Source organism: Papaver somniferum, chromosome 10 (genome assembly GCF_003573695.1).
Source record: "Papaver somniferum cultivar HN1 chromosome 10, ASM357369v1, whole genome shotgun sequence".
NCBI lineage: Eukaryota > Viridiplantae > Streptophyta > Magnoliopsida > Ranunculales > Papaveraceae > Papaver > Papaver somniferum.
In genome coordinates, this window is record NC_039367.1 from 35,280,429 (window position 1) to 35,352,517 (window position 72,089).

General features: G+C 37.1%; 1 protein-coding gene and 1 long non-coding RNA gene across 7 annotated transcripts; one reads left to right on the plus strand and one right to left on the minus strand.

Annotated features, from left to right (window-relative positions):
* Window positions 1-1,856: 1,856 nt before the first annotated feature.
* LOC113316924 lies at window positions 1,857-4,461 on the plus strand. 2 transcript variants are annotated; one of them, XR_003343097.1, is made up of 5 exons: window positions 1,857-2,620; window positions 2,713-3,263; window positions 3,362-3,520; window positions 3,593-4,131; window positions 4,198-4,461. It is a non-coding gene; the product is annotated as an uncharacterized LOC113316924 (long non-coding RNA). The 2 variants fall into 2 exon arrangements; XR_003343096.1 differs by having other exon boundaries at window positions 3,362-4,131.
* A 50,615-nt stretch (window positions 4,462-55,076) lies between these two features.
* On the minus strand, window positions 55,077-58,390 carry LOC113315074. 5 transcript variants are annotated; one of them, XM_026563387.1, is made up of 7 exons: window positions 58,310-58,390; window positions 57,775-58,213; window positions 57,127-57,218; window positions 56,778-56,869; window positions 56,281-56,381; window positions 55,927-56,101; window positions 55,077-55,529 (listed from the first exon to the last, which is right to left on the minus strand). In XM_026563387.1, the coding sequence occupies exons 4-7, from the start codon at window positions 56,835-56,837 to the stop codon at window positions 55,446-55,448; spliced, it is 420 nt and encodes a 139-aa protein (XP_026419172.1). In that variant the 5' UTR covers window positions 56,838-56,869; window positions 57,127-57,218; window positions 57,775-58,213; window positions 58,310-58,390; the 3' UTR covers window positions 55,077-55,445. The 5 variants fall into 5 exon arrangements, 4 of the variants coding, with proteins under 4 accessions (XP_026419172.1, XP_026419174.1, XP_026419173.1 ...); XM_026563389.1 differs by lacking the exon at window positions 58,310-58,390 and having other exon boundaries at window positions 57,775-57,910; window positions 58,004-58,303; XM_026563388.1 differs by lacking the exon at window positions 58,310-58,390 and having other exon boundaries at window positions 57,127-57,209; window positions 57,775-58,303.
* Window positions 58,391-72,089: the final 13,699 nt, after the last annotated feature.

Genomic DNA, 72,089 nt, shown 5'->3' on the forward strand with positions numbered 1-72,089 from the left:
ATAACCAAACCCAGCACAATTAAAAACAAAGTTGAGCACCTAAAAGCAAAGGTGTTTGCAACACCATAAAAGTGTACTTAAAACTTAAGAAAAACATTAAAAGGAAGTTGGAAACATAAAAGGACATTTAACCACGACCCCTCTTCTTAGTGGTAGGCTTTTGTCCGGGTTCCTCGGGTCCTTCTCCTTTGTTGATGATTGCATCCCACTTTTTGTAGAGGTAGTTTTGTTCTTCCACGGTCGTTGGTGTTTTAGAATAAATTTTGTCCTTCATTTTTTTCAACATCTCCCTACCCGCGGCATTGGTCCTGACACAAGTATGAAAGTTATAAGACTAATTCGGCGCAAGTATCAATCATGTCTTGAAATTTTTATTAGCTTACACAGAGAGTGGATCGGCTCATACCACAAAATAATTATACGCCGATCCTAAATATTCGGCTCAAAACCTATATTGTCGAGTAAGCCGAACCCTGTATTCGGCTCACAACCGATATTGTCGAATAAGCCGAACCTATGATTATGAACTCAAACATGTATTCGGCGCAACATGATATCATATAAATAAGCCGATCCTACACACTTGTAAAATTTATGAAATTTTAACAAATATATTCGGTGCAGCCCTAATACTATCGAATAAGCCGAATCTAGACTTATGAATTGAAACATTTATTCGGCGCAAAACTAATACTACCATACAAGCCGATCCTAAGCACATGCAAAAATTCTGAAATTCAAACAACATTTATTCGGCACAAAACTAATACTACCATACAAGCCGATCCTAAGCACATCCAAAATTTCTGAATTTCAAACAACATTTATTCGGCACAAAACTAATACTACCATACAAGCCGATCCTAAGCACATGCAAAATTTCTGAATTTCAAACAACATTTATTCGGCACAAAACTATTACTACCATACAAGCCTATCCTACGCACATGCAAAATTTCTAAAATTCACAAAATATATTCGGCGCAAAACTAACACCATCTAATAAGCCGATCCTAAATATAAGTCTCTGTTTTACTAAGTTCGGCTCAAAACAGATTTCAGATATACGCCGAGCCGTTCATATGCACTTTCAGAGTTCAGTTTCAAGAACAGCTCGGCGCACATCTAACATTTGTTTTACGCCGAACCATACCCTGTAACCGCCACAGAACACATGATTTTGACGAATTAAATCGACCAAAACAATCAAAAACATCAAATATGAGATGGGTTTGTAAAACTAACCTTCTTATTTTCATTTCCGGCATTGGTTCTTTTTCAATTTCTTCTTCCGATTGATTTTGTGGTTGATTTTGAGTTTGTTCTTCACTCTCTAAATCTTCTTCTTCATGAATAGGTTGTTCAATCGATCGATTTGAACGAGATACTGACTTACGACGATCCATTATATAGTTTCACAAATCGACAATTAAATTTCGGCGATGAAAAAAAAGAAAGGGAAGAGTGGAGTTCGGATGTGGAGAGGAAGAAGAAGAAGGTGATGAAACTGATTTTAGGTGTAGTTGATTATAGGTTTTGTATTAGGGTTAGGGATAGATTAGTAGTAATTTAATGGATTTAAGAGCATATAGGTAATTGAACCATCCCATAGGGTACCCCTTATAAGGTCACCCAAGTTAGGACTAGTCCTTTGTATGCCTTGAAAGTTTTAGGCATGCCCAAAATTGGTGTTCATTTTATAGAATCGGGAGGGTGGAATACGAGTGGTTTTTGGTGAAAGTTTTGATTTCCATTCCATGCTATACGGAACGGTTAGGAGGGAAAGATGGGTTAAGTAAATGAATTTTGGGTTTCTAGTTCTTTTGTCTTTTTCTTGTTGTTTTTTTCTTGTTTGTTTTGTTTTGTGGTAAAAGGGGAGTAGAATTGTTTGCACCAGTATTGGTCCTGAAGCAGTATTTCTGGTATCCGGCCTTGAAGCAGCATTTCTGGTATCCGGCTGGCTCTGAGGCGTCATATCTGATATCCGTCTCTGAAAAAAAAGATAAATATTTTACGGGCTACGACGTAGTGTTTCTGGTATCCGTCCCTAAAACAATATTTTTGATATCCGGCTCTGTGGTGCGAAATTGGTGTATCAATAGTTGCCCCTCTTTGAGAAAAAACCGCTTGTGGTTTATGAACAAAGCCAAGAGCCCGATTTCGCACCAATACTCTTGTTTGTCTCTCAAAATGATTTGACAAATTGATAAAGGGGTTCCGGCGTTGGCCAGGTTTCGTCCTGGTTGAGCTTTGTCGGTACCGTCTTAAACCAGGAGGTTTTGAATCACGTGCTGTTGATCTTCGTGTATCCCCATTTTGAGTTGTATCTTCTCTCTTTCAATGTTTTTTTATTTTTATTTTCAAATTCTATAGAGGTGTGTTTATCTTACAAGCTTGTTGTTGAAGCTATAAATTCCTTTACAATATAGAGAAAGGAAATTCTACCTCATGTAAACAACCCTCCTTTTCTTTTTATCATTATTTCTTCAGCATGTCATACCAACGTCCGAGAACCGTTCTATCGAGAATTCCACCTCTTCCAACTGTGGGTGAAATGAGAAACGTGGGGCCTCTAACTGATGTTGAGCATCACATTTCGTCAAAGATCCGCGATGACCCGGTGAGTTTTACCATTTTCAGCTCCATGGTATCTTGTTCTCAGTGTCTACCCTTCAATCAATTCTCATTAACTTTCAGTTTATTTTTTTATAGGACTGCCATTGGGTGTACTTCTGTGCTTCAAATACTGGAGTGGCTGAATGGTGGACAATACTGAGAAGATGCAGAGGTGTCCGTGAGATTGTAAAAGGGACCGGCTGGTTTGACTTTATCGATGCTTTGAAACCATTCCATGACCGGGAGAATGTAGCTGGTTATTGTGGCCGAACGATGGTGGAACGATACCAACTCCTTTCATCTTCCACACTGCGAGCTTACCATCACTCCTTTGGATTTTTATATGATTACCGGACTAAGCGTGGGAATAGGAGTCCCAGTGCCTTGGGAACTCGGGATGACAGAGGAGAGGATACGATTGATGTGAGGGCCGTGGTGCGGGATGTATTCTCTCATAAGGAGAGGATACTTTTCTTTCTTCGGCTAGTGGTCAACTCAAATCGGGTTACCTGGCTGCCTTTGTTGATCTGGATTTGGTGGGATTTTATGATTGGGGAAGTTGTGCGATGGCACACCTTTGCAACTATCTTTCTCGAGTAACTCGGTCCCGAACAAAAACTTTATGCGGGTTTTGGCCTGTCCTGCAGGTGAGCACCTTGTTATATCGTACTATGTTGGCTTGATCGATTTCAGTCTTCCCTTCTCGTGTTGACCATTGTTTGTTTGTTTGTTTTTTTTGTAACAGATCTGGTGTTATGAATATATCCATGCTAGCCGCCCAGTCTTCAATGATGGTTATTTCGATTACCAAACATTTCCTCGAATGGACAGACGGAATAATACACAACGACAAAATTCATCAGCATATATGCGCCTTTGTTTGGATGAGACTACGATTGATTCCGTAATATACTGATTTCCCTTTTTCTTTTTTTGATTATATTCCTTTGTCTCAGATTTGCTGGGACCCTTGCAGTAACTACCCGATCGGTCAGGATCAAAAAGCAAGTTATGCCGCTGCGTGTAACCCACTATGTTACCTGTTAAGAGGTCCGAATTACTGTGCCTTGTATCTTGGTGATAGATTTGGGCGAAAAATCGGTCAGCCGGACGCTACGCCCCGCTTTCATCCCCCTAAGAAGACATGCTTCGATAATGCGTCATTTTACGAGATGGATGGTATGTCACGTGAACCGCAACTCTCTTATGAAGACTCCGTTGATCGCGGGTTGGATTTTGACACGTATTGGAGAACTGTTTCTCTTGGTCCACTTCATCGCACTCGGGACAGTACCAAAAATCGCGTGCTGGGTGGTCCTGATTGTGCTTCTCGACCATTATCGATGGGTCTTCTAGTACTTCTACTCAGCATGCTTCACCACTTGATTCTGGTCACTTGATTCCTCCATGGGGTTTCAAAGTATCTATCTTTGGCACTTCAAATGTTATTTCTTTTCAAGCCCATTTGACATTCAAGACGTCGTTGGCCTACCCCTTCCGGACGATATCCCTGAGGTAACGCTACTTCAGTCATCTTGTTCAAATCATTTGATCCTCTTATTAACTTGAATCTTTTTCCAGGCTTACAAGGCTTTTATCGAGTATTTTCTTCATTTAGTGGACAGCCGCGAAAGTCGATTGAAGTCTGTAGTGAATGAAATGTCGGTATCATGATGAAGTATGATAACATCAGCATGGAATCCTTGAGGCAGCAAACACGCATCGACTTTCTTTCTGAAGAATTGTCTATGCTTCAGATGCGCTATGAAGTATGCCACCATTTACATTTTGTTGGAAAACAATTAATAAAAAAATAATTTTTTAAAGTTTTAATAAAAAATTATAATTTATTGTTTTATTTTGTGAATGAAACTTTTTAGTCCCACATCGTGGAGTTTCCAATTTTTAGTAGTTTTAAGAAATTATATAAAGCTTTTAGTCCCACATCGGGGAGTTTTTCTTCTTAAGTTGTATTTGTCAATTATATAAAGAAATTCACTACTTTTGTAAAATCTATGGGAAAGGGGTTGCTCTATATTTTAGAGGGACCACTAAGGGAAAATATTTTATAGCGGTTTTTAAGTATTCGCGATTTTCCTTAACGGTTTTCTCGGAGTTGCCAAGCTCAAGTTGAGCATCTACTACATATGCTAGTAGTAGGTGTATTAGGGTGTTTTATCCTGGAGATATCCGTCCTGTGAGGGCTATAGCATCACTCTTAAGTGTAGCCGGGCGCTAATGTCTTAAGGACATCGTGTTGAACACGTGACTCACTCTATTTTCCAAAGTTTTTCCTTGTTGCTGTTGCGGAGATACGGGGAGCTTGTTCGTTTCGTCAAAGCAATCACTTCCATTATAAAGGAGCTAAGTATCAATAACTTTTTCTTATTTGATTTTTCTTTGTTTTTGATTATTGCACTCAACAGTCTTAAGACATTAGTATTTGTAATAATCGAAAACGATTGATTGGTTTGTGAATCATGGATGTTAATTGTGGAGTGAAAAACAAAAACGAATTTCTGGTCAGCTGTAGAGTTTCAATTTTATCTTTTAATATAGAAGGAATTTCGATGAAACCTTTTGACACAACGTAGTAGACATCCTGATAATTACCCGCGTAAAATTTCAGAATTTTTGGAGTTGTACAAGTATTTGTTTGATATTTTACAAAACAGAAAAACGTTTCTGAAAAATTCTGACGAGCAGAAAATTGTTGTTAACTAAATTAATTTTTGTGGGGGTAACCATGAGTTTTTTGAAACTCTGATTCAAACGAAGTTTGTATATATAGATGTTATCTTCAAAACTCATATTTTACTTTCTGATTCGGAATTGTGATTTGTTAATAAAGGTGTCATCTCCGAGGGACATGGCTAATAGCCGCATGTGGTTGGAAACAAATCTTCCAAAGATGGCAAAGGTGAGAACATCGAACGCAACTATAAGCATGGTCTTCATGATAAAGGTATATTTCGTAAACCTGAATCCAGAATTACTTTAGTTAAGGGTGAGTGATATGTTTGTAAAATTCCTGGCCACGCGGCAGTAAATTGTAGACAACATAAAAACCTTAATAAGTAGAAAGTTAATGCTAATTTAGTTGAAACAAACTAGAACGAGTTTGGTGGCGTGATGTCGGAAGTTATTTTAATAACCAATGTGAGATACCAGTAGGTGGACTCTGGAGCCACCAAGAATGTTTGTTGAAACAGAGACTTGTTCACCTCCTATCATAGGATAGGGGATGTCGAGAAACTCTTATTGAGTAACTCATATGCAATAGAGGTTGCATAAAAGGAAAAGGTCGAGCAGAAGCTCATATCTGTAATATTCTCACATTGAATGAAGTTTTCATGTTCCGAGCATATGCGAAAATCTTGTATCTTGTTCTATTGTAGATGGAAAAATATTTAAGATCTTAATTGAATCTGGAAAACTTGTTGTAACTGGGCAGTGATTTTTTAAGAAAGAGTTATAGGACTTTGGGTCTATATAAGCTTAACGGAAAAACTGATGATGTGAACGTAATTGATTCTTGTGATATCTTTGTGTGATTGATTGTTTTACGTGGTAGACTTGTGGTGTGGAATGGAAAACACACAAAAACTCTTGCAAGTATACAAGGCCAAGCTTTATAGTATAGGGATGAGTAGGAGTTAGTCCACAGGGAGCGGGAGCATACAAGAATTTTCCTGAGCTATCAATGGGTGCAAAGCACTATGGCAGTGAGCAGTGATGGATGAAGGAAGATACAAAGAACTAAAACAGTTAACACAAGATGGCAACACAACAAGGATTAAATGGCAGATGATATAAAATAACAATGGCAGGGAACCAAGGCTGTAAGCCAAGGGCAGGAGTGAGTTTGTGCACTGACTTCAGTGCACACAGCTTCAAAATGCAAGAAAAACAGGCAAGGAAATAAACTGAACTGAAAGCACAACAGAACTGAAATTGAGTGACTGAAATATGGATTGTGGCTAAGCTAAGGCTTAGTATCTACCTTGTGTCCTAATCAAACAACATATTTCTAGGTTGAGTTAAAAATCCTATGCATACATCTAGAATGGGAGGAAAACTAACTTGCTCACTAGTTTTCCCCTAGCATTGACTGTCTTTTGACAGAACAATCAATCACATGCACTAAGAGCATTAGTCTCTTCCCATTGCTCAAGCAAAACAGGGCAAGGAGTTAACTATCTAGCAACATGTCAATTGACAGTGCATAAGGCTTCAACTGAGCCTCAGCTTAAAGCAGTTTAGCTCATGCTAAACATGTGAACAACAATCAATATCATACAGGATAATTTAAACAACACACACATAACATTCAACTGCATAAGAAGAACTGAAATTGTAAATTGCAATCAAACAGAACAAAATGTTTTTCTGGCTAGTCCAGAGATACCTCTCCTCTTTTTCCCTCACACAAAACATTACAAATATATACTCCCCCTATCAGAATTAGGGTTCCAACCCCTTTTCCCCAAAAACAGAAAATTAGGTAAAATTGATTTACCTAATGTGTTGAGATACTCACTCCATCTCGTCGACCCACTCTCCAATTACTTCTTCTCGTACATCTCATGCTCAAATTGTTGCTTTAACATCACTTATATCCCCAATTTCTCACCTAGGGTTTCAGTGAGAAGAGAGATGAGAAATTGGAGAAATTAGTGGTTGATAAAGAGATAGGACGTGATGGTAATGATGGGTTTAGGTTTAGGGTTGGTTTGGTGGCGTAGGGAGTGGTGGTGGCGAGGTCAGAGCAGGTGGAGAAGGTGGTGGTGGTTCTGCACAGGGTATGGAGGAGGAGATGTCGATGGAAGAAGGGGAAGGGGATGTTTGGTATGGGTATAGGTATCGGGTGCTCGGGTGTTGGGCGGTTGTAGCAAATTGGATGAACAGCGAGGATGAGCCGTGGGATGTGGAGATGATGGATCGATCTAACGGCTAAAAGTGAAGAGGCTGGCAGCGACCGTTGGATGCAGATATACAACGAAACTAACGGTGCCAGATGGAGTTAGGTGCTGTAGTGTTAGACAGGAGCTTCGATTTCGATGAACAACGATGAAGCGACCATTGGATGATGAGATGGATCCAATCCGACGGCTGAAGATGGAGGCGGGTTGGATAAAATGGGTTTGGGTGAGGGTTTTGGGCCTTGGGTATGCCAAGCCCATATCTTCTTTAAGAACAATTCTTCCTTCTTGAGCCCATTCCTAGCTTTTTGGACTGTGCGCTCCATTCTTTGCGGCTTCCTTGCGTAATTCTTCCCGGCTTTTCACTATTTCTGCTCTTTCGCTCCGCAATCATCCAACTTTATTTATTACCTAAAAATGCAAAATTAAGTAAGAAAAATTTATTCTTGAAAACAATGAAAATACAGAATATGGGATAAAATGTAGAATTAATGCGCAAAAGATGAGTTAAATGCCAACAAAAAGGGATAAATATACAATATTTGGCACTCATCAAATACCCCCAAACCTGAATTTTACTTGTCCTCAAGTAAAACAAAACTAAGGAAATCCTAACTATACCACTGTCGCTGGTCTCTCGAATGCATTTAGCGTATGCACTAAGCCTTTTAAACCACTAAGTGTCCCTAGTGGACGAGTTGAAGTCTCGTGAAGGTTTGCTTAGAACGTACCTACAAAGTTCTAGGTCAAAATATAAGCTATTCCATCAAATGTGACATGTGCAAAACAGTTTAAGCTCACAGCAAAATGGAGATGTCAATCTAGCTATCGAAGGCACAATCCTAGCACTGATAACAAAAAAGACATGTGATAAGAGTGTAAAGTGTATCTACACATGTGTAAAGAAAGATCTGAAGTTATGACTACTAATCACCAAGAGATAGTTTCTCAGGCTAAGAACCAGGTCGAAATCTAGCTAGCTGTCCGGACTTTACGAGAATTGTGAATGAGTTGGAGGTATTTCACAATTACTCGCGTTGTACATCAATGGCATACACCCTCCTTGCTTATTACAATGAAACAACAAAATGACTATTTACATGACTCTTATTTACATTGACTATCTCTTTTATTTTTGGAACAAGAGATGATGGAATTGATAAATACTTGATTTTTTGTATTTTTCTGATATTTTTTTTTTTTTTTTTTTTTTTTTTTTTTTTTTTTTTTTAAAAAAACACTTTTGATACATATACAAAAGGAAACAAAAGATTACATGACACTTTGCAAGAGGTAGCCCTTTTTGATGCACCCAGTTAAATTCGATGGTTGTCTTTCTTAATGTAACCTCCACCTTCTATCCCAACCAACCAAAGAACAAGCTAGTCAAGTTTCGTTCAGTATTCTAAAGTGATTGGCAATCGTAACTTCCTATCAAACACCTTGAAGATCGAGGCCATACATGTATTGGTAGATCGTGCGCGTGCAAATTTCTTATCACTATGTGAATTGTGCTAGAATCAGGGTGCCTAAATATCTAGACTAAGACTCCTAATAATTACATATTTGCACAAGAGTCAACATTTCAAGGTAAATGAGCTCCATTTTTATGATTTTTTATTTTTTAATTTTTTAATTTTTTTGAATTTTTTCATTTTTTCAAAAAAGAAGGAGTTCGTTTTCAATTATGCATATCATGGTATCTACTCTATACCCCCAAACCTAAACTAAACATTGTCCTCAATGTTTCAAAATATGGAAAGAATTATAAAACAATATATGAAGAGGAACATGCTGAGTAGAGTAAAAGGAGAGAGAATACCCGATTGTACGGCGAAAGCTCGTTATTCAAGGCAAAAATCCATCATATTAGGAGTCACAATGGATGAGCACAAAATATATACAAAGGAAATTTAACTAACACATTATCTACAAGAAAATTTGGTTTTTAATGGGATTGGACTTTTTGGGAAAAATTTGGTTTTGTTGGGAAAAAAACAAATTTTGGTTTTTAGGGAAAGATTTGGAAAACTTTTTGGTTATTTAGGGAAAGAGTGGACCAGTTTAGTCCACATAGACTGGGTCCTCCAGGTTGGTTGTTTCAATGTCGGGTGGAAATGGCTCAAGGAATGGCTTTAATCTCTGCCCGTTGACTTTGAAAACGTTCTTGTTGGAGACATCCTCCAGCTCTACAGCTCCATGAGGAAAAACTGTGCGTACTAGGTACGGACCCTTCCATCTGGAACGCAGTTTTCCTGGAAAAAGATGTAATCGGGAGTCATACAGCAAGACTTTCTGACCAGGAGTGAAGGATTTGCGTAGAATACGCTTGTCATGAAACATCTTCATCTTCTGCTTATAACTTGGCACTGTCATAAGCCTCATTTCTCAATTCTTCCAACTCGTTGAGTTGAAGTTTCCTTTGAATTCCAGCTTCGTCCAGAGAAAAGTTCAGCTCTTGATTGCCCAGTAGGCACGATGTTCTAATTCCACAGGTAGATGGCACGGCTTTCCATACACTAGACGATAGGGGGACATGCCAATTGGTGTCTTATAAGCTGTTCTATAGGCCCACAAAGCATCATTCAATCTCAATGACCAATCTTTCCTGACGGGTTAACCGTCTTTCCAGAATGTGCTTGATCCCTATTAGACACTTCCACTTGTCCACTGTCTGAGGGTGGTACGGAGTAGCAACCTTGTGAGTTATGCCATACTTGCGTACTAAAGACTCAAAGTACTTGTTACGAAAATGTGAACCACCGTCACTGATGATAGCTCTAGGGGTACCAAAACGTGAAATATGTTTCCTTTAGAAATGAAAGTACCACCTTGTGGTCATTTGTTCTGGTTGCTATGGCTTCTACCCACTTAGAAACGTAATCAACTGCGACTAGGATGTACAACTTGCTGTCAGACATGGGAAATGGACCCATGAAGTCTATCCCCCAAACATCAAAAATCTCCACAATCAAAATGGGGTTCAATGGCATCATGTTTCTCCTCGAAATGCTTCCTAGCTTTTGACAGCGTTCACAAGCAACACAATAATCATAATCCTTGAACAATGATGGCCAATAGAATCCACACTGCAAGATCTTTGCAGCGGTTTTCTTGGCACTGAAATGGCCTCCACATGCTTGGTCATGACAGAAAGATATCACATCTTTCTGTTCAGTGTTGGGGACACATCTCCTAATGATTTGGTCTGGGCAGTACTTAAACAAATATGGGTCATCCCAAAGGAAATGTTTAACTTCAGCCAGGAATTTAGAGCGGTCTTGTCTCGACCAACGTGAGGGCATCCTACCTGTAGCGAGGTAGTTAACAATATCAGCAAACCAAGGAAGGTCTGAGATAGACATCAGCTGTTCATCTGGGAATGATTCTCTAATCAGCTCAAATTCATCAATAGACTCTAAAGTTAATCTAGACAAATGATCAGCAACCACATTCTCACAACCTTTCTTATCACGGATTTCGAGATCGAATTCCTGTAATAAGAGTATCCATCGAATAAGGCGAGCTTTAGCATCCTTCTTGGAAAGAAGATACTTCAAAGCCGCATGGTCTGTGTATATGATGATCTTAGACCCTATCAGATAAGATCTAAACTTGTCTAATGCGAAAACGACGGCAAGCAATTCCTTCTCGGTAGTTGAATAATTGAGTTGGGCATCATTAAGGGTTTTGCTAGCATAGTATATCACATATGGTAGTCTATCAACTCGCTGTCCTAAAACAGCACCAACAGCATAATCAGAGGCATCACACATAAGTTCGAACGGAAGCTTCCAATCGGGTGGTCGGACTATAGGAGCGGTGGTGAGAAGGGTTTTTAATTCCTCCCATGCCTTCACACAAGCAGCATCGAAATTGAAGGCAACATCTTTGGAGAGAAGACTGCACAGAGGTCTGGAGATTTTGCTGAAATCTTTGATGAATCGCCGGTAAAAACCAGCATGACCTAGAAATGATCTGATCTCCTTCACAGAGCAGGTTGTGGTAGATGTTGAATGAGGTCAACTTTAGCTTTATCCACTTCAATTCCTTTTTCTGAGATGATGTGTCCTAGAACTATTCCTGAATTCACCATAAAATGGCATTTTTCCCAATTTAGAACAAGGTTCTTTTCTTTACATCTGGATATCACGAGGGCAAGATGCTTCAAACATTCGTCAAACGAGGAACCAAAAACAGAGAAATCATCCATAAAGATCTCGAGAAAACTATCTATCATGTCAGAAAAAATGCTCATCATGCAACGCTGAAAAGTAGCAGGTGCATTACACAACCCGAAGGGCATACGTCTATAAGCAAACGTCCCAAATGGACACGTGAATGTAGTTTTTTCCTGATCTTCTGGAGCAATGTGAATTTGGTTATAACCGGAAAAGCCATCTAGAAAACAGTAGTGACTGTGTCCAGACACACGTTCTAGCATTTGGTCAATGAAAGGGAGCGGGAAGTGATCCTTCCTTGTTACTGTGTTCAACTTCCTGTAGTCGATGCATACTCGCCATCCTGTGGTTGTACGAGTAGGGACTAATTCATTCTTGTCGTTCTGAACTACAGTAATGCCTGACTTCTTAGGCACAACTTGAATGGGACTAACCCATTTGCTATCGGGATTGGGTATATGATACCCGCATCAAGTAGTTTCAGGATCTCTCCTTTGACTACATCTCTCATGTTAGGATTAAGTCTCCTTTGCATTTCCCTCGATGGTTTGGCATTCTCTTCAAGGTTAATGTGGTGCATGCAAATGGTGGGACTAATTCCTTTGAGATCTGAGATGGTCCATCCTAAGGCCTCTTTGTGTTCCTTAAGTACTTCTAAAAGCTTACTTTCCTGTTCCGTGTCTAAACATGATGAAATAATGACGGTAAAGTATCAGAAGAACCTAGGAATGCGTACTTCAACGTACTAGGCAATGTTTTCAATTCAAGCTTGGGTGGCTCAACAATGGATGGAATAAGCTTGGAATCAGAGAGTAAGGGTGGTTCCACTTCATATTTCCTTTCAGTGATGTCCATTTGAGGTACAGATTCGAGCAGAGATAGGACGTCACTACAGTATGCATCATCATAGGAATCTGGGTTAAAGTTCTCCATACATGCTTGAAAGGGGTCGACGGATAGAATGTTAGTCAACGAATCTTGCATTAATCCTTCAATCATATTAACTTCATGCACATCATCATCATCAAGATTCACAGGTTGTTGACTAATATCGAACACATTCAATTCTACCGTCATGTTACCAAAAGACAGTTTCAACACTCCATTACGACAATTAATGATCGCGTTGGACGTAGCCAAGAAAGGACGTCCTAAGATGACAGGAATGTGACAGTCTGGGTTTTGTACAGGTTGAGTGTCTAAGACAATGAAGTCTACGGGAAAATAGAATTTGTCAACCTTGATCAAAACGTCTTCGACCACTCCACGAGGAATCTTGACAGATCGGTCTGCCAGTTGTAGAGTGATAGATGTTGGTTTCAACTCCCCAAGACCTAACTGCTCATAAACAGAATATGGCAGTAGGTTAACACTTGCACCTAGGTCTAATAACGCTTTATTGACCGTGTGTTCTCCTATAGTGCAAGAAATTGTTGGACATCCTGGATCCCTAAACTTGGGTGGAGTTTTGTTCAGAATGATGGAACTCACCTGCTCAGCTAAGAAAGCACGTTTTGCACATTGAGCTTGCGCTTTTGAGTACACAAGTCTTTGAGGAATTTGGCATAAGCAGGGATTTGCTTGATTGCTTCAAGAAAAGGAATGTTGATGTTGACTCTCTTGAACAGATCTAACATCTCATTGTAATGGGTACTTTTCTGTTGATAGATCAATCTTTGAGGAAATGGGGCAACAGGAGAATGAGTTGGCAAAGGGACATTCACAACAGTAGAATTGTCAGCTTTCCAACTTGCTCAGATTCTTTGTCTTTCTGGGGGTTTTGGAGACAGCGTGGAATTGTATCAGATTCATTAGGTTCGCCCACGTTGTTCTCGATGACTTTAACCACTTCGGAGGGTGGTAATGCATGGACTTGATCGGGTGAGGTTTCAGTGCAGGATGTTGTGCCTGTTTGAAATATCCTCTTTGGATTTTGTTGGGGTTGGCTCGGAAGTTTACCCTTTTCTCTCTCACACATTTGATCCATCTTTTGATCTAGATTTTTCTGACTTTGCATCAAACTCTGGAACATTTCCTCTAGGGTGGATAATCTCTTGTCGGTATTGTGTTGAGGATATGATTGTTGTTGAGAGTTTGATTGTTGTTGAGGGTTTGATTGTTGTTGAGGGTTTCTCGGGTGTTGATAACCTTGATTGTTCTGATATCCCTGATTGTTTTGATAGCTCTGATTGGGTTGAGATGGTCCTCCCTGAGTGGGTCCTTTTGACCATGAAAAGTTAGGGTGGTTTCTCCATCCTGGATTGTAGGTCTGCGAATAGGGATTATGTTCTTGTTTTTGAAACATGGCATGTGCCTGTTCAAGCCTAGATTCCTGGACTGCAAGCAAATCGGGACAATTTTGGAATTGATGGTTGGGATCGTTACAAGCGGCACAAACAGACGAAGCGACATGTTCTCGGAGAGTAGTGGTGGAAGGTTTTGAATTTTTATGTAGTTCTAACTCTTCTAATCTCCTAACTATTGATGCCATGTTTGCTCTTCCCTAGAAATCCGCTTCAATCCTAAAAGCCTTTGCTTCGGATGTAGTCTTTCTGGGTTCACGGATGGATTCCCACTGTTGCGTCTTTTCAGCTACTTCAATCAAGAAGTCCCAAGACGCATCAGCAGTTTTGTCTACGAATAGACCATTACACATCGACTCAACCGTTGTTCGGGTGGACACATTTAGACCTTCATACAAAATTTGCACAAGTCTCCATTTTTCAAAACCATGATGGGGACATTGGAGCAATAATTCATTGAATCTCTCCAAGTATCTAGCTAAGGTCTCACCTTCTAATTGCACAAAGCTATTCAGACTTTGACGAATTATCGCAGTCTTGTGATTCGGGAAAAACTTTTTGAAAAATTCCTTTATGAGGTCATCCCATGTCATGATGGATTGAGGTTGTAAAGCATAAAGCCAGGCCTTTGCTTTATCTTTCAGGGAGAAAGGAAAGAGCCTTAACTTTAGGGTTTCGTCGGACATTTGAGTGAAACGCAGAGTTCCACAAATTTCCTCGAATTCTCTCACGTGGTGGTACGGGTTTTCATTCTCAACACCTCTAAAAATTGGAAGCATCTGTATTGTGCTTGATTTCAGCTCATAATGGCCATTAGCCTCGGGTAGCACAATACAAGAAGGTTGACTGGCTCTAGTTGGGTACATATAATCCTTGAGGGTACGGGGTTCTCCCATTGTTTCTGGTTGATCTGGACTGTCTCCCTCAGAACTTAGAATTTCGATAGGTTCATCTGGGTTAATTCTAACAAGTCTGTTTGTTTGGTCTCTGTAGGTCACAATCATGTCCTAGTAGGTACCTTAACTAACATGTTGGTCAGACAGAGCAATCGGAAACAATTTGGCCCACAAGGGTTATGAAGATTTGGTTTTGAATGGGTGTTGAACTAACAAGGGATTTTGGTTTTTGGTTTAAAGTTGGGCTTTGGAAAATTTTTTGAACTAAACCTAGCATAAATTAGCACAATTCATAAAAGAAAATAAAAACAATAATAATAATTACAAGCCCATAAAAGAAAAATAAAAGAAAATAAAAGAAAAAGAAAATAAAAATAAAAATAATTATTACAAGCCCAAATTAAAAATAAATTAACTATTACATACCCAAATTGAATATTTAATGGGGCCCAAGTGGGTTACTCATGGTTTAGGCTTACTTGGTTAAGGAGGGAAGCCCAGTTAGGCTTTTGTTCCCTTTAGTTGCACAGCCCAGTTGGGCTTTAGGATGTCCTAAGCAGCTCACGCTCAAGCCCAGCAACAGAAGTTGGGTTTAGCAGCCCAGCAGAAGCAACATCAACGAAGCCCAGCTCACAGAAGACCACGAGCCCAGCAATAAAAGAAGGCAGAGCCCAGCAGCACTTGGCAAGCCCAGTTCAGTTGAAGTTGGTGAAGACCAGTTCAGAGAAGTACAAGCCCACCAGTAGAAGGCAGAGCCCAGCAGCAGCAGGTAGCAGCCCAGTTGCTTTGGCTTGGCAGCAGCAGCAACTCAGCAGCAACTTAGTGGCACCTGCAAGTGAGCAAGAGTGCAATGATCTCAGGAGACAGCTTCAAGCACAACAAGGCCACAGAATAGCAATGAAAACTTCAAAAATATGGCAGCCAGCTCCCCGGCAACGGCGCCAAAAACTTGGTGTGGAATGGAAAACACACAAAAACTCTTGCAAGTATACAAGGCCAAGCTTTATAGTATAGGGATGAGTAGGAGTTAGTCCACAGGGAGCGGGAGCATACAAGAATTTTCCTGAGCTATCAATGGGTGCAAAGCACTATGGTAGTGAGCAGTGATGGATGAAGGCAGATACAAAGAACTAAAACAGCTAACACAAGATGGCAGCACAGCAAGGATTAAATGGCAGATGATATAAAATAACAATGGCAGGGAACCAAGGCTGTAAGCCAAGGGCAGGAGTGAGTTTGTGCACTGACTTCAGTGCACACAGCTTCAAAATGCAAGAAAAACAGGCAAGGAAATAAACTGAACTGAAAGCACAACAGAACTGAAATTGAGTGACTGAAATATGGATTGTGGCTAAGCTAAGGCTTAGTATCTACCTTGTGTCCTAATCAAACAACATATTTCTAGGTTGAGTTAAAAATCCTATGCATACATCTAGAATGGGAGGAAAACTAACTTGCTCACTAGTTTGCCCCTAGCATTGACTGTCTTTTGACAGAACAATCAATCACAGGCACTAAGAGCATTAGTCTCTTCCCATTGCTCAAGCAAAACAGGGCAAGGAGTTAACTATCTAGCAACATGTCAATTGACAGTGCATAAGGCTTCAACTGAGCCTCAGCTTAAAGCAGTTTAGCTCATGCTAAACATGTGAACAACAATCAATATCATACAGGATAATTTAAACAACACACACATAACATTAACTGCATAAGAAGAACTGAAATTGTAAATTGCAATCAAACAGAACAAAATGTTTTTCTGGCTAGTCCAGAGATACCTCTCCTCTTTTTCCCTCACACAAAACATTACAAATATATACTCCCCCTATCAGAATTAGGGTTCCAACCCCTTTTCCCCAAAAACAGAAAATTAGGTAAAATTGATTTACCTAATGTGTTGAGATACTCACTCCATCTCGTCGACCCACTCTCCAATTACTTCTTCTCGTACATCTCATGCTCCAATTGTTGCTTTAACATCACTTATATCCCCAATTTCTCACCTAGGTTTTCAGTGAGAAGAGAGATGAGAAATTGGAGAAATTAGTGGTTGATAAAGAGATAGCACGTGATGGTGATGATGGGCTTAGGTTTAGGGTTGGTTTGGTGGCGTAGGGAGTGGTGGTGGCGAGGTCAGAGCAGGTGGAGAAGGTGGTGGTGGCTCTGCACAGGGTATGGAGGAGGAGATGTCGATGGAAGAAGGGGAAGGGGATGTTTGGTATGGGTATAGGTATCGGGTGCTCGGGTGTTGGGCGGTTGTAGCAAATTGGATGAACAGCGAGGATGAGCCGTGGGATGTGGAGATGATGGATCGATCTAACGGCTAAAAGTGAAGAGGCTGGCAGCGACCGTTGGATGCAGATATACAACGAAACTAATGGTGCTAGATGGAGTTAGGTGATGTAGTGTTTGACAGGAGCTTCAGACTTTGATGCACGACGATGAAGCGACCATTGGATGATGAGATGGATCCAATCCGACGGCTGAAGATGGAGGCGGGTATGGATATAGAAAATGGGTTTGGGTAAGGGTTTTGGGCTTTGGGTATGCCAAGCCCATATCTTCTTTAAGAACAATTCTTCCTTTTTGAGCCCATTCCTAGCTTTTTGGACTTGTGCGCACCATTCTTTGCGGCTTCCTTGCGTAATTTCTTCCCGGCTTTTCACTACTTTTCTGCTCTTTTCGCTCCGCAATTCATCCAAACTTTATTTATTACCTAAAAATGCAAAATTAAGTAAGAAAAATATTTATTCTTGAAAACAATGAAAATACAGAATATGGGATAAAATGTAGAATTACTGCGCAAAATATGAGTTAAATGCCAACAAAAAGGGATAAAATTATACAATATTTGGCACTCATCAACTTGGAACCGTAAACTTATAAGTCAATGCTTAACTGGCTAGCATAGGCTTCGTACCCAAATTTAGTTTGGATTTTGAACACAAAAGTGAAATCTGTGAAGAATCAAAATATGCTATAAAATCTTTTAGCACAAATGTTCAGAGTAATTATAAGCCTTTAAAATTAATTCAGTTAGGCCTAGTTGACATGAGTTCAACCCAAAATCACTGTGGTAAAAGATGGTTATAACTTCCGTAGATGATTGTACGAGGTACTATCTTGTATACTTGCTTAGGATAAGGATGACGCCTTAGAAGCCTTAAGATGTATAAACTTGAAGTTGGAAACCAATTAGAAGCCTTGAACATAACAACCGTATCCTTAAGGAGATGATAATTTCCATGTTGATTAGTTCAGGATTACCTGCGGCCTTGTGGGGGGAGGCAGTCCTCTTAACTAGTATATCCTGAATAAAGTACCCTTTTAAGAATCAGATGAAACTCCATATGGTTTATGGAACGGTAGATGACCTTCTTATGAATGTGTCAAAGTGTGGGGGCGTTTGACTAAGATTGTAATTCCTCTTCCTAAAAGAACTAGATTTAAACCAAAAATGTTGATTGTGTTTTCGTATAGGGTATATTGAGTATACTTCTACAAATAGAATTTTGGTTGTGTGTTCTGATTTTTTCTGACATTGGTGTGAATATTATTACGGAATCTAGGGATGTTGAGTTCTTTGAACATGTTTATTCTAAACCTGTACCTCATTAGAGATGTGTTGTTGATCCCCTAGATTTATTTTCAAATAGTCAGAACTTATTTTAAAGGAAGATGAAGTTGATGTTGAGCCTAAGAGAAGTAAAATAATTAGACTTGAGACTTCTTATGAAACCGACTTCATAACATGCCTAGCTTAGTCCGAGCCACAGACTTGTAAAGAAGCCTTAATCTACTGAAACCCCATTCTGGTAAGAAGCTTCATTTAGTGAAATGGACTCAGTCCGTTGGAACCAGACTTGGGAGCTTGCTAGTTTACCTCCAGGTTGTAAGACCATGGGATGTAAATGAGTCTTTAAGAGGAAACGATAGGTAGATGAAACTGTGGAAAAATATTAAGCTAAGTTGGTAGCTAAAGGCTATAAACTAAAAGAAGGTGTAGATTTCCTTGATTCTAATTCAATTGTGACGGAAATTACTTCCGTTGAGATACTAATTGTTATTGCTGCCATAAAGAACGTAGAGATACATCAGATGGATGTTAAGACAGCTTTTTCTAAAACCGTGAATTAGGTAAAGAAATTTACATAGATCAACCTGAAGACTTTGTAGTGAAAGGTTGTGAATACAAAGTTTGTAATTTGAAAAATCTTTGTATGGTTTTCAAATAAGCACGTAAACAGTGACATGGAAAATTTAATCATGTGATAATGGATAGTGGATTTAAATTAATGAATCTGACAAGTATGTTACAAGTAACTTGTTAAGGATGTCTGTGTAATTGTATGCTTGTATGTTGATGATATGCTTGATACAAACATAGATGTGATCAATTCCACTAAAAACATGCACTGAATGAGAACATTGACTTGAAAGACTTGGGCCCTTTTGATGTAATCTTAGGGATGAGGATTAGAAGATAATCAAACATTTATAAGTCTTAGTCGTTCTCATTATGTTGAGTTGTGCTTAAGAGATACAGTCTGATTGTAAACCTGCTTGTACTTCGTACGATTATTCTTGTAGTCTCAAGAAAAATAAGGGTAGTGGAGTATCTTAACTTGAATACTCAAAAGTTATAGGATGTCTGATGAATTTAATGAACTGTAAGAGTCCAGACATTGCCTATATTGTGAGTAAGTTAAGTGGATATAATTGTAGTCCAGAGCAAGAGAATTCAGATGCACTGAGTAGAGTATTATGGTACCTAAAATACTCTTTTGATTTATGAAAGGTATCTTGTTGTCCTTGGGACTTTATGATGCAAACTGGATAGTTGACTCAGAGGAGTCTAAGTCTACGAGTGGATATGGTTTCACTCTAACATGTGGGTTTGTTGTTGGAAGATTTCCAAACAAACATATCGCTCAATTCATTATGGAATCTGAGAGTATTGCGTTAGATAAAGCATGAGAGGGGGCCGAGTGCCTAAGATGATTTTTAGAAGACATTCCTCTTTGGCATAGGCCTGTGCCAGCTATATCTATACATTGTGTTAGCCAAGCTATAATAGTTAAAGCTAAGAAATAACTAATCTCAATCGGCGTTATTTCCATTGATTGGATAAAGTCCAAGGAGAATATCGCGCAATCTTTGACGAAAGGTTTGTACAAAGAGATAGTTAAAAATGCATCGAGGGGGTTGGGGCTTAAGCTCATATATTAAACTTGCCATGAAGGATACTCAACCTTGCTGACTGGAGATCCCATGATCAAGGTTTCGAATGAGACAACTAATTTGTGGTGGGTAAAGGTAAACACTATCAGAGATTTTCATTCTCTGTCCCTTCCCTATGGTGTAGACGTGATAGTGTGACTGCATGTGGAGGATGACTTTTTAATAAGTCTTAATGAGTTCTATAGTTTCAATTTAAGATTGAAGTGGGGTGTAGCAGTAACACTCTTTATGGAAACTCACCTATCTGAATGAGGAAGTGGGTCGCTTCCTGTGAGAATATGAGCTGATTCTCTAGAGCATTCTGAGAAACAGGATACGTCCAGGGCCAAAACGGACAAAACGGCACGAGCTTGGCAGCAATCTTGGAGATATCACCCGTGGTTGTTATCACGAATTACATCAAATGCTAGCAGTTCAAGACATAGTTCACTGTCTCTAGCAAGTAATTCTGGTAATATCTCACTAAGCAAAGGTTCAAGACCTCATGGACACCTCTGCCTAAAATGGTATTTCCTGCGTTTTTTATGTGATTTTCATTTTGATGGTTTTCGTATTACTGGAACTTAGGACCTAAAGGTCACTAAGGGTTCACTAGTTCATGCTTTTTCACTTTGGTGAAAGATACCTATAGTCTCACCATGTGAGAATTAAAGATGAAAGCTCTCAATACTATTATGATTTATGCAATCCATAGTATGACCCTGTGGTCAACACACTTTTGTGTGAGGGAGAGGACGTAGAAATGACTAGTATGATTTCAACACTTGCACGATCAGTCTGTTTGGATCGTGAGGTTGGGATGTTTATTTACCAAGATCTATCTGTGTTTTCATGTTTTATTGAGTTTTCATTCATGTGGGGGATTGTTGGAAAACGATTAATAAAAAATAATTTTTTAAAGTTTTAATAAAAAATTATAATTTATTGTTTTATTTTGTGAATGAAACTTTTTAGTCCCACATCGTGGAGTTTCCAATTTTTAGTAGTTTTAAGAAACTATATAAAGCTTTTAGTCCCACATCGGGGAGTTTTTCTTCTTAAGTTGTATTTGTCAATTATATAAAGAAATTCACTACTTTTGTAAAATCTATGGGAAAGGGGTTGCTCTATATTTTAGAGGGACCACTAAGGGAAAATATTTTATAGCGGTTTTTAAGCATTCGCGATTTTCCTTAACGGTTTTCTCGGAGTTGCCAAGCTCAAGTTGAGCATCTACTACATATGCTAGTAGTAGGTGTATTAGGGTGTTTTATCCTGGAGATATCCGTCTTGTGAGGGCTATAGCATCACTTTTGAGTGTAGCCGGGCGCTAATGTCTTAAGGACAGCGTGTTGAACACGTGACTCACTCTATTTTCCAAAGTTTTGCCTTGTTGCTGTTGCGGAGATACGGGGAGCTTGTTCGTTTCGTCAAAGCAATCACTTCCATTATAAAGGAGCTAAGTATCAATAACTTTTGCTTATTTGATTTTTCTTTGTTTTTGATTATTGCACTCAACACATTTTTTGTTTCCCTTTATTTATTTTCTTTCATTTTTTCATTTTTTTCTTTAACAGGGTAGAGGGGCGAGTGGGTCTGATGATGACACTAATGGGTCGGGTAGCCCACGAGGTCGTGTGATTTATTTTTCCAACACCCGGATCTGTCTGATGGAACCCTAATTGTTCCCATTTAAATACCTCGTCTTCTTCTTCTAGACCATCAACTTATCATTTCTCTGCACATCCGCCTCATTCACCTTAAGCGTTCATCAGAGACCCTAAAACCATCTTGAATCCTTCTCATCATCATCAGATCTGAGTTTCAATCTTCTTTTCCTTCTGATCGTCGCTTTTATTTTTAGATTAAGAATATGTTCTTTGACTTCCTGCTCATTTGGTTTATTGCTGTTGTTATCATCTACTGGTGGATGAACGATATCGAAACAAGAGGAGGTTAGATGAAGAACACCTTCTCCGATGCTGAGTTAACCAAAAGGATGTTTCAGCCGGAGTCTCATTACAGATCCGCACAAGGTACATTTTTTCAACATTCGAGGTGAAGACATCTCGAGATTTAGCTTAATGTTGGTTGGAAGATGGAGATCTGATGAGTTGGGGAAAGATACAAGGTCATTCCGTATGTAGCTCCAGAGTATATCTAATGATAAATCCGGGTTTCAAAGGTTGAAGCCAGATTTGGATTTTGATGTTCTTTGACTAAATGAATGGTCATGCATATGATGAAGACGTCTGTCCCATGCGTATAAGGTACTGATCTTGCGGACAGAGTTTGTTGGTGTTGATCAGTCGGAAATGGTGAAGAACTCGAGGCTCAGGACATGTTCAGACTTAACCATCGTCTTCATGCATTAGATCCTCCCTACTTCCTTTTGGTTTATTGCTTGTTGTTGTTTCCACTTTTTCTATATATTTTTGTTTGTTTTTGGATCTGTCAAGATCATATCATGTATCCTCAAAATGGGCGACTTTTCTAATGTAATTGTATGACGATGATCCTGTAAACTCCTTCCATGTGAATGAAACGTCTCGTTCTTGTGGTGTCCTCGTCTCGACTACGACTTGCAGTGCCGGGAGAATCTGGAATCCGATGAAGAAACCTTCCTGCATAAATATCATCTAAAATGCCGAAGAGCTTGATTAGACAAGATTATTACTTAAAAAAGTATCAACTCAATTTATTTATTTTGCATGCCTCAGTTGCCTATTTGGTACGTGCATTGCACAATATCACCCTAAGGTCTTCCTCATTGGCATTATTTATTTATTTTCAAAAAAAATTTAAAATCATTTTATTGGTAGTTTTTTTTTCTTTTTTTTATAATAAAACTTTTAAAATTCTATTTATTCAACCACAAACTTAAGAAAAAACTATCAAGAATTCCAAAATTAAATGATTTTTTTCATACACATCAAAAAAACCTGATAAACTGAAAGTTGGTGAATTTTGAACTTTTAAAATTTTGTCTCGGATTATTTTGCGTTTCTTTCCTTTCTAAGATTGCTAATTAGCATTTCCTCCCCAAATAAATCCAAATTAGTGTTTTCTTCCATCGTTATTTTTTCCATCCACTATCCAGCTGAGTCATTACTGTTACACGCGTGGCAAGGACAATTTTTTTTTCCACGAACTATCCAAAATACCCTCGTGCTCACGTAAATATCTGTTAGATCTTAAATGCTCATCTTATTCCATTTTTAAATTTCAAAAAGGAGAACCTGTAATCAACCTGCTGCAATCGATTATCATTATCCACAACCACTACAGTTAAATCTGTGTCACCATTCCAATCTCCAAATGAATCTAAACCGGTCTTTTCAAAAAATGAATCTAATTAAACCAATCTCCAAAATCGATTATCATCTGCAATAAGGAAGTGTTTTAGAAGCCTTATGTCGATTAAGGAGGCAATTTTACAATAAGTACAATGGAATACATGGGTATTGGACGTGGATTGAAATTGGGGTCAATTGAAGCTCTTTGATTGAGAAATGACACAGTAACGACAAGGTTATAATGGTTAGTGTGTATGATTCTTCTGTGGGGTTTTGGTTCGAGTAGATTGGTGACGAAATTTGAAAAGCGCATAGAAAGTGGTGATGCCGAGACGGAGAATGAATTGGAAGAAAACAGATTACCTGAGATGATGTTGATGGTTAGATGGTGTATACATTGAACGGTTAGAAGACGGAGATAGGTGTTGCAGCTGCATTTAAAAAGCTTCTCTCGGAAGAGTTTCCTAAAATACTTCAGGTGCAATGCCTTGTGTTCCTCTCTTCTATAGCTTGAACGTTTTTTATACCTAAATCCTCCCCTGCGATTTCAAATTTACAACAAACCCTCTTTTCTAATCCGTATCAACCTCGTAAACATTCATTAATCATCACTATTTATCCACTGTTTCAACGGTTGCAAGATTTATTTCAATAGCAACATACTTCATCTTCTTCACTGATTTTTAGTTCTTAAAAATTGTCCATTTTCCAGTCCAACACAAACCCAACACTCTAATCACTCTAGGATTCTCAAAGCTTCAAAAAATGCAATAATCTTCCACATCTACTACCAACATCAAAGGCAGCAGTTCAAATCAGTTTCATTTGAATTCTAAGATATTAGTAGTGTGGTTGTTGAGATTGAAACAAGTAATGAGGTATAATGTTTAGTAAATTATATTATAAACTATTGGCATGATGGATTTTGAGAAAATTTGAGAGAAGAATTAGAAGACGATGGACTGAGAAGGGAAGAAGAAGACGTATATGAAAGGAATAAGATGGAAAAATAAAGAAAATAGGAGGCTATTTTGGATATTTTGTTGGGCACGTGTTTGGTTTTGCCACATGGATATCATTGCTGACTCGGCTGACGGAAGTGTAGACGGAAAAAGTAACGATGGGAGGAAACACTAATTTTGAATTATTTGGGGAGGAAACGCAATTAACGATCTTGGGAGGGGAGGGAACGCAAAATAGCCCTTTTGTCTCAGTTGCCTTTCTGGTTGCTCATAACACCGTATCGAATCCTAAGGCTTTCCTCATCGACATTTTTTGTTCTATTTTTTTTTTAAACAAAAGGTCTTTTTTTTTTTCGAAAATAAAGAGAAACGATGGGCGAAAAAACCAACAAAAGAAACAAGGTCGAAGGTTCGAAACAAACTGTACATAATGCTGAAAAGGTTGAATCTTTGTGGATGTGTCGAGACCCGATATAGCATCAAAGTTACCATCAATCAATTGGGTTGATACAACAAACTTTCATCTTCTAACTTGCGTGTTGAGAAGGAAACCGATGTATGTATAACTTGCCGCAGTATCTTGGAAATAAATACGAAGCCATCTTTTGGGAAACCGATGTGCATTATTCTTTAGGCGTAATACCTTTTGAGTTGATCTGCATTAGTAAGCCTTGGATTTTCTTCGCCATTTAATTCCATCAATTATACATCCATTCCTGAAAGATATTTTTGACGATGAACGGGCCTTCCCACTTTGGCTTGAACTTGCCTCTAGGGTCTGAATGTTTCAGTGGACGAAATTCTTTGAGCACGAGATCTCCTTCATTGAAATTGCATGGTCGCACATGTTTGTTGAAATTGCGTGCAACTCTATTTTGGTATGCTTGTGAATGGAAAGCTGCGGTAAGTCTCATTTCATCGATCAAATTTAGTTTCTCGAACTCTTGCCTTTACCCATTCGTCTTCGGATAACTGACTCTCCTTTAGCACCCTCAGTGTTGGAATTTCTACCTCAATAGGATGCATTTCCTCCATGCCATATGAAAGTGAGAAAGGCGTAGCCCGATTGCAGTGCGGATGGAGGTTCTGTAAGCCCACAAAGCATAGGGTAACTTTTCACTCCAGTCTGTATATGTCTCGGTCATTTTCTTCAATATTTTGACCAATGTTTTTTTGGATGCTTCTACCGCTCCATTGGTTTGAGGCCGATATGGTGATGCCAGATGGTGTTGAATCTTGTACTTGTCTAACATTTCTTTGGTTTCCTCGCTGATGAAATTTGATCCATTGTCTGATATGATTTCGTGTGGGATTCTGTATCTGCAAATGAGGTGGTTCCGTGTGAAATCAATAGTCGACTTTCCTTTGAAGCTTCTAGTGGGGATGGCTTCAACCCACTTGGTGAAGTAGTCAATTGCAACGAAAATATATTTGTGGCCCTTGGAAGACGGGTTAATTTTTCCTATGAGATCGATTCCCCAAGTGGAGAATGGCCATGGAGAAGACAAAGTATGCAGTTGAGAAGGAGTCACATGCATGAGATTCCCATGTATCTGGCATTGGTGACACTTCCGAACAAAGTTGCAGCAATCTGTCATCATCGTTGTCCAGTTTTACCCGAGGAGAGATATCTTCTTACACATCATGTGTGCATTCATGTGGGGACCGCAATCACCGCTATGTACTGTTTCCAAGATTTTCCTTGCTTCATGATCATTCACACAGCGTAACAATGTTCCGTCTCTTGATACTTTGTAGAGGATATTTGCGTAGATGGTGTACTGGCATGTCATTCGTATGATGTATCTCATTTGTTGTTTTGTTGAACTTTCCGGGTAGGATTGATCTTCGAGGTACCTTTGGATGCCGACGAACCAAGGGACACCATCTAATTGTTTAGCATCAATTTGGATGGAATAACAGAAGGCAGGCTCATCTCTTTGGCTTATCTCAATGGGTTTTATCATCATTCCTTCTTGGACGGTTAACCAGGATGCCAACACAGCAAGAGCATTTGCACCATGATTTTTGTTTCGGTATATGTGGTGGAATTCAATATGATCAAATCGTCTGGTGAGTTCCTCCAAGTGTTCATGATATTGGGACAACCGTTCATTGACTTTCCACTCTTTCTATATTTATTTGATTATCAATAATGAGTCTCCAAACACTATGATATTCTTGACACCGATTTCGATTGAGGCTTTCAACCCAGCTATGCAAGCTCCATACTCTTCTACGTTGTTGGTGCATTGGAAACAAAGTCTGGTAACAATAGGTGTGTGAATGCCTTCCGGGGACTCTAGCAGTGCCGCTACGCCTCTTCCTTGTTTATTGCGGGCGCCATCAAAATACATCTTCCAAGGTTTCTCTTGAACCTGATCGGCGTACATCACCTATTCATCTGGAAAATCGACCTTCAGCTCAGTATTGTCTAGGAGAGGATGTGATGCTAGGTGATCGAGAATTGATCTTCCTTTGACAGATTTTTGTGTGATGTATGTGATCTCGAATTCAGAGAGTAAGAGTTGCCATTTTGATGTTCTACCGGACAATACAGCCTTTTCGAACAAGTATTTGAGAGGATCCATCCTGCATAACAGCTGGACCTTGTAAGATAACATGTAGTGTTGAAGACGTTGGGTTTCCCAAACAAGTGCATGGCAAGTCTTTTCTAACATGGTGTATTGAGCCTCGTATCCTGAAAGAGTTTTACCGAGGTAGTAAATGGCACGTTCTTTGCCGCTATCTTCGTGGTATTGCCCCAACATTGCTCCCATAGAGGTATCAGTAACTGAAAGATAAAGAATGAGCGGGACTTCAGGGGTAGGTGATACTAGTATCGGTGGACTTGCCAAGTACTTCTGGATGGTTTCAAATTCTTCCTGACATTCTCGATTCCACACAGTAGGAACATTCTTTCTTAGCAGCTTGAATATGGGTTCACATATGGGAATCAGTTGATTTATGAACCGACTGATGAATTGGAGCCGACCTAGAAACCCTCTGATTACCTTTTCAGTCCTTGGAGGAGACATATCGATGATAGCTTTAGCTTTTGATGGATCACACTCGATTCCCCTGTTACTGACGACGAATCCTAGCAATTTTCCAGACTTGGCACCAAACATACATTTGTTGGGATTGAGCTTGAGTTGAAACTTTTGAAGGCGTTGAATAACCTTTCTCAAAACACCCACATGATCTTTGATGTGCTCAGACTTTGCCACCATGTCATCTACATAGATTTCTAGCTCATTGTGCATCATATCATGAAAAATGGTTGTCATGGCTCTTTGGTACATGGCTCCAGCGTTCTTCAGTCTGAAAGGCATGACCAAATAACAAAATATTCCCCACGGAGTGATGAAAGATGTTTTAGTCATGTCTTCTTCCACCATTCTGATTTGATTGTATCCAGAGAACCCATCCATGAATGATAACATCCCTTGTCTAGCAGCATTATCTACCAAGATATCAATGTGTGGTAATGGAAAATCATCTTTTGGACTGGTTTTGTTCAGGTTACGGTAATCTATGCACATCCTCACTTTTCCATCTTTCTTTGGAACATGTACAATGTTTGCTAGCCACTTAGTATATGTAACAGCCTTAACAAAACCCGCATTAAGTTGCTTCTCAACTTCTTCCTTGACTTTTAAAGTCCATTCGGGCCTTAATCTTCTGAGATTTTGTTTGAGTGGCTTCATGCCTGGGTATGTCGGCAAGCGGTGGACTACCATGTCGGTATCTAACCCAGGCATATCTTCATAGGAACATGCGAATACGTCTTCAAATTCGGTGAGTAACTTGATCATCTCGGTTCTTTCTTCGGAAAATAATGTTGTTCCTATCTTGATATTTCGCGGTTATTCCTCACTTCCCAGGTTGATTGTTTCTTCTTTAGAAAATTTTGACTCTTCTTCATGTTTGTCAAGAATTTTTTGGATCTCTTCCGGGACATCTTCCGTGTTGGATTAACTTCAACATTGAGGCTAAGACAGTCTCTAACATGTTTGGTTAGAATAAGGAAAGCCTAGCATGTATTCCTAAAGGGAATTAGGTTCCAACTAGTTCTAAGAATAGGAAATACATGTAGTAAAGGATTGAGGTTAGGAAATTGATGTAATCCTAAGGGAATTAGAAGTCATCTAGTTCTAAGAAAAGGAAAGACATGTAATAAGGTAATAGGACTAGGAAAAGGAATTCATAGTTCTATATATATATGAACACCAAAGTTGTGGTTGATCATAAGAGCAAGATTAGAGCTTATGTTTAGTTTTGAGAGATTTTCTAAACATCAATAAAGAGATTTGTCTTTATATAAGCTAAGTTTCATCTTGAAGTTGTCATTAATTGGTATTAGAGCAATTACAAGAAGCTTATGGAAGGAGAATTCTGAAAGAAGCAGGACTTGAAACTTGTAATCCAACTAAGATACCAATGGAGTTTGGACTTAAAGTTTCAAAGGCACAAGAAGAAGTAGAGATTGATTCAACGAGTTATAGAAGAAATGTTGGATGCCTAAGATACTTATTACACACAAGACCAGATTTGGCTTTCTCTGTGGGAGTAGCAAGCCGTTATATGCAGAGTCCAGGCAAGTCTCATGGTGATGTAATAAAGTAGATATTGAGATATCTAATAGGAACAATCAGCTGTGGATTGAAGTATGGTCGAGGAGGATCAAAAGGAATTGTTGGGTATAGTGATAGCAGTCATAATATTGACCAAGATGATGGAAAAGGTACAACTGGTCATATATTTTATCTAGGTGAAGCACCTATTACATGGTGTTCACAGAAGCAAGACACTGTAGCCCTCTCATCCTGTGAAGCTGAGTTTATGGCCGCAACAGAAGCAGCTAAACAATCAATATGGCTTCAAGAATTGTTGGGTGAAATCAAAGGAAGGGAACCTGAAAAAGTTCTCATCAAGATTGATAATAAGTCTGCAATTGCACTCACTAAAAATCCAGTGTTTCATGGGAAGACGAAACACATTCACAAAAGGTATCATTTCATACGAGAATGTATCGAGAAGGAGATCATCAACGTTGAACACATACCAGGAACTGAGCAGAAAGCAGATATATTGACAAAGGCATTAGCTCGGATCAAGTTTGAAGAAATGAGAAAACTGATTGCAGTACAAGACATGTCACAAGTGCAGTTGAAGCTTAAGGGGGAGAATGTTGGATTAACTTCAACATTGAGGCTAAGATAGTCTCTAACATGTTTGGTTAGAATAAGGAAAGCCTAGCCTGTATTCCTAAAGGGAATTAGGTTCCAACTAGTTCTAAGAATAGGAAATACATGTAGTAAAGGAATGAGGTTAGGAAATTGATGCAATCCTAAGGGAATTAGAAGTCATCTAGTTCTAAGAAAAGGAAAGACATGTAATAAGGTAATAGGACTAGGAAAAGGAATTCATAGTTCTATATATATATATATGAACACCAAAGTTGTGGTTGATCATAAGAGCAAGATTAGAGCTTGTGTTTAGTTTTGAGAGATTTTCTAAACATCAATAAAGAGAGTTGTCTTTATATAAGCTAAGTTTCATCTTGAAGTTGCCATTATTCCGGACCATTTATCATTTCTTCATCATAGTCAAATACTCTTTCAGTGTCAACATCCAAACATGTGCATCTTCTTGAATTTCAAAATCTTTATTTATTTCTACAATCTGTTTTCTTTTTTTTTCTACATTTTCTTCATTTGTTTTGGTTTTTCTGATTTTTTGGGTTTTTCTTTTTCAAAACTAAAAGTGCATTAAAATTACAAATACAACTCTCTGGAGTCCACGAGGATTATTCCGGCTCATCCTTCTTCAGTTGTGAACCCCCACCACCCGCTCCTCTTAGGGCGTTTTTTTTCGGCGTCAGAGGAAGATTTTCCAACGTCTTCAATGGCATTGTTATGAACGATCATACAGATGTAATTATCATGGTCGACAGGATCCGGAGAAAACGACTGTGCTTCTATTTTGATGTCAACCTTCCGAAACTTCTTCCTTCGGTTTGATAGGAAATTTTCTAAGTTATGCATAACGGTTTCAGTCTTCAAAAAGTGTTCTACGAATGCTTTTACCATCGCTGACCAGGTCGAGAGCTGGGTATGGTCGATAGTCAAGTACCATGCCAGTGCGCCGCCGATTAAGCTGATGCTGAAGTAGTGTTTCAAATAGTTCTCCTCATCCATCTCCCATTCTTCCATATACGAGAGATACGAGTAAAGGTGGAGGAGAGGAGAACTCTCGCCATTGTAAATCGGGAATTCCTTCGCCTCAGGAACATATTGATCAACACTCGAATGCTCCATATACACCTGGGTGGCATCTTCCTTGGCTTGATCTGGTGTAGTCTGGACTTCTCTTGCCCCTGGAATTTCTATTTCTCTTCCGTCATTTCCTTTGGTTCCGCTTGACTCGCCTGCATTATCGAGTGAACTCGGTAGGAACAGTTGGCTCACACCGTCGTATACTGGTTCTCGGATCTCCTTTCCTTTGCTAAGGTTACCTTTAGTTATCACAGGAGTGATTTTCTTTGGTCCACCGTTAGCTGGAAGCTTTCTTTCTCCCTTTCGGACGAACCATTTTTTAAACGATGGTTGGAGGTTCCAATCAACTCCATGGTCCTCATGCTTCTTTTTGTATGTTGTAGAATTTTCCTTTGTCGGACGGTATCCAAGTCCTGTTGTGTCAAAAGCTCTTCTTCCTGGGATTGATATCGGTTGAGTTGATCCTTGTTGTCGCAGTCCGAGTCCCATCCCGGGAAAGAACTGATTTTTCTTGAGCATATCTGGTACCTTTCGATTTCTGTAGTTGAATAAGTGCGGAATACTTGATGGTCGGCCAGATTGGACTTGAATTCGCATGTAGCCACTTCGGTGTAATTGTTAATCACCGGGACCATGTTTCTTCCGACTTGATTTGCTCTTATTTCATTTCTTCCGTTGTCGCCGTGCACCGTGACTTCCTTACACCCCATTTCAAACCTAATTTTCTGGTGGAGTGAGGATGCGCATATCCCATTCTTGTGCATCCAAGGGTGTCCCAAAAGCATGTTGAAACTGGAATGAATGTTCGTCACTAGGAATACGGCTTGAGTTTTCAATGGTCCGACCCATATCTCGAGCGTGATTTCTCCGAGCGCGACTTGTTCTCCGCTATCAAAACCTCTTGACTGTTCGGCATGATTCTTCAGCTTCCACTATGTAGCTCAGGTTGACCATCATTTTTTGTAATGTCTTTAAAGGACATATGTTAACACATGACCGTCGTTATCCATGAGGACCAATGATACCGGCGCGTTCTCCCACCCTATTGTGATGTAAAGGGCCTTATTGTGATTTCTTCCTTCTGGTGGTAAATTATCGTCTGTGAACGTGATAGATCCTGGTCTACTGATCTGTGCGATTGTGTGCACCAAAGCGTCAGGAGTGATCCCTGTAGGTACTTGTATTGAATTCAGTGCCTCTTGCATAGCTTGGCGGTGTCCGGTTGATGCTTCTAGTAGCCCCCAGACCGAGATGTTGGCTCTAGTCTTTTGTAATTGCTCCATGAGCAAATTATCTTCCTTAATCACTTCTTCTTGGTTGTCAGGTCTAACTTGCACTTGGATGCCTCTAGAAAGGGCACCGGGGTTTTCAGCACACAGGTCGACGGGTTTGAAATGCCTTCCTCCTCTAGTTTTATGTTGTACAGCTTCACACCGGCTGACTGTCTTCTTGGGGTACACAAATTTCCCGCTCTCCGCAACTATAAACAAAGGTGTTTGTTTAGTTTCATCGACCTCGACAGTGTTAATCGGTCTATCGCTAGAAATTTCCTCAATCACATTTATCCCTTGATCGACTTGATGTATGGGTAAAGGGTTGTTATGAATATGAGGTTTCTTTTCTGCCCCGTCTATCACTATCTTCCCATCATCCAACGGGTCTTGGATTAAATGTTTTAGGACCCATCATGAGTTGGTATCGTGTCCTGGACCTTGGTGAAAATTGCAGATTTTGGATTCGTCAAATCCTCGAGGTTTGGGGTCTGGCATAGGTTTTGGGTCTCTGAGCTTGATTAAATGTCCTTCCACCAACATTGGCAAGAATGTGCTGATTCCCGTATTTAGATTAGTGAAGATTCGGTCCTTGCTCCATTTTCTCTCAAGGAATGGTTCTCGTTGTTGCCTTCCTTGCTGAGGTGCTTCCATTGCCGGTGTCTTCCCCGTTCCTCGAATATATGCGGGTCTGCATGGATTTGGATTTACATAGTTGACCTCTTTTTTCTTTGATGGAATACCCTGACCCATGGAGAATCCATCATACGCTCCATCCTTCATAGCATCTTCTATGTAGGTACCTTTGACTCGGAACTCGGACAATGTTTGTGGACCTGCCATGCTAAGAAGACCTCGGTAAGACATCGACACGCTTTTCATTAACATTTTTAGTTGTGTTGCTTCTGACGGCCTTTCGAAAACACTTTTTTATCCCAACGGCTCATCCAGTCAGTGAATCCTTCATGAGCTCCTTGTCGCAGAGATTCCAGATGACGTAAAGCTACGGTGTTATCTGTGATTTTTGTGAAGTGTTCGACGAATGATTCTATCGTGGTTGACCATGTGGAGATTTTAGCTTTCTCTACATGTTGGTACCAGTCGAGAGCCAATCCTGTCAAACTTTGATGAAACAAACTCAGCAACCAATCGTCTGTTAGCCCTTTCGGATTCATGTAGCTGAGGTATAACATGACGTGAGACCCTGGGGGACCTCGACCATCATATTTTTCCATTTTTGGGAATTTGAAGCCTGCAGGTTAGTTTCCTTTGGGTGGAGTATACCAGACTTTGCCTTCAAGCTCGATGCTGACTTCGATTGTTGAGAACCTCTTCATTACTTGTTTTTTGAAATACTCGAACTCCAGACTTTCTTTGCTTGGTGATACTTTTTCGTATTGTTCACCTATTTCGTTATATTCCTTTGGTTGCATGGTCGTTCCGTTACTGTTTCCTCCTAGTATGGACTTCCCTCGAACATCTTCAAGGACTTTATCCGACTATAGGTTCTTCCCTTGGTTGATGAATGGAACTTGCTGCATTTTCTGCTGTTGCCTTGGCTTTTTCCTCCATCTTTTGCAAGAACTTATTGAATTGTTCCTCTATAAGACGCTCAATGTGGGAAGTATTCAGGCTGTCGTGGATGCTTGATTCTTCTCGTTCAGGTGGAGAAGACATCCTTTTCAGCTTTCCTTCGATTCTCGACCAACCCTGGACGTATTTATTCCTTCCCGTGATGACGACTTACGATGGAAGTGGTACCTGAAATCACAAAGATTCTTGAGTGAACATTAGTACCATAATAAAACATCATAAACATTTTCCCTTTAATCATTTTCGAGTCGAATCTCTAAATCCCAGCAGAGTCGTCACTGTTGAAACCGAGGGGGCAGAGTGATGGTGTCGTGCAGAGATACACATTCGTTTGTGAATGTGGTAGTGGACATGAGATATATAACTTCTTAACCGTTTGTGATTAAAAAGTTCAATTTTGTAAAGATCTTTTGAAGTCGCCACTTGAATAAAAGGAATCAAGACCCTTTTAACTAGTTTGTATTCTTTCGGGAACAACAATCTAGCTGTGACTTACTTATTCCTAGTCTGCTATCAGAGAATTTAGGTAAGGAGTTTCTAGTATGGGATGGGAAAGTGTTAGACATCCATCAACCGCCCAATTAAATGACTGGCCTCTACTTCATGATTAAGGGAAAAATTATTACAATTTATTTTATCGAAATATACATATGTCTGCTTGTGACTTATTTAGCCCATAACATAAGACTTGCTAAAATTATAAGGAACCTTCATGTTCCAGACATACAAAACCATGGTAAATTATAGTGAGTTCAAAGTCGAGTGTGACTATGAATTTGGTGCCTAGAGTTTACAGCAACCCTAGATGCGATGGCTAAGAATTTTACAGTGATTCTAAGCATGAAAAAATATCATCTAATAATCTCGTGTGACTATAGGTTCAACGTTAGAGTTGAGGACAACTCTATATATGATAGTAAAGAATTAAGAGTAATTCAAAACATGAAGAAGTATTATCTAATAGTCTCGTGTGATTATAGATTCAACGTTAGAGTTGAAGACAACTCAAAATGCGGTTTGGTAATATAAAGAGTTTTCTGTATTTCGTGCAATAAAACAGAAATTAATGCCTAGTAAAGACTTTTGAAACATTAAGGTTGTGTGACCTGAGCATGAACTAATGGAAGACCATTTCGATATTCGCACCTAGGCGGACACAGTAATGACAAAATCATTTTCATTAATGTTATTCACTAACATATAAAAATTCACAAGTATGATCTTAGTGTGAAAGTGGAAAACCGCTCTAAACTCACACTTCAAAGAACTCACTTAAAGTAACGTAAAAGAACAAGTAAGTTTAAGAAAAAAAATTAATGATCAAGTATGTATGTATGACTTTAATGCGAGATTGGATGACCATTTTACACTCATGTTCCGGATCGCCCACATAAAATAATAATAAATAAATAAATTCTCATGTATGTATGCGTGACCTTAAAACGAGATTGGAAGACTATTTGATACTTGTGTTCTGATTCGCCCACATAAAATAATAATAAATAAATAAATTCTCAAGTATGTACGTGTGACCTTAAAACGAGATTGGAAGACCATTTTATACTCGTGTTCCGGTTCACCCACACAAAATAATAATAAATATATAAATTCTCAAGCTATGTATGTGTAACCTTAAAACGAGATTGGAAGACCATTTTATACTCGTGTTCCGGTTCGCCCACATAAAACAATAATAAATAAATTCTCAAACTAATTAATTAAATGCCATTTTTAGTATCAGTAAATATAAATCCAATCCAAACGTGGGGTGAAAAGACATTTGCGTCCGTTGAAATTTACCAACATGGTTGATAAACAAATCTATATATAAATTTGTCTTAGGAATGGGGAGTTATTATTTTCCTCATTTTTTATCGTACCATAATTAATATGAAAATGTAGAGGAGTTAAGTTATTATACCTTGAATACGACAAAATTTGGAGGAATCCTTGCTTTGGGGTAAGTATGCTAAAAAGTAGTTAAAATACTAGCAATTTAACGCTAAACTTTTTAAAACAATACTCGGTTAGTCGGTTGACTAATCTAAGTTTTTTTGGATTTCATTGATAATAACAGATTACAACTGGTATTAAGTAACTAGATACTATTGAAAAGCAAATGACTATTTTTCTTCTTCTTTTTTAATGTTACAGGACCTTTTGTAGTTGTAAATGGATTGGTAAGGGAGCATGTGAAGTAGAAGTATTTTTATAAAAATGGTTTAGAAAATAAGTGGGGTGAATATTCGGTGAAGGTATTGAGAGGGGGAATGATGTTTTTCTTCTCTGTCTTTGGGTGAAGTATTGGGGGGTTTATATAGGTAGGAGTAGGGTATATGGGTATGTAGAGAATAGTGTATGGAATAGTAAGGATATTTTATACAATTGGGAGGGTGGAATACGAGTGGTTTTTGGTGAAAGTTTTGATTTCCTTTGCCTGTTATACGGAATGGTTAGTAGGGAAAGATGGGTAAAAGTAAATGAATTTTTGGTTTCTAATTGTTTTGTCTTTTTTTTTGTTGTTTTTTTCTTGTTTATTTAGTTTTGTGGTAAAATAATAAAGACTACAATAATAATGTGGTATCCTTAATTTTAACTTTACTAAGGTACACCATTTATTTGATGTCATAACCAACATCATTGCCATTTTTACCTACATTACCCACATATGATATAAAAAATATAATAATAAATTTGTAATTTCCTAAGATGATAACTTTTTACTAATAATGTTTATGATTGTTTTCACATCATGATTGGACTAGTGATTGTTAGAGCACTGCTCGGTCGAATTTGCAAGCGTTGATATCTTAATCTTGTTGTCATGTTTAGTTTCCAAAACTATAAGTCTTGATTTCTAGTCTACTTATAGCCAAGTCTGAGATTAGGATAAAAAGTGTAGTTGAGCTTTAGACTTCACGGCGTTCATAGATCAAAGACGAAGAACTACTAAGAGGAGCTTGTGGAACTTCATCAACAAAAGGTGTGTGGATACTTGAACTCATCTATCACTCAAAAGTCTATCTACTCTATCTCCTATTTGAGACAAAAGTCGTATAGCTACATAGATTTCAATTATACACATTTGATATTTCGAGCTGAGTTTGACTCGCTTACATATTTCTCGAAATATGTTTTGGTAATCATTCTCTTTAACCAAGTTAATCTTATATTCTTGACGAAAGTCAAAAGATGATCATGTTAAACTCACCTGGTAACATCTTACATGATTTGTGTGAGACAGTCATTTGATGTAGACTCAGAATGTTTCGTATTGATCATTCGATCATTTGAAAATTTCTTTGAAGCTAATAGTTTGTGTGAGATAGCTATTGTCGTCTTCCGAGAATGTTTTAATGATTGAAATGGGAGTTTAGAAAAAATAACCATGATTGGATATAGCACAGTATGCATAGTTGTTTGCTAACTGTGGAAAGATATTCCAAGTCCAGGAACCATGGTATGCATACCCGTATGGTTTAGTAGAGGTCCGGGAACTAAGTGCACATACTGGTACGCGTACTGGCGTGAGGTTCAAGTTCCGGGACTTTACTGAGTTTGGTGGTATGCATACGTGTTCGCGTATTAGGGAACCCAAACTTAGTCCGGCCACTTAGGTATGCGTACCCGTTTGCATACTTGAGTGGGTTATGTTCTAAAATCGGTTTGTTCATGAACTAACACATTTATATAATAAAGAATGAAATATTTTGCGTACTGTGGCTATAATGTTCATGAATTGATTCGAATGAATCAAAATCGATTTGCTTTAATTGTGTCTTGTATACTTCTATGAGAATATAAACAATTAAACAACTCTAGAACTAGTTTCATTTGAGTCATTTGAACTAGTTATGGTTAAGATGAATAAGGTTAATATGAAAGTGTTCATATGGATAAGTTCGGTTAACTATTGTTCTATCTAACGGTTACCAAGGTAACATTGATTTAATCTAATGGTGAAGACGTTTGGGTACGGTTACCAAGGTAACATTGATTTAATCTAATGGTGAAGACGTTTGAGCCAACAAAGGTGCACACGTTTGGGTACGGTTACTCATATCTAAGTGAAGTCACTTTTCATTTGTGTGTAACAAGCTAAGTTCTATCTAACGGTTGAAATATATTAGCTTGAGTCTAATCATGTTTTCATCTAATGGTGAATATTGAATGCTTTGTTACCAAGGTAACATTGATTGCAAACTCTGATTTGAAGACTATATAAAGGAGAACTCTAGCAACTGGGAAACCTAATCCCCACACCTCTTGTATGATTCTAGTTGCAACTAGAGTCGATTCTCCTTTAACCTTAGGTTTTTCCAAAACCTTGTAGGTTAACGACTTGAAGACTTCATTGGGATTGTAAAGCCAGACCCAACTATTTTCTCTGTAGTTGCATGTTCTGATATTGTTGTTTTCTATCGTGATTGAGTATTATCTTCTCTAAGAATTGCTCGAGATTTAATCTCCGATAGGAAAGATAAAAAAATAGTCACAAACATCTTCGTCTCATCGTTTGTGATCCCACAATATCTTGTTTCGCTACTGTTGATGGTGGTTTTTAGCTTAGGGTTAAAATCGTAAAACCTTAGTCAAACAGTGACGTCAAACTTGAGTAATAATGTCGCCACTAGCACATTTATTGAACCATTCAACATGTCTGCGTAAAATTACCGGGGTACCTTTTTCATGTATATGCCATGCTCCACGGCAGAGCCCTCGGTACTGACTGACATCATCTCTGCACATGCCAGCCGCGCATGCCAGTCAAACGTGCCAATCACGCCTGCCACATATTTTAAACTAGGGTTTCGACACGCTAAACCCTAATAGCCATATCTCTGCGCCAAAGGCATGCCAACCATGCCAGCCACACCACCATGCCATCCACATCTCCGCGCCAAAGGCATTCCAACCATGCCAGCCGCACAACCGTGCCAATGGCATGCCATGCTAGCCACATCTCCGCGCCAAAGGCATACCAACCATGCCAGCCGCACCATAGTGCCAATGGCATGCCATGTCAGCCATACCTCCGCACCAAAGCCATGTCGCCATGCTTCCATGCCGCTGGCTGCCAAATGAAGGGTTGCAACAATCAACGGCCACCCTTCCTTCTGAGATGTAAATCTCAGCCGTCCAAGATCGCCACCAAACGCGTGGCAACTTTTGGCCCAATGCCAAGCCCTAATTTTGGCCGTACCTAAACTATGCCAAAAATAATTTTGGCCGCGCCTAAAATTATGCCAAAATCCTAGCTTGGTCGTGCCTAAACCACGCTAAAGCCATGCCGGCCATGCCTCCATGCCGCTGGACGCCAAACAGAGGGTTACAACAATCAACGGCTACCCTCCCTGTGAGATGCAAATCTCAGCCGTACAAACTTGCCACCAAACGACTTGTGGCAATCTCTTGGCTACGATGCCAACTCTTGGCCACGGTGCCAAAACCCTAATTTGGCCACGGTGCCAAAGCCCTAATTTGGCCACGCCAAAGCCATGCTGGCCATGCCTCCATGCCGCTGGCTGCCAAACGGAAGGTTGCAACAATCAACGGCTATCCTTCTCTCTGAGAAGCAAATCTCAGCCGTACAAACTTGCTACCAAACGACTTGTGGAAATCTGTTGGCTACGATGCCAACTCTTGGCCACGTTTCTAAAACCCTAATTTGGCCATGGTGCCAAAGCCCTAATTTGGCCATGCCTCCATGCCGCTGGCTGCCAAATGGAGGGTTGCAACAATCAACGGCTACCCTTCCCTCTGAGATGCAAATCTTATCCGTACAAACTTGCCACCAAACGACTTGTGGCAATCTCTTGGCTACGGTGCCAACTCTTGGCCACGGTGCCAAAACCCTAATTTGGCCACGCCAAAGCCATGCCTCCATGACAATGGCTTCCAAACGGAAGGTTGCAACAACCAACGTCTATCCTTCCTTCTAAGATGCAAATCTCAGCCGTACAAGCTCGCCACTAAACCAAACGACTTCTGGCAACCTTTGGCTACTCTTCCAACTCTTTGGCCACGACGCACACTTAGCTATGCCTATTCTATGGTCACGGCACCAAACCCTAATTATCCACGCCAAGAGCATGCGCAAGCCATGCCAGCACCGTGACCACGCCACTGGATACCAACGTAAGGAAACCACAATCAACGGCTAACCTTCCTCTCAAGATGCAAAATCTCGACCGTCGAAGGTAACCACCGAGCCGGCAAGCCTCCCAATCTCAACTTGCCAAACAATAACAACATGCCACACTCGAGACATCAAAACATGTCACAAACTGGGGGATGCTCATCAGGGTATTGGTCTGGCGGTTTACAGCGAACGGCGTACACTACGCCCGTTACAAGAAAGTGTCATAAGAGTGAGGCGGTTAGTAAATACAAGAAGTAATGGTGAAACGTTTCCTTCATTATGGAAACATCAATTCCAGGCGTTACCCATTACCGCTTTCTTCCATTTACTCAACCGTTTCCACTTCTTACGAGACCAGGGTACATTTCATTGCCACTTGTATAAATAGGTCTCACCTATTTCCACCAAAGAACAAGTTTTTGGTCAGGAGAATACAACACTCAGAAATCACTTGTTAGTTGTCCCATATGTTAGCTTTCCACTTTATGATACAAGTCGTCAAATAACTATTCTTCCTGAATCAAATATTCTGGTCTCAACACTCTCCGCGCTTCCTTTCCTAGAACAACCCTTCTCCTTCACTTTGTGACCGAAGCAAGGCTGGAACGACCATTTCTTGGTTTAGGTCGGATTTGTACATATTGATCTCTCGAATCAAAGTACTCCCTTGCAGTACATTGTTTAGGGTTTAGATTCGTTTCTCACCCATACACTCGAAATTACCAAAATCAGCAGAAACTGTTTTCACCCTCAAACAGCTACCATACGATTAAGATTATTGTGAGGTGATTGATATTTCTAGGTTGTTCTTCGGGAATATAAGTCTGGTATATCAATTGGTTCCTATTAACCTTAATTTATCAAAATACGGAACACAACTCATAGGTATATCTGTGGGAGACATATTTATCTATACAATAGACTTTTCTATGTGAGACAGATTGGTTTATCAAGTCTTCGACTTTGGGTCGTAGCAACTCTTAGTTATTTGCGAGATCAACTAAGGGAATCAAGTGCGTAGAGTCCTGCTGGTATTCAGAGACGTAAGGGGAGCAATTGTACCTTGATCAGTGTGAGATTTATTATGGCTCAACTACATTCCAGTCTGAAGTTAACTTGGAGTAGGCTAATGTCTGTAGCGACTTAATACAATGTGGTGTTCAAATCTGGACAAGGTCCCTGGGTTTTTCTGCATTTGCGGTTGATTGGGCTGTCGTAGGCTCAACAAATTAATAAATATATTTCCCACTAATTAACTGGTAATATAGCGGTAGTAAAAGATCGTTCCCACAGAAAGCTGTGTAGTTGATACGTTATTTGAAATAGCAAGATAAAGTAAATAACAAAGGGGGGTTTTGGTTTTAAGATTAATAAACAGATAATAATAAAAGAAAGATGATCAAGGAATCCTTCGTCGTTACCATGCGATAACTGGATTAATATACTTATCTATTGTTCATAAGAACCATTCATCACCAACCGTAGAATAATAGCTAGCTCAGTTATATCCCCAAAACTCCTTTTACCACGGATACGGAAGCTCTCCAATATCAGATTCTATTCAACTGAACCACCAAGTAGTATCTCACTCAAGGTGTAATCCAATCGAATGCTTTAAGCTTTGTGAATTAGGTTGATCCCAGTAGTTAAACACTTAGCTCAAGGTTTACTTGCTGGTGTTATCTTCACACACGATTGCTACACAGAATCCCTCTGTAAGGTCTCGCGATTTCTACTTGTGTATAGAGTTAATCGACGATTACTTATCTCATAACTTCCACTAGCAATATAACAATCAATATACTGATCTAGTAGGCCTCCCAAATCAATATAAGAATCACTCATAAACCCTAGATAAAGTAAAGACAAACGATGATGATAAAAACTCTCAATAGATTTGTATTATTAATGAAGCTTCTCGCTTACAACATTGAATTCATCCTAAAATATTAATGAAGAACAAAAGTATAATATGAGATCGATTCTATGACCTAATACCTTTTTATAGGTTTATATTGCTTGGTCTCCAAGTATTTAGTTCGGTTCAAGAACCCGACCCGAAAACACGACATAACGAAACCAAACGTGCCCTTAGGTCTTCCAAGGTGTGAATACACGTTTCCCATTTGCTAAGTGAGCGAACCCAGTCCGCGAAATTCAAAATCCATCAGAAATTTTCGGAATTAAGTCTGCGAACCCAGTTCGCAAACCCAGTTCGCGGACTTCACTGTCTTCGGTATTTGATAAAAACTGTTTTGGCCATAACTTCTTCATCCGAACTCGGAATGACCTAATTCTTTTTGAATTCTTTTTATCTTTCAATTATCCTAAAAATTATGGTGAGAAATCCTTAATTTGAATGAGTTAAGATCCTTCTTTGGCCTGAGTCTTGATTATGTGTGTTTTGCTCCTTTTCGTCGCATATCTTCCACTTCTCTTGGACTTTGGAACTTGGAATACTTCTCTTCCTAGGTATTTCAGAACTTTTTAGCTCCTTTTTGGATGATTCACCTATTAGAGGAAAATAAGAGAAAACAATAGTAATGTACGAATACATGAAAGAATAATAGCTAAAACAAGTATGGAATAGACACTAAAATCATATGAATTATGCACTTATCAAATTCCCCCATACTTAGATTTTGCTAGTTCTAGAGAAAACTAAATAAAACTAATCCTAAATACAACAACTCCATGTCGTGAGGATACGGTTACTCTTAGCATGAATAACAGGCCTTTAAACCCCTAGGTGTCCCTAGTGGACGAGTTATAGTCTCGTGAGGGCTTACAAGAGGTATACCCACAAAACCTATTTCTCGCCTTGGAAGAACCACTAAGGATAGACACAACATAATAGTTAAATAATTAGCTTGCATAAGTTCTTTAGCTGCAAACATCCCACATACATTCGAATCATCACACTAAGCAATTACTTGCGTGTGACATTCAACCTGTTTGCAAAATTTTACTAAGATAGTCATCGTATTGGTTGCAACGTTTGCCATAACACTCGCATACTGAAATCACATGGATGGATAAGATAATGGAAATAGAAAAGTGAAGTGTGCAAATGTTGTCTTAAGTGAAAGATGTTACCCACAATACTTGTATGATGTGTCAAAGGATTCTTTATTTATAGCACAGTAGTTGAGAGAAGCACCCATTTAACTCGACCACATTATTAGATACTCTAAGCTCATGTTCCTTTTCAGAAAGTACATGATAGTTGTCTTGGATCCTGCGTTCCATGCTTGCTTAGGCAACGGAGACAGGGACAACGTTTCACACATACTGCTATCAAAGTGTCAAGAACCTCATCAATAGTCATTTTGACTTGCTATATAATGATGATATGGTTTTTTTATTCATCGACTATGATTAGTCCGAAATTCCGGACCTATCATTTATTAATGTCGATAAAAGAAGAGGATCCTTATATATATATATATATATATATATATATATATATATATATATATATATATATATATATACATATATATATATATATTTTCTTCTTTTTTTCTCTTTTTTTTTCTTTTTCTTTTTCGGCTCACTCTTTATGAGAGTGTAAGACAATTGTCTATGGGGCTTTTAAACAAACTCAATCAATGATTACCTTGCTACAACATCCACGGCAGTATTAGAATCCCACCAAATAACTTTAGAGAAACATATAACTACAAAAATAAAAAGAAAGTGATTCAGTAGTGATTAATTGCGAGGATGAGTCTTTCAAACAACTTCCATAGCTAAGTTTCGCATTCAATTATGAACGTATATATTTAAGGATTGTGGAACGAAAAAGTGGAACTCAATCTATAGCCATAAGAACTGTTTCAACCTTAAAAAGGTGTAGAGTGTCATCCTAAGTAACTCAAAATTAACTCCAAAAGATGAAGTCTCGAGAATGCAAGAAATCAAAGAGTATGATTTTTTTATTTTTTTATTTTTTATTGCAATCCAAACATGCTTAACTACTCCCACACACTTAAACTCAACATTGTCCTCAATGTTCAAAACCGAAAATTCTGATTTCTGACGTAACAGCAAATTAAACTCAAAAACTGTACAAATTGGTAGGGAAATAGGAAAAACGTCATAAAAAAAAGTTTTTCGCCTACGTCTTTTATATGAGGTGTCAAAATTGCACAGTGTTTCGATAAAAGGTATGACTTTTATGTCCTCCGGACTGACTAACATGCAATCTAAAAAAGTTCTGAAAGAATACCAAAACTCAAATGTCCAGGCCTATCGCTCCAACTTAACAGACTCCGAATTCAGATTTTATTTTTTTAAAAGAAATGTGAGTCTGTCCTCTTTAAATGTTGGGGTCAACCACTCAAATCGGACTCTGTATAAAGTCTCGAGAGCTATTTTCGTAACAACTGCACATTCAGAATTTTCTGACGAGAATTCGTCAAAACTTACATTATAGATATAGGACTTTGTAAAATCTAAGATGGGAATGCAATATATGATATGAAAAACTAAGAAAACTAAAAACAAAATGGATAGAGATACAAAACCGATGGGTTTCCTCCCATTAAGCGCTTGGTTTAATGTCGTCAAAGCCCGACGTTATTGTTATCGTCCGTACACCAATAATCTGAAAATTTGGTAATCCTTCTAAATAACAATCTGCAATTCAAATAGTAGCTTCACAAAAACCATAGAACAAAACATAAATATTGAAGCTATCACTTTATTGAAGCTTCCTTCACACTTAGTCCTTTCTACACTCGGAAGTGGATAAAGAACATAGAATTCGGGAACTTCAAAAGGTTCCTCAGCTTGGTGAACCTGCAAAATACTCGAATCAAACACATCAAGTGGGGGATACTTAGAAGCAAAATAATCCGTTAAAATTTTAGAAGCACACAACTCCAATCCTAAATGAGGTATTTTCTTAAAAGTTAGGTTAACAACTCTTTGGGAATCTACTTCAATTGGAGGAAAATGATCAATAGATATAGAATTACGCAAAGGATTAAACAAACCTTGTACCGGATCCTCGTTAATTATCTCCATTGAATTATTTACCTCAAGTATATCGTGGTCCTCTATCGAACTATTATTATCTAGCTCAATTGGGTCTTCCACGACTTCAATCAATTTGGTTTCATTCTCAATCTCTTCAACAATTTCATCATCGGAATCGGAATCCTCTCCCAAAAAGTCTAGTTCATTGGTGCAAATCCTAAAATCTTCACTTTTGTACGTTACACCATTGATAACAACGATTATTTCATATCCATTCTCCTCATTTTGAATAGGCGAGTGATCATTATTATGATCCGGAGTAGGAATAATCGTATCATTGTTACTAGGATTTTGTAAAGGTTGCTCATCTTCATCAGAATCTTCATCCTCCATAGGAATTTCAGAATTTTTGTGGTTATGGAACCATACTTCTTCTTCATTCCTTTTTTCCTTGAGTTGAACAATTTGTATTTTTAAGTTGTCCACATTCCTTTGAATTTCCTGAAGTTGCTCGTATTGTTTCTGTTCAATTGTATGGATCCTTTGTTGATGTTGCTCTAATCCTTCATAATATTTTTCCATTTGCACATGAATATCTTCCATCATGGTACACATTTGTTCTGCAACACTTGAAGAAATAGGATTAGAAGCATAATTATCCTCCCATCCTTGTGATTGTTCACGTACATGCCGTCATAAGGTTGTTGATATGTATGTGAATATCCATAAGGTTCCTTGGGATATTGATCATAGCCAAAAGATTGGTTTTGATTATATCCATAGGATGGTTGGTAGTTTTCATATGAATGAGATTGAAAATAAAATTTATTACCATTATTATATGATTGATCTTGTGATCCGTACATGTTATTTCCGTAGGGAAACATGACGACTCACAAGAACAAAAGAGAATATCAAAACGAAAACCTAAAAAAGAAATAAAAATAGGCTAAACAAATAACAAATCAATTAGCAACTGCTCCCCGGCAGAGGCGCAAAAATTTGATTGGGCTGTCGTAGGCTCAACAAATTAATAAATATATTTCCCATTAATTAACTGGTAATATAGCCGTAGTAAGAGATTGTTCCCAGAGAGAGCTGTGTAATTCATACGCTATTTGAAATAGCAAGATAAAGTAAATAACAAAAGAGAGTTTTGGTTTTAAGATTAATAAAAAGATAATAATAAAAGAAGATGATCAAGGAATACTTCGTTGTTACTAAGCGATAAATGTATTAATATACTTATCTATTGTTCATAAGAACCATTCATCACCAACCGTAGAATAACATCTAGCTCAGTGTTATCCCCAAAACTCCTTTTACCACGGATACGGAAGCTCTCCAATATCAGATTCTATTCAACTGAACCACCAAGTAGTAGCTCACTCAAGGTGCAATCCAATAGAATGCTTTAAGCTTTCTGAATTAGGTTGATCCTAGTAGTTAAACTCTTAGCTCCAGGTTTACTTGCTGGTGTTATATTCACACACAATTGCTACACAGAATCTCTCTGTAAGGTCTCGCGATTTCTACTTGTGTAGAGAGTTAATCGACGATTACTTATCTCATAACTTCCACTAGCAATAGAACAATCAATATACTGATCTAGTAGGCCTCCCAAATCAATATAAGAATCACTCATAAACCCTAGATATGGTAAATACAAACGATGATGATAAAAACTCTCAATAGATTTGTATTATTAATGAAGCTTCTCGCTTAGAACATTGAATTCATCCTTAATCAACAAAGGTTTAGTTTCTCATGATTACACAATTACCCGGTTTCCCCCTAAAGGAGTAAACCCTAAAATATTAATGAAGAACAAAAGTATAATATGAGATCGAATCTATGACCTAATACCTTTTTATAGGTTTACATTGCTTGGTCTCCAAGTATTTAGTTCGGTTCAAGAACCAGTCCCGAAAACACGACATAACGAAACCAAACGCGCCCTTAGGTCTTCCAAGGTGTGAATACACGTTTCCCATTTGCTAAGTGCGCGAAATCAGTCCGCGGACTTCAAAATCCAGCAGAAATTTTCGGAATTAAGTCTGCGAACCCTGTCCGCAAACCCAGTTCGCGGACTTCACTGTCTTCTGTATTTGATAAAACTGTTTTGGCCATAACTTCTTCATCCGAACTCGGAATGACCTCATTATTTTTGCATTCTTTTTATCTTTCAATTATCTTCAAAATGATTGTGATAAATTCTTAATTTGAATGATTTAAGATCCGTATTTGGCCTGAGTCTTGATTGTGTGTGTTTTGCTCCTTTTCGTCGCATATCTTCCACTTCTCTTGGACTTTGGCACTTGGATACTTGGAATACTTCTCTTCCTAGCTCTTTTAAGCACTTTGTAGCTCATTTTTGGATTATTCACCTATTAGAGGCAAATAAGAGAAAACAATAGTAATAATACGAATACATGCAAGAATAATAGCTAAAACAAGTATGGAATGGATACTAAAATCATATGAATTATGCACTTATCAGGGGTTCCTCGTTAACAAAAATTCTGGTGTATGTGTTATTTATTTTCCACATTATATTTGTTTATATAATTGAAATATCTGGACTAGGTTGTGCGTAAGTTCAATCAATTGTGTTTCCAACCTTTGGTTGTTGTTAAATTGATTGACACTTGGATATTGGTTTTTGATACCGTCCAAGTTGTTTCTTATAATAATCAGGCTCACGGATTTTATCTGTTTGATTTGCTGATTACATTAAGAAACAGAGATATAACTCTTTGATATACTTTTTTCTTAAGATTGAGTCTGACTGTATAGTTGATTCTCTTAAAAGTATATTAGAGTTAGTCCACACAGATTGCTAAGCGAAATATTGGGTGTGGTTCTTAGACCCCCAGTTTTCAGTGATGGTTGATATGAAGTTCGGGACAAACACGTTTGAGGTAATAATATGAAAATTCTTTCCATTTGAATTGGTTCAGCGAATATATATATGCATGAGAACAAGAGGCTACATGTTCTTTTCGTGTAATTCCCTCCAATTTAAGGTTGTAATATTATAATATCCCGATTCGGCAGATAGGGTTCGTCGATTATAATATAAATAATGGTTTGTCATTTCCTAACATCGAGGAGTTTTCAGCACATTTGGCTGTAGAGTTGGCATAAAAGTCTGCAGTTAAGCGTGCTCGGACATTCCGTTCTAATACAAGGGTATAGATCAAGGCTTGTTTGGTTGATTAACTGCACCAGGTAATTGTCTAGAACATCTTCCTCCATAATAATAAACACAAAGATCCCCTGGCAGGATTACGAAACACAATATCCTTGAGTGAAAAATCTTTGATCCTTTAGGAAATATCATGGCTTATCCCCTCGAAACCCTCATACGACATCCAAATAACAATATGTTTATTCGTAATAATGTGTTGGTATCTCCGCACATACATATTATTTTTCTCTATAGTGTTTTGTTTTTTATGTTAGTTACTGCCTTTATACCTTAATACAATTGGGAAATACTTATTGATGCAGTCTAAAGTCTTAATACACTGACATCAAAATTTGTATACCACAAAAATTGAAAGTACCCGTCATACGATTAGTTATTTGGTAAATTTATCTTTAACTAATATAAAGCCAATGGATATGTATTGTCATATTTATTAATTACCTCAAGGAGGCCCCATAAACTCTCGATGCTTGAAAAACCCAACGATGCAATATCGAGACAAATGTACAACTCTCCTAAGATAAAGGAAACCCAATCATAAGTGGGGCAAGTTACATATCGCACATCTCCTCTAACTATCCTACTTGAGCACTAATGCTTGATTTGGGGGGAAAACATAAACCAAGTAACCATTAAATAAAAACATTGGGAACTTACATATTAGCGACATGGTTAGATGTATCCAAATCAGGGTCCATCTCATGTAATTTATTGATTATAAATGCCTTTCAACATGAATCAGGAATTCTACCACTTCTTAAGTTTGTGTGCTTCGTCGTTGTTGTTACAATAAAGTACAACAGAAGTTCATCTTTATATTTTTCATGTGCCATCAAACTTTGTCGTTCAAATGCAATATTATCTCCCGCACCGCAAGGTATCCCAAATATGAAATACGAGTCTAATCGTGTTATTCTTGTAAAAAAATAAAATTGTTAATTTCATTTATATCTTCGTATTGATTTCTCTAAATCTATAAATCAAATTATTTGGCATGCCTATTTCGAAGTCTGTAAAACAAAATGTGTATTTAGTATACCACCAACTTTCCACCAATACAAACATCAATTCTGGATGATGTTTCTTCGCATTAATATGGTACAAATAAACCAAGAAAATGTATCGACAATTAGGTATAGCATCAAGAGGTAGCTCTACATAAAATTGGAAAACTTCATACCAACCACCTCTTGGTTTTTGAGCAGCGATATCTCACTCAATTTTTGTGAAAAAATGACCTTGAGCTTTGGCTAATTTTGGACAGGAAAGTAGATTGAGATTGTTCTCTTCATAAAATCCTATTTTGTTACCGGCATATGTTAACCGTGTTTGTTTCTATGTGGTTTTATATTTCTTTGTCGACTAATATCTTGAGATTAAAATATTTCTCCCGAGAAATCTAGAGAAGTTAGATAAAAATTAGAAGTATTTTTAGTGGAGAAAAATTGCAGAGAAGATTGAGTTTGGTGTGAGTAGAGAAGTTAAATAAGTATGGTATTTATTATGTTTGAAAAACTAGCTGTTTTTTTTTTTAATTTTGTAATCCAAATTAGTTGTTGTCGTAGAACATTTGAGACGACCGCCCCAAAGTACAACAGTCGACTCAATGTTTAAGTCATATTCCCACTGCCAAAAACTGTGTATGTGTATCCGCATGGCTTAGCAAAGTGTAGATTTGCCAGTCTCAATTGACTTTCTATAAAGGAAACTCTTAAGGTATGGATACTTTCTATAAAGGAAACTCCTAAGGTATGGATACGTAAAGATCCACGACCAGATGTAAAAACCATCAGCACTTTTTATGTGGATGACTAGTAATAGGTTAAAGTTCAGAAATCCATTACACCACATCTCTGCTAAATATACCTGCAGAAAATAATAAATAATTAGCTGATGAAGGACCTCACGATAAAAATACATTAAAAAGAAAAAAATTTAGGTCACAACATGTCGAGACGAATAATAAAATAATAAAATTTGTTTTTTCACCCGTAAAATCTTAATATTCAGCCATGGACTTATTCAACATCCAAAGACCAAGTCAACATGGAGAAATAAAATAAAATATCCTCTTGCAGGCCAAGAATTTCGTAAGACGTCGAATTTGGATTCAAACTAGTGGCTTAATCTACTAATGATTAAGTTTAAAACAATAATTATTTCAATATTTTCTTGTATGTAGTTATGATTTCATTGGACTGAATTTTCGCTGCCAATGCAATGACTTTAAAAAATATGTGATCTCGTTTAAAAATTATTTGATTCATCGTTGATTTAGTATTTTGATTGAAAACCTATTGAAAAATGTTTTTCAAAGGATGATTTATTGCTTTTGTATTTTTCCTATATTTATCAGAGTGTATCTCTTTTCTGGATTTCAATTTTTTTCACTGATGAATATGAAGAACATGATGGTCTTCCATATTTTGTCTTGTATGTTTATTTTCCTATCATCTTTCTCATTGGAATTAATTTCGGGCTTAACGTAACGAGCTCATACTATAAAAGTACCTATCTCTGATTGAATTATCAATTTACGATAAGCCTTATGTTATTTCTGACAATTATTTTCTGGACGGTTGATATTGTTAGAGGACTGCTCGGTCGAACTCGTAAATTTTGATATCTCAAGCTTGTTATCAATGTTAGATGCACAAAGCTATATATTGAATTCTAGTCTACTAAAATTAAGTTTCAGACTAGCATTAGAATATGAAAGTTGAGTATATCAGTCATCAATGAACACCCTAGAATATTGAAGATTGAAGAACAAACGAAGATATTTGCGAGAACTTTATCAACAAAGAGGTATGTCAAAACTGAACCATCTTATTTACTCACAGAATTTACCATTCTACCCCATGACACTATATCATATGATTTTAGTAGATTTAATATCGCAAATAAGAAATTTCTAGCCAAGCTTTTCTTGATAAATCTCTTGAAATATGATTCAAGCAATGAATGTTCTTAAATCCTTAATAATCTTTGTTAAGAATAATTTATTGTTCATAAATTGTTTTTGTTTCAAGTTAATCATTTGGAAATTTCCCAAGAAATGATAATTATCTGTGGCTATTGGGAATGTTCCAAATACTTTAAAGAGAGTTTTCAGAACATTCTAAATTCTGCGAACATGATAGGTACGTATATATACCATGTTGATTTGAGTTTGGGAATGTGCGAGGTAGGCATACCCAATACGCCACCCCTGGGATCTGAATTTGCAAACTGGCTAAGGTACACATAATCGGTACGCGTACCCTTTGAGCCCGAGTTTATGTATTTACCAAAGGTATACATATCTATCCAGTTTTCATTTAAGCAGAAGCTCACAAACTATTTTACAAATATGTGTCCAGCTTTGCTACAACTCCCATAGACACTTCTAAGACAACTTTTTTCATAAAATCTCTTGAGCCTGTGGATCATGGTTTAATTATACATGTAAGTTCAATGGGCATACCTGCCGACATGAACCATCATAGTGCACGATTTCAAAACACTGGACCATAGTGTATATTCTTATGTGTAATTTCAAGGCAGACATCTCACATGTTAACATGGGTTATCATCGAAATTAAGAAAGTGTTTGCTTCAATTCCAAGAAACCCTAGATTGAATTTAAAGCTACCTAGAGCCTTAAAAATATACAAATAAAGTGACTCATGCAACATGATTTCTCAATTCCTGGCACTCTTGTGTCTTATTTTCTTGCTAGAGTAGTCCTCTATAAACTAGGTCCCATATGAGAAACATAATTAGGTTACTAGTTAGAAAAATTCACTTAAGGATTCATGAATCCCGGTCAGACTGTCTTTTACCCGATAAGTCACGTATCCAGATCTTGTTCTTGTTGATCTTTGGGGTTTTAGTAATCTCATATCAGGAACGAGATAGAAACACATCACGAAGTTCTTTACGTCTCAGACTTTGTGATTCCTCAAGATAGGTATCTAAACTTTTCTTTTATTTGTTTGGATTGTTCTTGAGAGATGGTTAGTAATACAGGCTTCTCATTTGTGTAAGTGTTTCGGATTCATGAGTTTTGCTGGACTTTGTCTACTGCTAAAAAATTTCCAAACGTGGATTGAAAAATCAAAAGGGAAATCAAATTTTCTTGTCTGTTAGAGGAAGTTTGGTACCAAAATTCTTCACTGAGGTTGAAGCAAATTTTATCCCTAAAGGACGTCAGCTAAGGGAATCAAGTGCATAAAATCTTGCGAGATTCAAGCGGTGTAAATTACACGACTACATCTGAATTGCTTGGAGGTTAATTGGGTCTTAACTACATTTCAGTCTGAAGTATGATAGTAGGATAGCGTATCTACTGGTTTAATACAATGTGGTGTTTATATCTGTATGAGGTTCGAGGTTTTTTTGAAGGTGCTTCTCATTAAATAAACTTTTGTTGTCTTGTGTTTTCTACTTTTTTATGTTCATAATAGGAATATCACAAGTAGTACGTAATCAATCTAGATAGTTTAAGAACTTATTAATGGAGATCAAAAACAAGAATTTTTCTTGTTGAATTTTCAACTTAGAAAGATAGGTTGCAAGTTTCGTGCTTATTAGAATTCAGATCTTCTTAATTCAGATACAACTAGATTGATCTTGGATATTTATTTTTAAGATCGCCCAAGAACTGTACTACATTCTAGGACTATTTTTTTTTTAATAAGGAGTGATATTTTGGGAAACACTGACTAACCATGGTCTCGAAAAAAGCTTGTTGTCACTAGTGGCTTATTTGGATGGATTACGAATCATATTCCCTAAGCTTGAAATATTTCACTTCCGTCACACAAAAAAAAGGATCCATATTACTCCTTTTTCATGTACTGAAGGTATGAAGCATCTGTTACGTTGAATTATACCAAAAGATCTTGATTAAACAAACAAAATTAATCTTTGTATCTTAGAAAAAATCTTAGTTTATGGAAACATCAACACACGTAGGGAATGGAAAACATGGTTCTTTAGCTTTACAATTGTGGGTATGATTTACAGGTTTTTGGAGTGAGAGTGACAGAAAAGAAAAAGAATAGAAAAAAAACTCCCTCAATCCTTGAAATGTAATGATCCGTCCCTCCACCGATACTGTCTCCACTTAGACATTACTATCATCCGACAGTGTGGGATTTTCAAACGGCACGCTGCGGTCATCCAACAACAGCTTCCCGAGAGGTCACTCATCCCAAAATTATTGTCGTCCGAGCGTGCTTAACTGCAGAGTTTTCTGCCAATTCTGGAGCCAAATGTGTTGAAAAGACCTCGGTGTTAGGAAAGTACAAACCGCTCGGATTATGATGTGGTCGGGCCACATATATTTTGTATGTGCCCCTCTTAATATTTTGACATGTACTCAAATTAAAAACCTGCTCCCTCTAAATCCCCGTAATTGCTTTACCTTTCTGAGAAAAAGTAGGAAGTTAAAGACAAAAGGTTAGGTAATAAAACTGTTTTGGAGAAAAAAAATCTAGGTGTCACTTTTTAAAGATGGGTCACATACTTGAATGATATAGCCTGACCACATCGTAGTTAGTACAAACCATTACTTCTACTTTCAATCGGAGAACTCTACTTGTCAAATCAGGGCATTAACATACCACCACCTTAGATTGGAGTCGTCCTCGACTCCGTAATATATCCAAGACCAGATCTCCAACATTCCCTACCCCTCATGAGACCAGTACCTGACTGAATTTGTCAAGTGTACTCTCTCACCTCAGCAGGTGACCCGTCGTCAGAGTTGATACCATATGTAATGACCCGTTCCTCAACCGATATTGTCCCCACTTAGTCATTGCGGTCATCCGACGGTGTGGGATTTTCCAAGACGCCGCTGCGATCATCTAGTAATAGCTTTCCAGGAGGTCACCCATCCCTGGATTACTCCCGCCAAATACAGAAGAGAAAAGGATGGAAAAGGTGTGAGACATTAGTCACCCTTTGTAACGAAAATGAATACGATAAATGGTTCAAATTGGTTGTAGATCTAATAATTAGTCAAGATGTTTTACACATCTATAGGCTAGATTTTTCCGCAAATTGGGAGAGAATTACCGAAAATGCCTTGTCCAACACATCCACCGACGGTGATTCCATGTTTCACAAATTATCCTTCGGAAGGAGCTTCATCTTCATTGGTAGGTCTGATTTTCCAGAATTTAGGTGGGAGATAGACTTGTTTACTCTCCTTGGAGAGCGTCAGATATTTCCAATTGTCTCATAAGGTCTCCACCACCCAAATTCTTATGCAGGAACATCAGCCAGACTTGAAATATTGATATAGCAATAGAATCAAAGTGAGATAAGAGATACGAAAACTAGGCGTCTCTAACAATACATGACATACATGTAATGAAATAAAGAATGAGCTTTGGTCTCCAGCATCCAAGGATATGGTGTCAAACTTACATGCCAACATTATGCTAAGAGAAGACTATCAACAAAATCCTCAAGGTTATCAAGAATACGGAAAATCATTACACTTCGAAGACTTTCCATCTCAAGGATTAAATCAATGATTTGGAATCAAGGTGCATGAACTTAAGCCGGAGGATCATATGAAGGGTTTGGGAATATGATGCAGGGGACAATGTATAACACGAACTGGAATGTGACCGAGTAGTTATGCTTATGTAGACTTAGTGACATTTAATTAAACTAGTTGTGCGCCCGTTCTCTGCACGACCTCAGATTGGGCGTCCTGATTATCTTCCAGAATTAGAGTCTGTAATATAAGTATGCTTGCAGTCAAAACGAATTCAGCTTTTAACATACTATTACAAAAAGAATATGATAAATGGGAAATAAAGTCTCATCAAAAGATGAAAAAAAATAGATCAACAACCCTTTATGAGATTTTATTAACGCAACCTATACTAAACAATCAATTAATATTTCTTTCTTAAAACTTATTTACACAACCCATACCAAAAAAAAAAAAGTAGATTATACAGCTAAACTGACATCTCCTGGCAATATGTAAGTTAAAAAGTGATAAGCATGTATATGATACATTTTATACCCATATTTATATTAGATATGATATAATATTTTAGTTACTAATATTATTTTAGTGCCTTTGTAGAAAGTACAAGTGAATTCGATCATCCAGCGAATAAACAGCAAAATGTGAGACTTAATGGTGTTTGCAACGAAAATGGAAAAATGTGGTTGGCCTGGTACTTCCATATATCAGCAACCATAATGATGAATTTTTATTTTTTTACGCAACCTATACTAAACAATCAATTAATATTTCTTTCTTAAAACTTATTTACACAACCCATACCAAGAAAAAAAAGTAGATTATACAGCTAAACTGACATCTCATGGCAGTATGTAAGTTAAAAAGCAAGACAATTTCAGTGCAATGTTCTCATTTCTTCTTGGCAGCTTCCCCGGCCTTCGTCTTCTTTACTCCACGGATATATTATTCCTTTCCTTTATTAGATTTCTCGATTTCTTTATCTTGTGTCAAGTCCGTTCTTGATTAGCCGATACTTAGGCTCTACGTTTTTTGGAATACCAACAAAAATGTTATATAAATATCATGGCAGTTAGCTTCCATCCCGTATATACATAGTCTCAAACCCTCCCATCTGATATCCACATTTCTGAAGGATTTTGTTGATATTAACCACCTGTCCAGAACATGAAATAAATGTTCTTATTTTTGCTGGAAGCCAGTCAGAGATAGATGGATCTCAAGTTTAGACATCCATCAATAATTACAACATATTCGAGTCACAAATACTTAAATTCAGAACTATAAATATCCTGATTATATATTAAGACTTCTGAGATACCCAACCGAAACTTGGACACTCAGATTCCTCCATGATATGATAGCTAAGAATATGTCAAAACTGACATTTCGACTCAACTAATGATGCATTACATACCCTAAAAACTGGAGCTATCAAGTAGGTTGTCACTAAAGGTGTTTGGATTTAAGAAAACCATCTAAGAGATGTTATAAAATCTTGGCATGTGTTAAAACATCATGGACAAATATAGTTACAGTTATAGGAGTATCACCTCCCTCCTTCCCCACATGAGTTGCAACTTGTAACCTTTATCATGATCCACTCCTGCGAATCCAAGCATTGGAAGCATGTTGAGGCTGTCGCTTGTTGTCAACACGCAAGCTCCTCTGCTGCAAGTTCCAGTGCCGCGACACATAAACCTTGCTTGCATTTTTTCAAATGCGGGTCTGCCAACATCCCCATAAGGTGAATCGGAGAGTCAGTCTCCATCAAGGAACATGGTGTACCCACTCATCGAAATCGAGATACACGACACAATGCACATGCTAAACCCGAGAAAGATTGTATTGTGTATTACTCAATTGCAGAACAAAGTACAGCCCAACAAGTAAATATATAGCACTACCTTGAAAGTGTAAAAGTATCATTTAGTAGTTCACATCTAGCTAGCTTTAACAGCAAGATCCAACAGGTGACAAATGAAACAACCAAATCATGCAAGTAAACCTACACAAATGAACATATATAGATAACATCAAAAGTTCCGTTTACATTACACTAAATCTCAAAACCAATCAATTCCAACCCAATGCTGACGACACGGATGAAATTTTGTCCAGTTTGTAGTTTCACTCAAACAACATGATTTTCCATTTTTTGGTTTCAAAATTATCCACTATAGCTAACATTTTGGGGATTTGAAGGATAGGTTAGACTCGTGCATTTTCTCTTGGAAAATTTTATTTCATTAAGCTGGATTCTGTACAGTGAATCTCTGACACCTTTTCATTATCAGCTTATTACTCATTTTGATTGCATTCATTTAAAGCTCTAATGAAATACCACTGGAGCATTGCAACATACACTTAGCATTCTAAGAAAATATATAGTTGTACGACTTACTTCTAGGAATTTCTTTATCGCTTCTTCTTCTCTGTCATTAATTAAGATTTTGTACAACATCTGTGCGAAACTGTTACCCCCCTTCTCCGAACCTACAAAAAACATCAAACTTTCAGATTATCTCTCGCCATGTTTGGTATATCTCTATCACATAGAGAGATCACCTAAAGAAATGAAAACAATATTCCAGGAGTATTCAGATAATACACCGTAAGTCCACTTTCCCAAAATATCTAAATATACACAATTGCAAATTCGAACATTACCCAGTGTACAAATGGACAAACGCAGCGGAACATTTGCATAGAGAAATTTTATACAAAGTAGGGGATATTTAACTTCTTTGTACCTGTTTTAAAAGAACCATTCCTCTTCGAGTGGAAATAACGGCTTCGCAAGAGGAATTACCACCAGTTAAAGAATCGAAGATTCCTGAAATTACTGGTAAGTTAGAGACTGAAATTAGATAAGGAAGTCATGTCCTTTCAATTTCATAGCAAACAGGCGCAATACTACGGGCCATGCCAGTGGGTTCAATTGTTGTTGACAAATGCATTGAATCATAAGGGAAATAAAAAAGGTTCTGACTTTGTACACTTTAGGAGTACCCATGACCCTTGGATTAACTAAACGTTTTGTACATCCAACTAAAGAAAACATGTAGATCTGTTTTGGATCATAGAGCAACTTAAATACAAAGATCTTATTACTGAGAAACAACAGCAACCAATAGATTATGGAACTGTACACTTTCTTTTTCCAGAGATTTACCATTGATATATAAAGCTGAAGATTTCAAATGTTTAAGGATATACTGGTGGTGTCCGTTTCTGAATTAGCATGAGCAACATAGTTTCTACCAACAACAATTTCAATTGGCCATTGTAATTATGGCCAATTGATAATAAACCGTAACTACTTCATTTAAACCAAATAACCATAAGATTTAAGAGGTACTTGAAATAATTCATAAGATAAGATACAAATGCTCAATTACCTTGGAATTGCTTCTGCTATTATGGTTCATATACTGATCACTATCGATAACTGTATCACTCGCTACAGCAAGATTATAATTAAGTAACCCACCTCAATGCTCTTCTTTAGTTGACGCGTAACGCCAGAACATAAATCTACAATAGCGGAAAACAAATTAAAAATCGGATGTAATGGGAAGTGAACCATAAATATTATCATGTTTTCAAAACATAAATATCAATCATAACTAGCGTGATCTCTTGATACAGATGGTGTAGCACCAACTTTCCTTCGACCGTTGTGATTCTTGGTTATCAGAATAACGGATATTATAGTTTGGAGTAAACAATTGTTATCAGTAGAGGAAAGTGGGTTTCGGTTAGGTTATGTGAAAACCCTAAATATTGTTTTTTTCTCTTCCGTTAACAGTTTCCTTTTCGATGATCTCGAATCAATATCTGCAAAAGAAAAGAAAACAAAACTGATCAATCAAATTATAAACGAAGAAGAAATTGCTGGAACAAAAAATGAGGGAATGGTAACAGAGAGTTAACCAGCAAAAGATTGAATTATTAGATGCGTAAGCATGGAGCACTCGATTAGAATACCAAAAACGGGTGGTGCAGAAAAACCAAAGAGTGGTGCGAAAAAACCAAAAATTCCTATTAGTCTAAATTTTTCTGGTGGGGCCGGAAGCTTTAGAAATCGCTTTTAACCACAACAGATGAAAATCACCTAAAATCATATTATTATATTAATTTGGAACTAATATGTTTACAAAAGAATATAATATTAAATTAATATTCAATTAAATATTTATAACAACGTGTTGCTTAAGTAGCATATATACTTTTTAATATCCCATACATGTTATCAAAAATTCCTTATGGATCGCCTAATGAGCTTCGCAAGTAAAATTTTTTCTTTTTCATCTCCGACATTCCTCTCGAGTTCGCAAAATAACCCCACATTGGTTTTAACCCTAAGGCTGAGTTTGGTAATGTTTTTATTTTCCAAAAGCACTTTCAAAACCTATATATGTCAATAATTTATGAAATTGGTGTTTGGTAAAAAAAAATCAAAGTGCTTTTTACCCAAATTCTTCAATTTTTAAAAGCTATGGAGGAGGAGTTTTTAAAAGCTACAAAAGCATAAGCTTTGGTCCCACCAAAATTTAATGTTTGATTTATCCTTTTTGTCTTTATTTTATTTTAATGACAAAAATTACCCTTAAATATATATACAATTAATTTTTTATTTTTTATATTTTATTCTTTAAATATTATTATATTTTTTTCAAACTATTTAAGATACCATTTCATTTAATTTGTCAAAAATAAAAATAAAAACAAATATTAAATATTTACCTAATTTTAGTTTGATTTTTTGTTTGAAAATTATCTATATATATATTATGAAAAGAAGTGTTGTTTGTGTAGACTGATAAATCCGACCATCGATTTTGTCATCCGGCGGCGAAGATCGATAGTTGGGCGAGGTATATTTTTGGTCGTCGGATCCCCTTGATTTCCTGATTTAGTCAAGCACCCTTGAATAATGGTTTCACAGTGCCGACAGTAACTGTATACCAGACATTTCTTAATATAGCTCTGTTTCCGAAAATATGGATGTGTCCTAATTCTGATACCAAAAACACCTATATAAGACTTTGCCTGTTCGACAGTATTCTTCCGTGGATTTTACTGCGTTCATCCCGTTTTGTAGAATTTTTTTAAAGACTTACTCTTACCTAGCAAGCAGGCTCACCCCAATTTCTTTCCCGCCATGAGGTATTGTTCTCTTTAACTTGGTTAGGGTTTAACTTTGAAATTAAACCTCCAGAATTTCATGCGGTTTTGCTATTGTTTGATTGGGTTCTGAAATTGCAAGGGGATCAGCAACATCAAACTGAAGTTGTTAATCTCAGATACATTTAATTATCGCTTCAGATTTAAGTTAGGTAAATCCATTACATATCCTACTTTTGGAATTGTACGTTCAGATTTTTTCGATGCGTTTCGGCTATTGTTTTGATTGGGGTCTGGAGTTGTAGCTCAAGCTTTGGAAGATCTTGTTAGGGCTTTTGCTTTGTATCTTCTGTTTTTGTGTATGTCTAATTTTGAAATTATACCTCCATATTTTGATGCTGTTTGGCTATTGTTTTGATTGGGTTATGAAATTCGAGGGCTTCAACAACAATTTGGTGGGGCATAAGTCTATCTATCTATAAATATATACACAACAAACATCCATTCCAGAAAGCGAAAATAATGTTAGAAAGGGTCTCAAACTGAATTTGTCAACAACAAAATATTCCCTCCGTTCCGTTTTACTTGATGTTTTAGGATTTTTTATATGTTCCAAAATAGACGAGTGTTTAGATATTTTTCCCAAATTCTCACTAATTTTTCCTTGCTTTGGAATCATACCATACCATTAATTTTCAAGCCTGTTAAAGGGGCGGCATGTTCCATTAGAGAGGCGGTAGTGAATTGGACAAAAACGGTCATTACATGGTAATTCCAAGTGCCCCTTATAAAAAAAACTAAAAATGACTAATTAACCCTTATGTAGTTTAGTATTGCTAAACTAGTTTAGTGTTGATAATCTAGTTTGGTGTCAATGATTAAGTTTCACTTCAATTAACTCTAAATTAAAACAAAATCAGATTTTAGAGTTTAAAAAAAAACCATTTTTTTACATTTTCAGAGCTAATTACGGTTAGAATTTTGCTAGTAGCCAACCGTAAATCTTAGTTACGGTTGGTGAAAGATGAACTACCAACCGTAACTGGTTAAATTTGGGAAAAACCCAATCGTAAAATCAGTTACGGTTGGTAACCTGCTCGAGACGAACCGTAACTTAGTTACGGTTCGTAAACTAAACTGGTTACCAACCGTAACAGTATTTACGGTTCATCTTGAATTTTAGTTATGAACCGTAATTGGTGACCTTTCTGAACTTTGGGTTCCAGGATTATTTACCGTTCGTAATTCTGGTATCGACATCAACCCTAAGTTCACTTACGGTTGAAAAAAAACGTAACTGAAGAAAATTCTCAGATATAAGAACATACGGTTGGTAATAGTTCAGTTACCAACCGTAACAACATCAAAATATCCAGTTACGGTTCGTAATTGAGTTAAAATCAACCGTAACTCACATAAACCCAGGAATTTGAATTTCAATTTTCATCTAAAACCCCAATTTTTGATAGAAATTAAACTTAAATCGAACAAAATAAACCAAACCGTAACTGGGTTTTCAAAAACATATAAGTCATTACACTACACTTGATTAATTTTCGAATCGTCGATTAATCGAAAACGATGAAATTTTGAGTTTTAATGGAGACGATGAAATTTTGAGTTTTAATGGAAGTTACGGTTGATGGGAGGGGGAGAAGAGAAGAAGAAAGAAAACAAATTTTCAATTTAGCTTTGATTTAGGTTAAAAAATGGGGAGGGTAATCTAGTCAATTTACACCCCCTATAGGACATCCCCTAACCGACTAGAGGGACACTATTATCACACTGCCGCCCCTCTAATGGAATTTGTCACCCCTTTAACAGGTTACTTAATTTTCGTTGAAATCAGTAAATGCATAATTAATTTAATTTTTAAATTTACTCCACGGAGAATAAATACTCTATCCCAACTAAATTACAACGGAATTCGTAATTTACACTAAATATAGAAACTAAAAACTAGGTGTTTTAAATTTTTAGGAAGTTATTAATATGGGTAGATTTGGAAAAGATTCTCTCTCTATGTTATTTCTTAATCTGCATGAAAAACTCTACAACATCAAGTAAAATGGAACGGAGGGAGTATTCTTTTAGAAGTAAATTTATTTGTTGGGTCAAAAAAAATTGATCTTCTAAGTGTTTCATTTTATTGGTTAGGATTTTGCCTCATCCTTGATTATCCAGGTATCTCCTGTTGGAACAATTGCCGAAATTCGCCTGCAAAACAATCACAAAGAAAAAACCAAACAAATAAAAAATGTTATGGCTGAGTCACGACCAGGTCGCTCTCTTTAAGACGTTTCACGGCTCTGCCCAATATTGTGCAAGCAGTTCTTCCATGTCGCGTCGTCCCCAGGATAAAACAGCCGAGTTCAATCTCTTACACAATCACTCTTGCACGATGAGAGGATGTGAAAACTTCTACACTTCATTCTTGCTCAGAAACTCATTTAGAAAAAATAAGGATGTTCACACACTTATTTCTTTCACTCTCATTTTTTTTCATTTTTGCAACCAAAAATATGATATATAGTAAAGGTTTTCAAAATAGTTTAATGAAAATTAATTATGATGTAACTCACACAATTAACACCCATTAAAAATAAAACGGTCAAAACATTAATGACATAATTAATTTATTCTTTTATGAAAACCTTTACGAGTATTAAAACAATTCTAATGGGAAACTAATATGTTTTAAAACATATATTCCCAACAATCCCCCACTGATATTTTTAAAACATTGAGCAAGATATGTATAACAATATGCATAAGCAAAGGTATCTTTCGATTTTGAACCTTTACATAGTGTTAGACTCTCGAGAAATCTGACCATAGAGTGAACATAAGTCTTTGAAATCTAGGAGATAAGAAGATTGTCTAACACACACAAAACTACACTAGTAGTGTAAAGTCTAAAGCGAGCACATTACGGCCATGTGCTTAAATCCCGGTTTAATGAATAATCTAGAGAACTGCCCAAATTCTCATAGAAAGCGGCCACACTTTCACATCCATACAGGTGAATCTATCAAGAGTACTCATGTATCGAAGTACCCCACTCTAAATAGAAATATAGACATCATTAAGAGTTTTAGAAACAAAAACTCAACCTCTACTCGCTTCAGGATATCATGTCGTGGGATGAATTCTCTAAAGCATGATTCTACATATACATATTATCCATAATTTCGTCCCATTTGAACCTACATTTTGGGATTTCCATTAATAGGTAGGGATTACCTTTTAAACCTACTTCTGGAATCTTAACTTGTAGGTTGGGTGTCAACCAAGAAAAACTATATCCATATCATTTGTGAATCGTTATTCCCTTTGAACCTATTTCTAGGTGGATATCCATCACAAATGACTCAATTTTCAATGGGCATCAACATCATCCATAATATGTATCCACACCTTCTTATTAATCCTTTCGTCAAAGGATCAACGATAACTCTTTTCAGACCATATATAATCCATTCTCATAGCATCAAAAATGCTTTCTATCACCTTATATATCGACTATATCGTTGTAACTAATGGTTCTCAACTCTTGCGATAGCCACGGTACTATCATTGGATTAGTATGTTTGTTCTTCCTCTATCTAGTAGAGGACTGAATCACTCTATCCCTTGGAGGATTCATTTGAGAGGATATCTCAATCAGCATCGCAATAATATCCTTAAAGGATTGCGGTAAACATTTTTCGATAGTGTATTTTTAGGTTTAAGGTTCTTTTCAGACACCTCATAACCTTCTCAATGTTTTACTAATTACCCATACATGGATTATTAGTAAATCGGCTCATATGTAACCCCCACTACAGAAGTAATATACATATAGTCCATCAAGTATAAAGAAGCAATGCCATGCTACCATACTCATTTTCTTTCTCTAGTTCAATCACACACAATCACAATCACAATCACTATAATACTAGAATGAAATGAGTGAAAACTAGTTTATAAAGACTATATTTTTTATTTCTTTACAAATCTTTTTCAATGCAATGGAATAGATCCAAAAGAAATGTTTCAATTCAAAATTTACACTATCTTCATCCAAGTCTTTCATGTCAAATAATAAACTAAGCATGTTCTCAGTTTCATTAACATCGTACGAGTTATAATACAAGTTCAGCAAATCACTTATGCATATATAACAAACAATCTTATGCATTTGTCACGTCAGTCAATTTTGAAACCATTTGAACTAATTAAGTAAACAAGTTTCTCATTCAAATGCTTCAAAGCTTGTTTCAAAAGGAATAATGACTAATTAAATTTATAGGCATTTCATTTTTATGGGAACAACGAAGTTTTTCATGCTTGGTTTACATACATTCAACATTTAACTCATTCAATTTATTTTTATACATATGATACACAACAAATCACACATCATAGAAACAATATCATCAATCAAGAATGTAAATTCAGCGACATGAAAGCAAGTATCAAAATTAATTACCCTTTTCTCTATTCTCCAGACTAAAACGTTTTGTTCTTAAAACCGTTTCCAAAGATTAAAATTATGAGGAGCTAAGTATCTCAAACAAAGTAATAGTGATGACCAAAATTCGTTTTAGTCTTACTACTTACACATCCACTCTTAATGATATTGTAATCTCAATTTCTAGGCTTCTAGATAGTTCTTTAATCAAAGTTTAGCATTCATACATGGGGTAAAGAACTCCCGCTATTTTCGACTCAAAATAAAATTTCAAATCAAAACCAAAAATATATAAAATTAAGAAGTTACATATGCAAATTTCATTTCTATCTGCGTTCATTATTAAACTTTTATAGTCTTCGTTAGATGTCGGATTTTAGAGTTTAATACCAATTCAAAAACTAGAAAGTTTCCTCATTCGTACAAAAATTAGAAATTATTTTTCAAAGCGCAAACAATTTCTCTAAATTCATATTTGACGCGCTATGCGTTTTTGCTCATAACTAATAAGGTAATGATTCAATTTCAAAATCCTTTTGGCACAATATAGAGGACGAATAAACAAACATTTTTCGTGCAGACAACATCCCCTAATTCATTACTGAAAATATCATTTTCTGGTTACCAAGTTAGACTACGTGAAATACCAAAAATATCTTATAAAATTCTCAAACATTTTATTTCATCTGATGCTTTTCAAAACTAGCAAGATTGAGAGTCTGCATGCTTTGGTGTGTTGGGTAAAATTTGATACGTGTCACTTAAAAAATCCTTAGAAGTTTTAGATGAAAACACAACATGCTCATACTCATCACTAACTCAAAAATTTCATAGAAGTAAGATAAAATCACATATTTCAATCCAAAGCTTCAGTCATATCATACAAATAATATAATATTTGGTTCAAACATTCCATTGATAACATTTCTATTGTAGTAGTGCAATGATCAAGTTTAACAAAAATTTTAATCTCAATCTTGTTAAAAACAAGATAGGCGGAAACTAGATTCTTTCTCATTTTGGTGGTATGAACATCTTTAACAAGACAGTTCTACCCGAAGCAAACTTTTGAGACCATACCAATTCCAAGAATCCTAGAGATGTGAGTATAACTCAACACCACTTTCTTTCAAACGACTCGGTTCAACTTTTGAACCATAATCTATTAAAACAAATATGGTGTAAAACACCAATATATATCACCTCTCACCCTATCCACAATTCACATTAACTTAGCTTGAAAAGCATTGTTAACAATATTTGATATTCTTGCAATGTCGAATGCAAACATATCAAATAACTACATAATTAAAATTATGTTCATTTCTTGGTGAGAGTTAGTATTCGTATTTGTTTTGACTAGGTTTATTATTATTTCGATTTAGGTTTGGTATCAAATTCTATCTCATAAGTTCCAAACTTGTATGAGTCACACATTTATTGTCATAAACAATAATTCACAATATCTAGTTTCCGTTCAGCTCATTCTAAGATTGAACAATCAATTTATTTCAATCTAGAATGCAATTATTCGATCACTACAATAACTACAAATAGTTCATCAAACATACCTCATTTGCTTTGAAATATCAACTGGTCATAAACCAACGTCCAATCTTTCCACACCAACAAAGAAATCAGCAAACCATTGCACCATACGTCGATTAATCTCTAGTATTTACTCGCAATTCTTGTTTTCATCGGGAAACAAAAAACTTGCTCAAGTAAGTGAAATTATCACCTGTCACAATCATTTAAATGTGAGCATTTGTAACCCAAAATAGGTAAGGTATGCACTTATGTAAGTACTTAAAAATCAAATAAAAATTAGAACTCCAAGTATCAAACAAAGTAAAGTTTTATAGTTATAATAACGTCATAGATTATAACTTTCTACTAAGCATTTTATCAAACATTTGTCGCGCACTAGTTTTATTTCCAATAATGATCTTATATTTTCATTTCCAAAACAAAAGTAAAGTAATAAAATCAAATATGATTTCTATTTTAAATTTTTACATCTCTAATCTCTAAACTCAATCATCACAACTCATATTTTTAGACAAACACCACAATTTTGAAATCACCACATCTCTCAAACCAAAAATCCGAATAGAAAATTTCAAAATGGTTTTTGAAGATAAGTTCATGATTTACAAGTTTCATGTTATACACGAATTCAAAATAACAACACAAAGATCATAAAAACGAAATTATTCGGGACTAAATTTCTACTCGTCAGAAATTTTCAGCAACATTATGTGGTTTTGTAAAATACCTTAAAAATAATTTTCAGACTCCAAAAATTATGATATTTTACGTGGATGATCTTTAAGATGTCTAATATATCTGATTAAAATTTCAAGTCCCAATTATTTTTCGTTAAGGAGATGCACAGAAAACTCCATAATATGTCACACCCCATGTCCAATACCAACAAACATCAATTTTAGTTATAAATAATCTAAAATTACAAGAATCGTGAGAATAATATACCATAGTGATTTGTTAAAATAAAATAAACGACGATACTTATCGTGTTTCAGCAATTGGTTCTCGTTTAATCTCTATGGCAGAAGAAACCGTCTTAAAATTGTTGGAACAATTGCCGAAATTCTTCCGCAAAACAATCACAAAGAAAAAACCAAACAAATAAAAAATGTTATGGCTGAGTCACGACCAGGTCGCTCTCTTTAAGATGTTTCACGGCTCTGCCCAAGATTGTGCAAGCAGTTCTTCAATGTCGCGTCGTCCCCAGGATAAAACAGCCGAGTTCAATCTCTTACACAATCACTCTTGCACGATGAGAGGATGTGAAAACTTCTACACTTCATTCTTGCTCAAGAACTCATTTAGAAAAATAAGGATGTTCACACACTTATTTCTTTCTCCAAAATTCATTTTCTTATTAAAAATCAAGTCATAAAAGAAAAACTCTCATTTTTTTTCATTTTTGCAACCAAAAATATGATTTATAATAAAGGTTTTCAAAATAGTTTAATGAAAATTAATTATGATGTAACTCACACAATTAACACCCATTAAAAATAAAACGGTCAAACATTAATGACATAATTAATTTGTTCTTTTATGAAAATCTTTATGAGTATTAAAACAATTCTAATGGGAAACTAATATGTTTTAATATATATTCCCAACATCTCCTTCACCGTTACACCATTAAAATCACGCTAACTCACTAAATCTTCAGTGTCGTATACTTTCGCTTTGGATGGCTTATCCTCCATAATCAGGCACGTGTGTACTTCAGTAATCAGCTACCATCTTTTGATATTAGTAGGATATATATATACACACGTCCCTGTGCTATCTCAATGTGAGAAGGCAGGGACGGAGCTAGAATTTTTTTCCAAAGAGGGCTAACATACAAAACACATGATTTAGGGGAGGCTTATTAAAGGATTATTCTTCAAAGTAATAAGAATATCGAGGATTATTTACTGAATTAACAAAAAATAGGGGTGGCGGGCGCCACCCCTAAGATGCACATAGCTTGTGAGAAGGTGGAGCTTAAGTATTGCCATAGGTGGAGAAGGTGGAGCCCAAGTTATATTTAAATTTAAGTTAGTGTTTTTATGAATATAACAATTCCAGGCTACCTGATAATGTTTCCTCCGGATTTTTACTGCACGGTCTGTACATTAGGTGATGTTTGGAAGTGTTATTGATCAAACTGTAGTGATAGCAGAGTTCCCTACATAGAATTAACAGTTCCCTGCATATCGAGTTAACTCTCATTTTGAATAATTTATTCTAATCTCACATGACGGATATTGAAAAATCCATGGAACCAAATTCTATTAAGTCAACATTGGTGTGATTTTGTTTATCATAGGCTAAGTAATACCCTTTGTTACCTATTTGTTGGATTTCAATATCAACAAATTCTTATTATTCCATTTTATCTTATTTTGGTTTTTTTTTCATCGTCTAACCCATATTGCAGCAGCCAATTGAAGTGCGGTATCCAAGCATTCCCATAACACGAACAGGCTACTTCCAAGCATCGCCGTAATATAAACAAGAATCTGCGGATGCAACACTCATTCCTTGATGCAACACTCATTCCTTTGAGGAAAGTTGAGCCCAATCTGAAGTTAATTGTTGCTTCAAACACATGTGTATATATATATATACCTACTTTATAAATTACAGAGTATGTAGGTTGTTAAATATAAGGGTTGCAAATTGTTTACAATCACTTTGGTGCTTCATGGTGCTAAGGGTCAACCGAATTTGATAATTACTTGCCTCTAATCAGCTCATTAAAGAAGATCGGAAACTTGGTGGAATTCAGTTTGGCCAGGAAATTAAACTCAACATAGAACAGGTAGACCTGGCTTTGATTTCAGCCATCCTTCGGCAGAGAAAGATATACATCTGTCCCTTTGTTGTGTATATATGCGACTGAAAATTTATTATTTTGCACACCTTGGAATATGCTGCGGCTGTGGATAAAGCTAATCCTAACCTAGCCAGTAATCGTAACCTTGCACTGGGTGCAGTAGTATCCGTTCCTTTGCTAGCAATAGGAGAAGGTGGAGCTTAAGTGCTACCATGAGCAATTATATTTGAATTTAAGTAAACGTTTTTATGAATTCAACGGTTCCAGACTACGTGATAATGTTTCATGCAGATTTTTACTGCTTGGTCTGAACATTAGATGGTGATGTTCTGCTTGGTGTGGACATTAGATGGTGATGTTCGGAAATGTTATTGATCAAACTGTAAGTGTAATTTTATTTTATTTTTGTAAACAAACGGTAAGTGTAATTAACAATTCAATTCCAAATAGTATAATAAGTGCAATATACAATGAATTAACTCTCATTCCGAGTAATATATTCCCATTCTCACACGAGGGAAATTGAAAATCCATGGAACCAAATTCTGTTTATTCAAACATTGGTGTGATTTTGTTTATCGGAGCGCTAATTTTGATTGAGTCCATTTGTTCCCTGTTTGGTGGATTTTAATATCTAGCCACTAATCCAAGACCCCGCTAACTATTAGTTTGTCATGATAATTTAATTTCCTAATACAATTTTATTTCCTAATTAAAAATGAACAATCTTAATTTCCAAAAAATCTAGGGCGTAGTCCCGGTTAATTTGACCAGACCAACAAAATACCAGACTATTAATTCCTGGATATTGTTTTAATTTGACATGATCAACAAAATACTAAAGCATGCTTAAGAGGTCACGGCCGAGGCTGTAAGCCCCGACTAATCATACCCGACCAACAAAACACTATGATATGCTTAAGAGGCCGTGGTTGGGGCTGTACGCCCCGTCTAATTTGACACGACCAAAAAAACATTAGGGCATCCTTAAGGGGCCACAAGGCTAATTTGACCCCGCCAACAAAACACTAGGATGTGCTTAGGAGGCCGTGGTCGGGGCTATAAGCCCCAGCTAATTTTACACGGCTTAAAAGGCCATGGTCGGGGTCTAATGACTAAAATTTATAGGCTCGATTTTTGACAGTTTAATATAATCAGTTTTGTTAATGACTAAAATTTTGTGGGAAAGTACACCAGCCAACCAAACAACAAAAAAAAATCAAAAAAGGTTGAGTCTCGGCTGTAGGCCGGGGTGATACCTAGTATATATATATACTAAAAGTTGTTAAATAAAATAATTTTTTTTAACAATCATAATAATAATAATAATAACAATTAGTAAATTTAATATTTAAACCCTATAAAATTGTAGAAAACTATTTTCAAAGATATGTCTACTTTTGTAATTTGCCACAACAACAATGGTTGAATATGATATTTTACCAAACACACTTTAATTGCTTTTTTAATCAGCTTTAATTTTAATTAATATTTTACCAAGCGTCTAACTGTTTTTTTCTCACAGCAAAGTACAGCAACGCACAGCAGAAAAGTGCTTTTATAAAATCCACAACAATACCAAACTAATCCTTAGCCGATATCGACTGACAACCCGAACTAAAGCTATAAATTCTTTCACTCGTTTTTTATAGTTTGATATCGACAAAACAACCCAGGTGCACTATGGTTATTCGGATTACCAATATCAGTGCAGAAGCTTTAATAAATTCTGCTTCAATAACTGATACTTACTCAACTATTTTTCCGTAGCTCCTCATCCCTAGATGGATACTATAAGGTATCTGCATAGAGATAAATCTTCATCTACAGTGAACTTTGCAGGATTAATATATGGTTAAGCCATTCCTCGAAAATTATGAGTGTAAAAGGTGGCGAAGTTGATTTTTGAGGCGAAATTAATTAGATGAATCTATACAATATGAGATTAGAGAAATTGGATAAAACTATCCTTTAACGGATCAGAAAAGACATATATGCTCAAATTGAAACGATTATCGTCTCAACCACAGCTGAGCCTCGACCGTCGCTATGCCGAGCGGCTCAATTTGATGGCTCATCTCAACTTGAGATGATGATAAAACTCACGGATTTGAGACTTCCCTATCCATATTTCTCATTTACATGTTCACTGTGGGGTGGGAATCGGCGAATTAGCTTGCCCACCCTACTGGAAGTGCTCCAGTGTAAATTAGAGAGTGAAATTCAAACAATAACAAACCCTTAATAAACCCGAAACCCTAACCCTGAAGGGATGAAATCCTCAAACCATCATAATCCAAATGAGTTTAGGGACTCTGTAAACTGCACATACAAAATGAACTACAAAATACTACGAAATCCTGGTTCTTTCATCACAAACTTTCATTCTCTACATAGTCATATGAATTAAGACGATTTGCAGGCTAAGGAAAAGGAAGATGAAGAAACAAGATATGGAAGCAGCTGTTGTTGTAAGAAGAAAATGGTTAGATCCGGGAAAAATCTCTGTATGGACTTGTTTGCACCCAGAAAAATTTCCGGGCACTGACGATGATTTTGGTGTTGTTGATGAAAAAAGGGTTAAAAACATGAAACAAGAATAAATATGAGAGACACGAATTTAGCGTGGTTCGGCAGAGTTTGCCTACATCCACGGACGAATTCCCCTTAGGGACTGATTTTTTATTGATAATAGAATTACAGTTGATTTTTTCTGTATTCGCCTCCCCCCTATCAGGATTATATTCTCTCTATTTATATAATTCTGAACTAGGCTATTCCCCTCATTATGAGGTAAACATAAATTGTATTTATTTCCCTTGCATGAAACCTCCTGGAATTAATTTTGCATGAAACCTCCTGGAATTAATACTGCGTGCAACCTCCTGGAATTAATTCCTGAAATTAATCTGCCATGCATAACTCCTGGCATTAACCTTCCTCGCATGGTTCCTTGTATTGATTTGCGGGCCTCCCGTGTATTATACACGGTACAAACATCGCCCCCTCTTAACCTCAAACTTGTTGGGGGTAAAGAATTTTGTTTTTCCTTCGCGTCGATCGTCGATGACGTAACTCGCCAGTCGCTCCCAAGCGTTAGTAGAGACATTACAAAGACGCCCCCAACTCTGATAACCTGCAATAAAATTTGCTCACGTGCTAGGCGAGACTTTTTGCCACGTGGTATACTTTTGATGCTCGATAGCTAGTCGAGTCTTGAGTAGAATGTAGTGTGTGCTTGTGGCTGGGGAAAGGCTTTTTGCTCGGAACGTAACAAGGCTAGCGCTTGCTGCTCGGGAAGGCTGGTTGTTTCTTGTGTTGAGTATGAGTCTTTGGACCAATATCGGGTACTGGGCTCGTGGTTGAGACGAGACTTTATGCTTGCCAAGGTGCAAGTCTTTCATACTCGTGTGCAAGACGAGATTTTATGCTTGCGATAAAAGCAAGACTTATGTGCTCACGTGCAATGTGAGGCTTTAGGTGCTTGCGAAGTGATGCAAGGATAAATATTGAAGGGTCTATGCAATCCTCATCTCGAAGTCGATCATGTCGCTATCCACGAACCTTGAACTCGATTATGTCGTTATCCACGAACCTCGAACTCGATCATATCGCTGCTCCAAGTAAACATAAAAGTTTCTAGAACACAGGATCTATTGCTTCCATGTTGTAGGGAATCGAAAGACGATTCTAACGAGCTAAAAATCACTCAATTCGGACTTAAACGAAGAAGTTATTGACGAAACAAGATATGAACGAAGCGCGTG

What these genes read in the sequence shown, in the direction of transcription:
- LOC113315074 (XM_026563387.1), bottom strand. Translation starts at nt 56,837, where the DNA reads ATGTTGTACAAAATCTTAATTAATGACAGAGAAGAAGAAGCGATAAAG. An exon ending in GATACTTTTACACTTTCAAG is followed by an intron (nt 56,102 to 56,280) that starts GTAGTGCTATAT and finishes GGATGTTGGCAG; the next exon opens with ACCCGCATTTGAAAAAATGC. An exon ending in TCATGTGGGGAAGGAGGGAG is followed by an intron (nt 55,530 to 55,926) that starts GTGATACTCCTA and finishes TGTTCTGGACAG; the next exon opens with GTGGTTAATATCAACAAAAT.